Genomic DNA, 71,445 nt, shown 5'->3' on the forward strand with positions numbered 1-71,445 from the left:
TAACAATTTTGATTGTGTCATTATTTGGGCATCGGCACTTAGGTAATGCCTTACAACAGTTTAGTCTCCCCTCCCCATAAGGCGTCATTCTTTGCTGGAAATGAGAAGAAAGGAGGAAATGGGATGGGTTGGACAGCATTTCTTTTCTTTTTTTTTTCCAGATGGCAATTTAAGTATTTATTTACTTATGGCTACACCAGCAAGGCATGCAGGATCTTAGTTCCCTGACCATGGGTTGAACCTGTGCCTCCTTCAGTGGAAACGCAGAGTCTTAACAGCTGGACCACCAGGGAAGTCCCTGGATAGCATTTCACTTGGAGCAATGAGCACTTTGTAAAGAGTCTCAAGGAGGTTTTCTTTAAAAAGTTTGGCCCTGTGTGTCTTCTCCGGGCTGAGCAATAGAGCCTCAGGCTTCCAATTTTCCCTCTAAGTCAGGCTTTCTCAAACTGGAGTAATGCTGTGGGGTGGTGGAGGGGAAGAGGAGGCACAGAGAGGTTGATGAACCTGTCCACTGTCACATAGCTAGTAGGAGGTTTGGTAGGAATTCACCCCAGAAATTGTTTTGTAGAGATAGGCGATGGCTCCAGAGAGGAGGGAGACAGGACGCCTTCTCCAATCGCATACTCTGTAATGGAGAGGGAGCGTCTGCTGGTGGGAGGCGGGCCGACTTATGCCCCTCAGCTTTGGGGAGTTGTAAGAAAAATGGGGATGCTTTGAGACAACCGGCAGGATGATCAGAGGCAGCACCATGAAAGGGTAGATAGCCAGACTCTGGAGCCACCTGCCCAGGTTCGAGTCTTGGCCCCAGCACTTATAGCTACATAACCTCTTTGTGCCTCAGTTAATCCATCAGTAAAATGGGGATAATTGTACCTACCTTTTAAGGTTGTTGTAAAGATTCAAATTAGCATTTGAGGCCGAAGGATGCTCTTCTCTGGGAAAACCACAACCGTGAGGCTGGTTTCACAGCAGCCTTCAATTCTGCTCCATTTTGCAAACATCTCACTTTCTCACTTCAAGTCCACTCCATCAGGCATTTACTTAAAATTTGTTATGGGTGATGTAGTTCACTTAATAAAAATTTCTACAGAGCTTTACCTTACAAATTTGGTTTAGTCTTCTTTTTTTTTAATTGAAGTAAAATGTACATAACATGGAATTAGCCATTTTACAGTGAAAAACTCACTGGCATTTAGTACATTTACAATTTGGGCACTTGTATGTAATCGCAAGACATTTTCATCCCCCGCCAAAGGAAACCCCGCACCCACTAAACAGGCACTTCACTTCCCTCCTTCCCCCAGCCCTTGGCAAGTGCTAGCCCTGTTTCTGTCTGTATGGACTTATCTGTTCTGGACATCTCAAGTGGAATCATACAGTGCTTGTCCTTTGGTGACTGGCATCTTCCACTTAGCATGATGTTTTCAAGGTTCATTTGTGTTGTGCCATTTATCAGTACTTCATTCCTTTTGTATGGCTGAATAGTATTTTGTTTATCCATTCATCTGTTGATGGAGATTTGGTCGTTTCCACCTTTTGGCTATTGTAAATAGTGCTGCTGTAAACACTCGTGTACAAGCTTCTGTTTGAACACCTGTTTTTCCATTCCCTTGGGTATATATACCAAGTGTGGAATTGCTGGGTTGCATGGTAACTGTATGTGTAGTGTTTTGAGAAATCGCCCAACTGTCTTCCACAATGACTCTGCCATTTTATACTCCCACCAACAATTCCTCCACATCCTTGTCAACACTTGCTATTTTCTGGCTTTTGAATGTCCTTATTTACTTGTATCAGAGCCATCCTTGTGGGTTTATCTATGGGGTTTACAATGCTTTGGGATCTGGCAGTGTCACACTTCACTTTACATTGGAATCGCCTGGGTTTTTATATATTTATTTTAATAACCCAATGCCTAAGCTGCAGGCTCAGGGAGCAGCAAGAGCTTCTAAAGTCCTGTAGGTGATTCCAGTGTCTAGCCAAGTTGAGAATCATTGTATCAAGGATTCCAGGCCCCTCTCGGACATATACTCTTTTTAATCAGAAATTTAAATCATGTTTAACTAGCTAGGCGAGGCTCACATTCATCTGAGAAATGGTGGGGGAGTGATCCAGATTTCTGTCAGCCATTGTAACCCTAACAGCTAAGGCCAGTTCTTCTTTTTTATTTTTAAGAAAGGAAGTGATTTCACCACAGCTGTACACAGGAGGGAGGGAGGCAGAATGTCTCCAAGGGTCCCAAGCGAACTGGTGAAAAAGCAAAAAACAAAACAGTAAAACAAAGGGCTGCTGGGTAGCGCTCCCCGCCGGTCCCCTACCTCTCTGCACAAGGAAGGTTTGGACTGTAGCCCAATAGGTGGCCTCTGGGTTCTTCTAGCCCGAGGAGGTGTCCAGTTAGCACTCCCACTTCCCTGCCACCACCACTGCCTTCTCCTTTTTAACACAGTTCTTTTCTGTTTTTGATTTTCTTCTTCCCAGAAGGTAGTTACTGCTATTAACTGTGCAGGATAGTGTGGTTCTTCTGAGTTTTTACAAACTGTTGCCGACGTGCAAGTTGGCATGACTGCCAATAAGCAGATGGACCCCTGCAACATGAGTTTTAGATGAGAGAAGTGTCTCACAGTGAGTAGCATTTTGCAAAGAGGGTCACCTGCAGTTTTTCCCCTCTAAGTACTGACTTAATCTTATTGTCACCATCTTACACCCACCACCACTGCGCCCCCTCCCCACCCCACCCCACAGCAACACCTGCAGTGGAATAGCCCTGCAGTGTGGGGATCCATGGGCATCACAGAGAGAGAGGGCTCAGGAAGGACCACATGTAGCAGTGGGGCCTGGCTTGGGTTCTCTGGGGAACGCTGATGGAAGCTGGGCGTTGCTCTGGATTGGGTGCTGTCAGGAAGCAGGGTTGAGTCCTGATGGGGTGTCTTAGTAACCTTACAGAGCAGGAGGAAGACCAGACTAAGGCTGGGATTGGTGAAGAAGCCAAAGTCACTCCTAGGAGCCAGGACCCAGGGACATTCGGTGATTTTGGTGGTTTGGACAAGTTCCTGCTCCGTGTTCTCACAAGATACCGGAGTGGTCCTGTTTTTGTTCAGTCCCATCTTGAACTCAGAGTGCCCTCGTCTGATGTTGGAGTTCTGGGGAATTGTTTGTGTTCAACAGGAGAATGCCTGGCCAGCTTTTGTCACATACCAGGCGTTGCTTTTCTCTGTCTCAGGACTCCTTTGGGCCAAGAATAGATGAGGGCAGTCAAGAGGACATTAATCCATGATGTCTACATTTTCACCATTGCCAAGATTTTGTTGATGATGAGGAAGTTGCTTCGAAAATGCAGGCTGGAGTTGGGTAAGTCTTTTCTGTTTTTTAAAAATTTATTTATTTAAAATGGCTGTACTGGGTCAGATTGTTGCAGTATGTGGGCTCTTTAGTCATGGCATGTGGGATCTAGTTCCCCAACCAGGGAACCCAGGTCCCCTGCACTGGGGAACTAGATCCCACACCCCAGCCACTGGACCACCAAAGAAGTCCCTCTTCTGCTTTTTTGTTGCAGGATAAGTTGCTGAATTCTCTGATGTGACCACAGTTGCACAGAAGACACCAATCAACTCTAACACAAACAGTTTCCACAAAGTGATTATTCGTCCTCTAACAGGCCTTGAAGCGAGGGGCCTAGATTATAAAACCCAGGCAAGGAGAACACCTTCCAGAATCCAGATAGGTACTCACAGCCCAGTTGGAGGTATTTAAAAAGGCCTCAAGCCTTTGATTCCTGTCCATGTCCTACTTTTAACAATCTTGCCAGGATCCTGTAGTTGGTAGGTGATACAGGCATTGTAAACATGCTTAAATTACCCCAACAATGCTGGCTCCATTTCAAGGCCCATTTATCTCTGATGCTATGCTAACATTATGAAGCATTTCTGTTAAACTCTGCTTTTGTTGTGGCTGTCTGATGAGTTAATGGCAGAGTGTCTTGATTTTCCTCTCTGTCTGTTTTGTACCTGCAGAGTCAAGGCCAGGCACTAGCTCTGGCCGCTGTCAGCTGTCCTGCCAAGACACAAGCTGCTAAGCAGGACTGGCTACATAATTTGCAGGCCCAGGGCAAAATGAAAACAAGGGGCCCCTCGTTCAAGATTTATTAACAATTTCAAGACAGTGAGAGCAGAAAGTTAAACCAAGTACAGGACCCTTCTGAGCCTGAGGAGCCTGTCAGAGCCCTGTTGCCCCTGCAACATGGCAGAAGGACAACTGGGTTCCCAGGGCCCTAACTCCAGAGGAATGGCCAGAACTGGAGAACATTCCAGGAAGCAAACAGGAGCTGCAGTCTGAAGATAAGAGACTGAAGGCCAAGATAGCAGAATAGCTACTGAAATTGAGGACCCTGGGATCCACAGATGAAAGGAAACCGTTCAGGGCAACCAACAGGTGGCCTGGGCAGGAGAAAATCAATGTGGGGGCTGAAAGCAGATCCAGTTCTTAACAGGATGGTCTATCGAAGGCCACTGATGAAGAAATTGGCCCAGTTCTTGAAGAAAGGTGAAGGACTTGGCAAATAGCCAATAGGGAGTGTTTGCAGAAGAGAAAAGTTTAATATCTAGGTTCGCCCTGGGCTTGTAACAAGGTGGTAGAGCTCACTGATCTAGACTTTGTCCGGCCATTTCAGCAATTCCTGAGGAACTTGGGAACGCAGGGAGAGGCACAGAGGACTGATATGATGATGGAGGCCTTTGCCCAGTGATAGTGTCATCAAGAAGGCTTTAGTGCCCAGATACTGATGTCCTCTCCTTTGCACATCTTGTTGAATACCAGCTAGAACCCCGAAGTCATAGAGAAGCCCGCAGCAGAAAGGTTCACTGCCATGAACAGAGCCAGCCATCAGTGATGGACGAGCAACTCTAGAAGCTGTAATTTTTCAAATTAACGTTAACCAAGTTTGCCTCTCACTTGCTTCTTCCCGGTGCCCATTTTTCACAAAAAACGTAGGTAACTAACATGTAATACCCAAGAGCTTTCTATTCGGTGCTGAAACGCAGAGCTGGCCCTGGCTGATGATAATGGAAATGACAATTCTAATGGATTAAATTGTAGCATTTGAAGAGTTAAGAAAAAGGCGGCAGTGCTTTTAGACTCCAGGGTGGATCCAAGCATTTCATTTTCTTGGCTTGGCCAGGAAATCAGAGGGGCCTGGGCTTGGGGGCCGGTCTGGGGGAAGTGCGGGGGGTGGGCCCCCCGGAAGTCGTGCTGCGCTGTTTAAACCTAAGGTGACCTAACGGACGGCGGGAGCGCCCGCCCGATCCTCGGCGCGGGGCGCGGCCATTGGTGACGCACGCCGGGGAGCACGGCGCCCACGTTTCCACCATTGCCTTCGCGCGGCCTCACACCCGGCGCTCCGAGTCCCGGGCTGCGGTCGTCCTCTCTTCTTCCCTCCCAGAGGCGGGCCCGACCCCGCCCCCGGCGCCCCGGGTGGCTCCCGGCGGCCCCTCCCACCTCCTACCCTCGGCCTCCCCGGCGCGGCGCACTCCCCGCCGGCCGCAGCCTGACACGCCGCGCGGCCCCCCCAGTCTCCCCGGCCGTCTCCCCCAGGCATGGCCCAGGGCCTCGCCTCACTATGGCAGCAGCACGGCACAGCACCCTCGACTTCATGCTCGGCGCCAAAGGTGAGGGCGCGCGCCCGCCACCTGCCCTGTCGCTCCCGCCGCCGAGCGGGCTGGGGCCGGCGGGGCCGGGCGGGGCGCGCGCCGCGGGCCGAACAATGCGGACGGCCGCGCGGCCCCGGCTCCGGCGCGGGCGTCTCCCCGGCTGCCGCGTGCACCGGCGCCCGCGCGGAGGCCGCGCTCCTCCTCCCGCCGCGCTCGGTCCCGGCGGGAGCGCGGGGCCCGGAGGGGCCGCGCCGGCTCCCTCCTCGACCCGGACCGAGCCGGCCTCCGGGGCCCGGGTCGTCCACCCGCGTCCCACGAGGGATCGGTCGTCCCCGTCGGGGTCCCCTCGCGTCCCCCGCGCGGGAGGAAGACTCCGGGGTGGGGGCGCGCGCGGGGGCCGGCCCGCAGGACCGTTCCCCGTTCCCAGTTCCCTGAGGCGGGTGAATTCCCCGGGGGCAGGGGCTCCCCTCGTGGGAGCCGGCCTGGGGCAGGACCGCGCCGCGCTCGCAGAATTCTCAGACAACTGCGTAGGAGACAGATTCCCCCGGAAAGGAACGGGGCAGGGGAAAAGGAAACGATGATTATATTATTATTGGGCGGGGGTGGGGGGGTTGAGGTCCGAGCGCGGGAACTGTTAAGTCTCGGGATCAGGGAGGCTTCGAAGACCGCGAGCCGGCCAGAACAGAGGGCTGGGAAAGTCCGGACCGACTGCAGGAATCGTGGAGACGAAGGGTATTCTGCACGCCTTTTTCTGGTGCTTCTAACACGGGGTGGGGGGGGGAGGGGTAGGACTGCTGGTCTTTTTTTCTGGTGGCTTTTAAACCTGTGAGTGCCGCAGACTTGAATCTGCGCTTCCCGTCCGTCCCACTTGGAGGTCTCACCCAGGTCTTGCTTTTTCACTGTCTTCCTCCTTATTGAAGCTAGAGCCATCTTTTCTGTTACTGTTGAAAACATTACTTTCACACTTTCTCTCCCTCAGCCCCCTCCCCCCCCCCTTTTTTTTTTAACTTCTGAGTACTCACTCAGCATTCTCCCAATGTAAATGTTTTCCAAGGGCATAAGATGAGAGGGAAAAAATAAGACTTTAGGGACAGAAGGAAGACCTACGTTTGCGTCGTGTCTTGACTGGTTCTGGTTGTGACTTTCTCAACCTTTCTGAGCCTTATGGTAACAATGGAGGACAGTGCACACTTCGTAGGGCTCCCCCGCCCCGGACTTTTCAATGGAGTTTCTGTAAAACACTGCAAGGTTGTTAAGTAGTATCAGGCTATTGGGGTGGTGGGGAAGTGACAAGGAGAAAAAAGCATTTCTTAGTTCGCTCCTTTCTGGTGTGGGGCTGGAGATGGCTGGGGAGAATCAGAAGATGAAATGGTGATTGCAGATAGCTAAAAAGGTTTTGTTGAGTAATTAGCCTGCTAGCTTTAGGGCTTAGTGAAGTTTCTAGCATACACAACTTAGAGGTGAGGAGAGTGAGGCTTGGGGAAGAAATAGTGGTTCAAGGTCACTAAGCCGCTAAGTTGAGTTTTTGGTGACAAGCATGTATGAACACTCACCTGTTCTCATTGAACGTGGGTTTTCTAGGCTGTCAGGAGGGTAACGATGAGGTTGGAAGATTTGGCACTTCCCTCAATCTAAGTGCCCTTGCTTGAAGCCTTAAACACTTTTCAGCTTAATTCAGGCCGTTCCCAATGGCCTTCTGTGTTCCTTTGTAGAAGCCAGGGGGAAAACTAGAGAACTTGTACATTTGGGGCAGTCACTGGTTAGAGAGGGAGAGAGAACTCTGGACCTGCAGTTTGGAAGGGAGGAGGAGAAAGAAGCTGGCAGGTTCGAAGTTGGTGAGGTGTGGAAGTAGCATCTAAATAATTTAGTTGTGTGCAGAGAAAATTAAAAAAAAAAAGATTGAGGAGAATTCCCAGCCAGTTACTCTTAATTCCCAGATTGTTTATCTTCAAGATGAAAAAGTTTTGATGGCAAGATGAAGAAAGAAGATGCTAAGGGGACATGTGAGTAGGCATCTGTGTTAGATCTTGAGTCTCTGCTGAACTGTTTCTGGAGAAGGAGAACCGTGATTCTTATTGTATTCCCCCATCACTTGATTTTGGGTGAGATACCTAAGGTATCTACCCTTGTACAATAAAGGGATCTGGCTAAACTAGGATCAAAGTTTTTGGTTCTCATTAAGGGGCACTTGGTGAGAAGTCTACCACCTGTGAGGTCTCCAAAAACATTTATTTTAATTGATAATAATGAGTCAAAAGACATTACTCTTGGCATGTGAGTATTGGATGTGACTCAAGGGTGAGTCAAATGCCTGTGGAGCCTGGAATCATGTTCTTTTTCCCATTTGTCAGTAATCCTTCCTAGTGCTCCAGTTCCATGATGTGATTTTATTGGAATTAAACTTGAACCACTTAGTTATTTTACTATGTTGCGATTCTGTATAACATAGTTACCACTGCAAGCCAGCTAGTACCCAGCAGCCACTGGGCCATTGCAGCCAATTATAGGTTGGGCCTGGCTGTGCCTGTTTAGTTCTGGTTGATGAGGTAACTCAGGAAATGTTAATTGCTGCTGGAAAAAAAAAATCTCATCTTTGATCTTGTAAGTGAAGTATTTCACTGTGAAGACCCTTGAGCCTAGAAAACACTTTGTGATTTCTCAGCCTGAGGCTAACAAGAGTAAACATGTCCCACATTGGTATAGCGTAAGCATCTCTGGGCAGGTGGAGGACACATGGTTTGTTTACATCAGGCAGCCAGCAAGTGTACGTTAGAGGTAGAGGAGAGTGAGGCGCGCCTGACCTCTGCCTGCCCTGGCAAGGTAGCACTCTTCTTTTTCATGTCCATTTCATCCCCGGGCTGGGAGTATCTTTGGAAGCTGACCTTCATGGTCTGGGATACAGACCTGTTGGTTCTGATACATCATAGATGTTTGAGAAGTACTGGTTAAATACAGTACCTGATTGGTGTTACGTTAAAGGTGGAAAGCTAAAGTCCACTAGAGGAAAACCAGGCACACATTTACCTTTAGAATGTGGAGAATGGGTCCTGAGTGGGGAAACGTGGCCAGTGCTATTGGGTCCACCTTTTGGACCACTGATCTATATAGTTGAGGTAGGGAAACAAAGTGACTTGTGCCATTCAAATGAACAAGTTAGTTTCATAACAAAAATCTTATTTAATACATTAAGAACACGGATGTTCGCTGATGGCTTTGTGGTTAGGATTCTGGGCTTTCACTGCCATGGCTTGGGTTCAATCCCTGGTTGGGGCCTGAGATCCTGCAAGCGGGTGCCACTGCCAAAAACAAACACAAAAACAACATAAGTCTCCTTGGGAATTAAGGGCTTAGCCAAAAAAGGTGTAGGATAGGGGTTCTTAAATCATATCGCCTTTAACCCTCATTGGGAAAGCCTGTGGAACGCTTCTTAGCATAAGAATTTTAAATGCGTAAAATAACCCTTTAAAAAAAAAAAAAGAACATCTTCAAAATAAACCCTCTAATATGTGGCATAGTAAATAGTAATATATGCTTCTTTAGTAACGCATTAAAACATAGTCTAGCTTCGGGCCTCATAATTTCCATAATTTTGAAGTAGAGCCATGAAAATCGGTATTTCAGCTGTTATTTGATAAGCAAAAACTGCGTTTCTGTTGTGACAATGGCCAGGTAGTTGGTAATGTGCAGTTTTACAGGCAGCAATGAATAAAATGTTAAGTTTCAGTTAGTGAAAATAAGGATGTATGTTTTTCTCATCTATGTTCACAGAGTCCCTGATTTGTGTCTAGTGGCTCTTTGGGAGTCCGTCAACCCATAGATCTTAGGAGCTAGAGAGAGGACTGGAACTGTCATTTCTCTATATTGTTCCTTTTGGGAGGAGGTTAGGACTTCCCTGGTAGCTCAAATGGTAAAGCGTCTGCCTACAATGCAGGAGACCTGGGTTCAGTCCCCGGGAGATCCTCTGGAGAAGAAAATGGCACCCCACTCCAGTACTCTTGCCTGGAAAATCGCGTGGACGGAGGAGCATGGTAGGCTACAGTTCATGGGGTCGCAAAGAGTCGGACACGGCTGAGCGACTTCACTGCACTTCACTTCCACCGAGGCCAAAGCTGTAAGCAAATGTCCCTGCTTCTTCAAAACATCTTTCTGAAAACATGAAAGCCAATGTTTACTAGTTGTCTCCTGGGCTAGGCTCTGCCCTAAGCTCAGAAGACATTATTTTATGTAATCCTCACAACAGCCCTATATGGTAGGTTCTCTTATCCCCATTTTAAAGGTGAACACATAAGCACGTTGAAGTTTTTCTCTTAAGTGGGGTATCTGTGATTCAAAGCCCTGTCTCTCTGACTCCAAGGCCTTTTTGTTAATTGCACAATTGTGAAGCGTCTGAGTTAAGGCAGTGCGTCTCAGTGGCCATGTCCCCTGCTTCGCCCTCCACCAATTTATCGCTGTTTCCTCAGCTTGGTGAGGTGCTGTCGGCATCCAGTCGGCCAAGGATGCTGCTCAACATACTACAGTGCACAGCATTGACAAGCCATCATGTCTGGTGCTGAGGTAGAGAAATCCCCAGTGTAAGTTCTAACCAAGTTGTGATCTGGGTGGCCAATCATTAGCAAAATTTCCCTGGTTCTTTTTGGAAGTCTCCATGGTGCCGGCAGGGTGGAGGATGGGCCTTACCTTCCCCTGAGGTTTGCACTGAGGTCCGTTAGTGCTTCGTACCCAGCAAAGCCTGTGGCTTCAGGTGACCCCTCCCTGAGTTCCTGAACCGTCGACCTCTCCACCAAACTCCTGTTCTTGCATGCGTTTACTGAGCTGCTTTCTGGTGGAAACATCATCTTTGTGTATTTTCAGTAGCTATTACTATAAGCATAAAACTTAAGCCAGTTTTTATTGCATCTGGCTTTTTTTGTTCTTTTGTTCAAGCGTAGAAAAAGCTTTTTCCCTTCCCCTTCAGCATTATCATTATCTTTGTCCCATTACACTTTATCCACCACCATGACACCACCCACACCCACACCCCTGCTTTAACAATGAAGCTTGGGGCGGCTGCTGAGTGGGGAAAAGGCATTCACAGGCCCCACGCTAGACTGACATGAATCACAGTCTTTGAGGGCTGGGTAGTACCTGGAATTTACATTTTTAACCAGCTTTCCTCCCAGCACTTCTGATGCTGATTAAGTATGAAAACCACCACACAGTAATAGGATCCTCATTAAAAACAAAAACCCCCTTATACCAGAAACCATGCCCATCCACGTCTTTAAGTGCTGTGGATTGTACCTGCTACCCTCTCAAATTCCTTGCTCACTTTTTCCCTGGCTACTGTTCTTGGCCACAATCTCTCAACTTGTCTCTCTTGTCGGGGAAGGGCTCAGTCAACAGATCCCTGCCCCTTTTCCCATTTCAAAGCCTTCCTGTGACGTCTCATCACGCTACACAATGACTTGAGAGTCCTTATCAGCACTTGCAGGGTCCATGAAGGTCCGTTTCTACCCATTCTGTATCCTCACCCAACACACAATTGAGTCTCACACTCCTTGTGCTTCCACATAGCACCTGGACTTAGAATTAATTTTCTAACAGCCCCAGGGAAGGTATTTTTTGTGTTACATAGGTATTCTCTCATACCTTAATTGTCTTTGAAAATGTTTTCTAGTCTGCCTGGGAAGGTCCCTCCTTGGAGTCAGCCTACGTTTGGCATGCTCTTCGCTCCCAACTCTGCAAGCTTCTTAATAGCTCTGATCGTGCTCTATTTGACCCCAGGCTGAATAATTGCACATTGCTCGGAATTCATCTTGTGAGCTTGCCATTTAAAAATTGTGTAAACCTTAATGGTTTTTTCAAGTACAGTTCTGAAACTATACCCATATCTTTAAGCCTGTAGAGGTAGCATATGGTAAAATTGTTAATACTTTTGCTTTATATCAAAAATCCTCACCTAGTTCTTACTTGGTAGTTCTCTAGTTGTTTTAGATGCTTTGCAAAGGATGATAGCTGTTTAAGAAATTGACTCTATAATCCAGGTATTAGGAATAATCCCCACCCCAGCTAACAAGACGTATTTTTTTCAAGTAATCTGAAGCTCTGCAGGTGATGGTTTCTTAAAAAGTGTTTTCCAGTTTAATAACCGACTGGTAGATGGTTTGTCTTGTGGGTTTTTTGTTTTATTTTTGTGGGGGAGAGCTGGTTTCATTTTGCAGTGGAGGAGTTAGCAGTTTGGAATGTTCTTTGTCTCCTATTTTTTTTTTTGGCTGCCCTATGCAGCATGTGGGGTCTTAGTTTCCTGACCGGGGATCGAACACCCACTCCCTGCAGGGTCTTAAGCATTGGCCTGCCAGGGAAGTCTCTCTTTGTATCCTCTTAATTGTATAATGTAAATGGTTTTATTTGAAGGCCTTCCCTACCTTCTTGGGAGGTAGACTGAAGTGCTGTGGTCTCTCAAAACTTTGAAAAGTTAGAGCGTTTGGTGTTGAACTTGGGACCATGGAAAGATTTGTAATTATGGACTTTGTAATTTGAACTGAGACCACCGTGGTTATAGTAACCCTTGGCAGGTAAGGATTAGTTTGAAAGTTACTGGATTGTGGTTGAGCATCTGTTTAGAAACGTGTTCAAGAAAGCTATTATTGATTTTAGTTTTTGGAGTCACGCATATTCTGGGCATTTTAATCCACCATTTCACTGCAGTTGTAAGCTAAACCTGCTGGTGTGCTCTGTGGCTCCAACCACCATTTCATGGTAGTTTAATTACAGGCTCAGTTCTTTTGAAAAGTCGGGAAACCTCCTCAATTGAATTCTGCAAACCAAGTATGTAAACCATTGCACAAATGCTCTTTTAAACCCTTACAGCTAGGCACTTTTCCAGACCCCGGGAAAAGACAACTCTGCAGCCCTAAGTTGTGGTGGGCTTGCATTTTGTTAAACTGACGATGTCGCTTATGTTCTGGAAAGAGCCCCTGCACTAGTGGCTGTACTTGTGATGAAAGATATTTATGCACTAAGTTGCAGAGTCAAAAGGAGCTGGTAAGACCCAGTAGCAATTTCTGGGATCCTGAGCTGACTTGACCCTTTGGGTAGTTTCCCATGTACCTTAATTTCACCCTTTGCATAAAGGCACCAGTGATAACAGGATCCCACACATTGTGTTGTTGGGTGGGATGTCCAATAAAATATTTGGAAGAGTGTCAAGCGATACATTAAAACACTTCACGCTAATTGCAATACTTAGCGCTGAGCACTTTGAAATTCTGCCAGTGGGTAAAGATGATCAGTTATAAAGAGGTGTGAATTTCACTTACTGAAAGATAAGGAAAGTTTTGCTGCCAAAAAAAGAGGCAGAAAATAAAGGGTTGGCATGTGATTTGAAGGTTGGTCTGCTTAAAGGACCACTCCAAGTTACTAAAGCAGAAGTTTAAGAAGACATTTTGATTTTTAAGATAACACTTCCATGGGTTTCTGTTGCATGACTCTCTTTTCCCCTGGAGTGGAAATTTCTCCTGTGAGACTCCTGAGCAGTTTCTAGGCTACTGTTATATTTAACACCAAATGCAGATTACAGTGGTCACGCAGTACTGATAGGATAATGGGCATTCTGAATTTCTAGAAAATATTAGAAGAGATCTCAAACTGGGTTCAACATGGAGCCCTTTCTTTTTTTTTTATTGAGGTGCACTGTATTCGTTGCAGGTGTACAGCGTCATAATTCGATATGTGTATATATTGCAAAATGATCACTGCAGTAAGTCTAGTTAACATCTGGCACCATACATAATTTGAAAATTATTTTTTCCTCTGGTGAGAACTTTAACATCTCTTCTTAGTAACTTGCAAATATGCAGTATGGTGTTAACTATAGTCACCAATGCGTAGTCACCGTGCCGTGCATTACATCCTGTGACTGACTTATGGGACCCCTTTTCTTAGAACCAGTGCTGTGGATCACACTTGGGAAAACAGTAGGGGTTTAACACTGAAATTTTGAACTGTTTAATGCTGTAGCTAAGTGGCCCAGTTAGTTCTGGGGTTGTAGGAAGTCGTGGGCCTGTCAGTCCAAGTGTTTGATGTTCCTAAATGGGATCTGTCTAGGTTGGAGAGGAAAAGAGCTTAACACCAGTTTTTCTGTTTGGAATATGATAGGTCATTTAAAAAGAAAGCATTTTGCGGATGTTAAATTGTTAATAGAGTTCGCATGCATATTTCTTTTCTTTGCATAGAGGGTATGGCTTTCCTTGAAGAAACTGCAGAAGCTGTTCAAGTATTGGTTTATACATTTGTCTTTTTAGGTGTTTTCGTTTTAAGTTATGTGCTCATTTTAGACTCCCTACAGGGTGTAAGGAAATGGGGAAAAACCCAGATCTCTGATCTTATGACAAGTAGATAACCACTGTTGATGTGTTGGTATGTGAGACAAATGGCTTATTCTTGTCCTATATATAACTAAAGGAGACAAAACTGTGCTGAGATTAAAAGCACTGGATCTTTGGAGACCAGTTGCTTGACTTTGGAGCCTAGCTTTACCACTTATTAGCTCGGTCACCGTGAGTACATCTTGATGCCTTGGCCTTATTGAGCTGGCTGCACTTTCAGTACTTAGCAGACATTCTTGCCTCCTTACTGATAGCATTCTGTCCATTAACGTTAAGTATGATGCTGGTTGTAGGTTTTTTGTAGATAACTCCTTATCAAGCTGTGGACATGCCCCTCTGTTCTTATTTCCTGGGAGCTTTTATTTTGAATGGGTGTTGAAGTATACCAAATACTTTTCCTCATCAATTAATACCATGTGTTTTTATTTTCTTCCCTAGTTTATTAATACGGTACATCAGATTGATTTTTTTTTTTAAAGTATTGAACTTGTATACCTGGAGTAAATCACATTTGGTCATGGTACATAATAATTTTCCTATATTGCTAAATTAATTAAGGATTTAAAGAATTTGTTAAAGATTTTTGTGTTTCTGTTCATGAGGGGTATTAGTTTGGTTTGTAGGTTTCTCTTTTGGGGCTAACTTTGTCTTGTTTTGCTGTTAGGATAATGGCTTCATAAAATGAATTTGGAAGTGTTCTCTCCTTTTTTATTTTCTGTAAGAGATTATGTAGAATTGGTGTTTAATTCTTTAAATGTGTGGTAAAATTCTCTAGTGAAACTATCTGGACCTCAAGATTTCTTTTATTTGGAATTTTAAAATTTCAAGTTAAATTTCCTTAAGTTATAGGGCTGTTCAGATTACCTGTTTCATATTGGCGGGTTGTGGTTTGTGTTTTTTGAGGAATTAGTTCATTTCCTTAAATTGTCAAATTTATGTGTATACAGTTGTTTGTAGGATTCCCTTATTATCCTTCTGGTGTTTGCAGCATTTAGAATGATAGTTCTTTGGTTCCTAATACTGGTAATCTGTATCTTTTTTTTTTTTCATCAGTCTTGCTAGAGTTTGTCACTTTTATTGATCTTTTCAAAGAAACAGTTTTTGGCTTCACTGATTTCTCTATAGTTTTTTGCTTTCAGTTTCATCGATTTCTGCTGTTATCCTGTTCCCTTCCTCTGCTTGCTTTGGGTTTTTTATTTATTTTTAACTGAAGGATAATCACAATATTGTGTTGGTTTCTGCCATACGTCAACATGGTTGCTTTGGGTTTATTTTTCGCATTTTCTAAGTTCTTGAAGTGGGAGCATAGCTTTGTGGGTTGAGACTTTAAAATGAAGGCTGGTACTTTAAAATACTCTTAACTCTCTAGTGTGAGGCTATTCCTATTAGTTACTAATGTAACTTTTATGTATTCGTTAAAATGCAGGGTTCTTAGTTATGCAGGTTATTAGCTGTTATTTTTTTCCATATTTAGTAAGTTGCTAAGTTAAATGTAGAAAATGTTCCTTGGATTATTCCAGTCTCGAATTCTAGAATGTCACTTCTGAAAATTCAGCTTGTTGAATTACAGCTGAGCATCCGTGCTTGTTGTTTAAGAATTTAGAGTTGGAAAAGATCTCAGACTTGGGGTCAGCAAACTAAGGCCCTTGGACCAAATCCTGCCCTTCTGGCATCTTTTTGTACCATCCTCCAGCTAAGAATGATTTCTGCCTTTTTACTTTTTTTTTTTTTAATTTCCAGCAATGCTGCAGAGGCTTATGGGATCTTAGTTCCCAAACCAGGGATTGAACCCAGGCCTTTGGCAGTGAAAGTGCCTAGTCCTAACCACTGGACTACCAGGGAGTTCCCTCTGCCTTTTTAAAGGGCAGTAATTCAGTTGCATACAAACGATTGTGACAGGACCCAACTCAGCCTGCGAAGCCTGTCGTCATTCCTGTGTGGCCCTTCACAAAGCAAGCCTGCTCACCGCTGCCTTTAGATATGTAAGCCAGCTTCAGAGCCGTCTGGAAAATGTGCAAGTACAGGTCCCAGGTGCCTCGCCATCTGTCGTAGCACATGCCCCCTCCCTGTGCCCTCAGTCTTTGTTGCTGTGCCATTCTCCAGCCACACTCACTTTGCAGGCACCTCCTGGGCCCTTCTGAGGTGGGCAGACTTGGGTGTCGACTTGGCTGAGTCTGGCCTAGCCAAAGCCAGAGCAAGGGAGGGTGCCTGGGCTGCCTCGGGGCATTTCTGACATGAATGTGATTTTTGACATCCAAGTTCACAAAGTCCAAACTGCTTTATCTCCGGAAATCGTATTTCATGGTTGATTTGCAGCCTAGCATAAAAACTCTGGCAGAAACCGTAGCATTTTTTATAGCAACATACATGTTTTTCATAATAGGTCTGAGCTGGGAGAGAGCCTGCCCCCCTAAAAATAGTGGGAAGAAAGCTGGATATTCATATTGTTTAAGTGATTGGAAAACTTATTTCATCCTTCCTGGACTTAAAAAAAAAAAAGGTCCTACCTTTTCTACTTTGGGAAAGAAATCTTGTCCTCCTTCAGAGTGGAGCCGAAGGCCGTGCCTCCTTGGGTCAGCCTGTCGTGTGCCCTCCCCCTGCCGCTCCGGAGATGGGGGGAGGTGGCAGGTGGTGGCTGGAGCTCTCTCCATGGCCCGCGGCGGACAGCAGTGTTGAACTAAAGTATCATAGGAGCAGTCGGTCCTCCTGGGCCAGGCACCTCAGGTCTTTTGTCCTCCAGCCCCAGACCCTGTCCTTCCCCTCTTGCCACCTGCTTGTCCTTTGGGGGTGCTGCTGGGTCTGCTTTAGCTCCCTTGAACGTCCCCTTCCTGTCTGTCAGGGTGAGCCTGACCCTCCGAGAGGGTTTACTGTGCCTGTGACCTCTTCTCTGTGTCCTCTGACCTGGTGATCTTCCCTTAGTCTCCTCCACGCCTCCAGGCCGGTTGCCTTCTTTCTCCCCTGAAAGCCAGGGCCATGGCGTTTCTCCAGCGGCTCCCAGGAGAGGGCAAGCGGCTTGATGTTCAGCGCCTTGTGGCCAACGAACGAAAAATGTCAGCTCCCCCACCACCAAAAGAAAGCCAGGCTTTTGCCTAGTCTCCCTTTTCTTTGCTTCATTTTATAAATCTTGGTTTTAGCCTCCCACGTAGGTAAGTCAGGATGTGAGGATGGGAGAGTCTGAGCCACATGCCACCTCTGGGGCAGGAGGTTCCCCCCTGCCTTTGCCCACTGAGGCTTGTGGGTGGTGGCTGTACTTTGAAAAGTATCCTAGTCTTCAGGAAAATGGCCGTACCAGGAAGAAGAGCTACACTATGTTATTAATATTAGTGTTCTGGTTCCAGAGTGTAGAGGGATGACAGTTGTGTCTCATAGATTACTCTTTTTTTAAATCCTCCTCTAGTTTCTTAAGGAGATTGTTTCTAAGTTGCTCTTATTTTAAAGTAGAGCCAGGCTCCTGCCACCTCCCCAGTAGGTGTTGGGGGCCCACATGACTGTGGGAAATGCCCTTTTCACTGCTCCTGCGGTGGGAAAGGGGAGGCCGGGAAAGGGGAGGCCGGGTGGCGAAGCAATTAGCAATGTGTTGACAGTATCCTGAGTGCACCACAGTGTGACTTTTAAAAAATAGTCATTGTGGCTGGTACTGTAAACAGTCCCATATGGTTTTCCTTAACATACGTTTGCATGAAAAGAGCTAGGGTGTTATTTCTGTGTTATATGGCTGTCAATTCAACTTCAATAGGTCCTTTGCTTTCTGTCTTGAGTAATTTTTTCCTGATTTAGTTTTTCTTCTCTGTGCATATCAGAAACTGTGCTCTGAAAATACGCCCAAAGTGTTGATGTCATTGTCCCTTTTAGAATTCTGCAGCCCCACCCTGATGCTGGGATTTATTTATTTATTTTTTTATTGAGGCAGTTGTAATTGATATAACATTTCAGGTAATGATTCAATAAGTGGAAATATTGCAAAATGATAGCCCAGTGTCTGCTTAACATCCGTAAGCACACGTAATTACAAATTATTTCCCTTGTGATGAGAACTTTTCAGGTCCACTCTCCCAGCAGCTTTCAAATATACAATACAGTATTCATGACTAGCTGCAATGCTGTGATCGCACCCAAGGCACTGACATGGGCTGCAGACATGTGTTAGTGGCAGGAAACCATCTCCAAGGCCTCAGACAGCATCTACATGAGGCAGCCCTTCAAACACATGCTAAATGATGAGGGTGGTGATTGGTGGGGATGGGTACAGAAGACCACCCCTTGCGACCCCTTTGAACTGGTACCTGTTTTTTTTTTTTTTTTTCCTTTGGCTAAGTGGCTTGCAGGATCTTCATTCCCTGACCAGGGATTGATCCGGCACCCCCTGTAGTGGAAGCTTGAAGTCTTAACCACTGGACCAGCGAAGTCTCTGGGGCCTGTCTTATGGTTGATTGAAGGGTAGAGACTGGCTTCTGGAAGTTTGTTGCCTTGATTACCCCACAGTAACTGAGAGTATAAAAGTGCCGTTTGTTTGTTTGAATGTTTTTGGACCACTTTGCTGAAAGATATGACTCATACAGTTGCTTAATTAAAGTTCAGTGGTTTTTATTATATTCCAAGTTGTGCGACCATATCACAATTTTAGAACATGCTCGTCACTCCAGGAAGAAACCCTATGCCCCTTGGCCGTCACTCCATTGATTCCTTCTAGATCCCTGTATCCCAGGGCCTGGCAGCCACCAATTTGCTTTTTGTCTCTAGGGATTTGCTTTCGCTGGCCATTTCATATAAATGGAATCATGCAGTGTGTGGTCCTTTGTGCCTGGCCTCTTCCGCTCAGCGTGTGTTGTAGGTTATGTCAATATCACATTCCTTCTGTGGCAAAATAATTGTCCATGGGGTAGATAGTATCACACTTTGCTTATTCATTTATAACTTGATGGGTTGTTGGGTGTTTTCACTTTTTGACTGTGAGTCATGCTGCTTTGAACATTCCTGTTGGCGTGGGTTTTGTGTGATGAGATTAATCATCCTGCAGCTGTTAGAAACGGGGACTATATGACCAAGTTGTCGAACCTAAGACAGACTGAGGAAGCACCTGCTTGACCTTCACTTTAATCCCTGGAAATGAATTAGGCTTTTGAATGTCTGAGAAGTCTTCTGATACACAGACCTGTTGTTAAAATTAAATTTTTAAAAAATATAATTTTAAATTTAAGTGTGTTTTTGATAAACTATGAAGACATCTGTTTGTCATTTAATTTCAGTAATGTGGCCTTGTTGCTTCTGCCTCACAATATTCTTTTTTAAAAAATCTAGCATATTCAGTGTGCGTTCAAAGGATGTTGTTCTTGAACCCTTAGGCTGTCAGCTGGGGTGGAACGGGGCCCGTGAGGAATGCTTATGCTATTTTGTTGTTCTCAGAGTGGTTATGCCAGTGGGGTTGGTAACTCTGGAAGATTTTTTTTAAACATGATATATTTTACATAGAGTACACTTTAGCGTACAGTTCTGAGTTGTGACCAGAGCATATGGTCCTGTGAACACACCACTGTGAAGATGAGGATACCTGAGAGGACTTTTAAAGCAGGTACTCAACTGCTTCCAACTGTATTCGGAGTCCCTTTTCCTTTGCTTCCTCTTTTAGGGGTCTGTCAAGAAGACCAAAAAGCTGGTAAACTGCACAAGCCAAGCCTGGCTCTTAGGTTCTCTGACACATCAGAGTCTCAGGTTGGGGGGAAAGGATACCTGCCTTTATGTTTCCTCTTGTGGGGAGCTGCAAACGGATCTGCCCACAGCTTCAGGGCCATCCTCCCACAGAGAGAGTGCAGATGTCTGAAAAGAGGAGGCGGGAGTAGGGGTGGGCTCTCTGACCTGGATGTGTGTGGAGGAGGTTGATCAGAGGGCACCTGGTACCAAGTATCAGGGAGGGCAGGGAGCTCTGGAAATTCCAGAGTCTGGGGAGTGGGAGGTGGAAAGGAAGGAGGCTGGGTTTGGGGCCTCACCTCTTGGGCATGGTGCAACCATGGAAATAATTAACAACCTCTTGGAGCTTAAATTACTCGAGCTTCGTGGGAGAGACCTAGGAGACAATAAAGTTGGGGGTGGGACGGTCCTGATTTTTATAAGCCAGGTGCTGCTTAAATGTGGGCGAGCAGAAAGGAACGCAGCCTAATTATGCAGAGGGGACTAGTGGGATTGTGGCAGGGTGGTGGCCCCACAGAGGCAGAGACTGGGTGTTGTGTAGCTTAAAGCCCTCACACCTGAGGTCCAGAATTTTCTTAGTTGAAGTATTTGAAGTCAGAAAAGACTTAAAGGTGCAAGTCACGGTCATGGGGTAGAGTCCAGAGTTTTTCTAAACATGTGAGAATTGCTTATTTTCTGAGGCCAGCCTCTCTAATGGAATTCACTTAGTTAAGGAGGTTACTGTATCTTAGCCTCTTAAAGTTGAAGAAGTAGAAATCTAACCAGAGCATATTTCCCTGCCTTTTTGCCAGGGCACCAAGTGTCATAGGATTTCATTGGCAGGACTCTCTCTTCTATTTGGGCTAGTAAGCTTGGCTGATGTAAGTACATGGCTGATGTACTTAACTTACGTCCACAGGGCCGCCCACCTTATGGATCAATGATTAAATGGTGGTGCCTGATATTGAGGGATCGAACATTGGTGCAGGCTCCTTATAGGGACCCTATAAACAGTCGTCTCCTTTTTTAACATTTGAAGAAATGAGGTGTGTAAGTGAGGGCTGTCCTGACCAGTGAGTTTGAGTGGTGCAGAGAGGCTCTGGTGGGGGACTCTGGGGAGAAGCTGGGGGGGGCAGGTCTCTTTAGGCAATCGTAAGTGGCAGGGTTATTAACCATTGGTGGGAAGGAGTAGGGAAGTCTGAGCTGGGTTTTGATTCCAGACTTGAGATCAGGACAGTGTGGTGAGCATTAGGGCGGGAAGAAGGTTCCAGCTATATTTACAGATTTGGGATTCGGCCAGGGTAAGAGGAATGAGGTTCATTCTCCTGAGAGAGGCCTATAAATGGGTCTCTGGGACAAAATGAGGCAGGGAGATGAAACCTTGTCTTCCCTGGCCTTCTTTTGATAGTGGTGTATTTAATTTGGACCAGACCTCCAAGTTGATTCCTCTTAAGTTCTTGTTGAATAAACACAGACAAAGTGGGCAGTGGTCTGGAAATGAGGACGTTGAGTTGCCTGTTGGACAAAGGACACATTTTGCCCTGGGACAGGTCGCTGTGTTGCTGAGCACTGTGGAAGGCTCTGTCTGAGTGCTTCGCTAGTTAAATGTCATTCTTGCTTGGGCAGAGTTTTCTAAGAACTTGTGCCAAACAACATTAGCCTAGTTTGGATTACCATGTCGACTTGAATCCGGTGTGCTTATATTTCTTTTATCATTGAATCTATTTTCACATTTTCTGATTTGTAGGCATTTATGACATTGCTGTCTGGTATTCCCAAATTTGGGTAATCATTCACATCATATTTTCAACCCAAGTTGAGTAATTCTGTTACAGCCAGTACATTTTGTTTGGTCATGTTACATGTTCCTTACTAGACAGGCACAGAGGTTGAGATTGGATAATTAATTGCAGAGCAGTGGCTCTAGCTGAAACCTGTGGCTATAGCTAGCAGGGACTTTGGACTTTTTTCAGGCCCCCTGTTATATTTCTATCGATATAACCTTTTGGTAACTTGAGTGTGGTTAGTTTGGAGATAGTGGGGAGTTTGGTTTTCTTTCTTGTATTTAGTGGTTTAGATCAGTGGTTCTCAAACATGGCTGCACATTGGAACTTCCCAGGGAGCTTTAAAAATGTGATGCCTGGGTCCCACCCTCAAAGTTTTCTATAACTGGTGTAGGATGTGGCATCAGAAGTTTTATAATTCCCCAGGTGGTTATAATGTGCAGCTAGGATCATGAAAACTACTGGTCTGGGTGTTCCAACAAGATACAAAAATAGGATGATTAATTTAGCCAGATGAATTTTTCATTTGACTCACAAAACATTTATTGAGCACTTGGGATCAAGATGACCAAGAAGGTCACCTCGTTAAGGCTTTTGGAACTCATTTCTTTGACTTCACTCTGGAAAAGAGATCCTAGGTAGGTGTTTCAGCTCCAGTTCTGCTTTCTGGAGTCTTCTCCAAGGGCTGGGAGCAGCTTGGCTGACAAGGGAGCCCCCAGGTCTGGAGGAAGGTGAATATGACATGAGGTGAACAGTGGACAAAATGGTGTGATCCCTGTGTCCCTGGCAAGGCTGGCACACTAGATGGCCACAGGAGCTAGGCGGCGACGACCACCAGAAAGGTCATTCAGACCTAGGGTATTTCTACTGAATTGGGAAATAAGCCCACAGTGTAGAAATACAAGAACACTAAATTGGATCTCTTTTGTAATGTGTTTTCTTCAATTTGCAACCTGGCTGGAGGTTAGCCCCCTCTGCCTTTCTGTTAGGATGGTCGCCACACTGGGCTTGGCTAGCAGTCAAGGGCTTTGTGTGTACCAGACAAAGACACCCCCTTTTCCTACCCAAGGGATAGAGTATGCTCCAGCTCAGCCCCGGGGCTCTTGTTCAGCACACAGCCTGGCCAGTGACCCGCAGGGTGGCCCTGCCGGCGTGGCCCCCTCCACCATCATGGGGGGTTTGTGTTCAGTTGTGGAATGTGCCAACTGAACTTGGGCCCGAGGCCATTTACAGGGAGTGATGATTTGTTTTATACACTTTCAAAACAGAAAACATCTGTTCTGGCCAAGGAGGGATTGAATAATTGCATAGTGGCTTTCCTAGTCACAGTTCAAGTATTGCCGGGCGCACTTGTCTTCACCACCCCACAGCTTGGTCACTTCCATGGTGGCCTGACCCCCACCCCTGGCTTCTCAGACCCAAAAAGAACAAGATCACATGTTTCCATCAAGTTTGACATTGAAATTTTTTTTTCCCAGGGGCCAAATTCAGTCTTAAAACCATGGTTCTGGGGGATAAAATTCAAGCTTCCCCCTTTTAACTTCCTGAAACCACTTTCAGAATAGCAAAGCCAGCTAGATTATTTTTTGTCAAATGAGTTTCCCAAACACAGAGTTTTGCTGGGAATGAGGGAGCCTTACATGGAACAGGAGGTCGCCTCTCACGTTGGGCAGTGCTTGTGCTCAGGTGGGGCAGTGGTGTGGACGCCCCTCCAGGGGTCCCTTCCTGTTGTGGGACACAAGGCCCCTTCCTGAAGAGGCTTCAGGTCGTTTGGCTGAGCACAGGGCTCGGCTGCCCCCACACTCCCTGACCCGACTCCGGGCCCCATGGCCTGCCAGGCGGCACCATCTGAAAGCAGGGGGCCCCTCCCTTTGGGATGAACTCCTGTTGGTATTTTTATGAGGGGTTGGAAGTCCCTTTGCTGTACCTACTTGCTCCTCTCACACTTGGTGGTATCGTACAGGTTTGTGGGTGGGGAATGCTTGTCTCTACCCACACGCGGCGTGCTATCTAGGCATACACACCGCCTGTCGTTCAGTTTTGTTCTAAATGTTGTCTGTGAGGTTGGGCGGTGCTACCCTAATTGCTCTGTGTTTGGAAATGGAGAAGATGAACGAAATCACTCCTTCACTGCCATCTCTGCTACTGCATTTGCTTTTGTTTTTTTTAAGCATAGTTAAAATCTATATTTTGGTGGGTGTATTAGTCAGCCAGGGCTGTTGTAACAAAGTACTACAAACTGGTGACTTCAAGCTAAAGAAGCCTATTCTCTCCCAGTTTTGGAGGCTGGAGTCTGAAAGCAGAGCATCAGCAGGGCCACGCTCCCCTAAGGGGTCGAGGGGCAAGTCCTCACTGGCCTCTTCCAGCTTCTGGTGGCTCTGCATTCTTGGCTGGTGGCCATCACATGCCAGTCTCTCCCTGTCTTCACCTGCTCCTGCTCCTCCTTCCTGTGTCTTCCAGGCTTCAGTCTCTGATAAGAACTTACTGGAATTAGGACCTCCCTGGATACTCTAAGATCTTTAACTACTACATCTGCAAAAACCCTTTTCCAGATCAGGTTGCATTCCCAAGTTCTGAGGGTTAAAATGTGGCCATATATTTTGTGGGGGGGTCACTCTTCTACCCTCAACAGTGGGAATAGATGAAGTCGTCTGGTTTTCAAACGCCAGGTAACTTACATGCTAAAAAAGTCTGCATAGGCCAGAATAAGACCTATCTGCTGCCCAGGGTGGGCTCTGAAGCTGGTTTGTAGCCCTCATTCTTACTGTGCGCTGGAAGGTGTTCCAGATGTCACTGGAGATCAACTCTGTGTAGATTGACGGAATTCTTCCAGTCCATTTTGGCACGCCTTAGTTTATGGAAGGAATTCTAGTGTAATTTTCTTGTGAAACCGCACTGCGGTCAACTGTGGATCTTCCATTTTTTTTCTTTTTGCCCTTGCTTTAAGTCACAGGGGTGCTTTGTTTGGACGCTTCTCAGCCTGCCCTCTTTTCCTTCAAGTGGAAAAAGCATCAGCCTGTGGTGGGCTCATGGGACAGTACAGAGTAACTCCTTTTGTCTCATTGTGGTTCTTTATCTTAACCTTCTCAAGGAATGAGTGCTTTGGCAGATACAACTAGAGAATTAATTGCATTTTGCTTTTCATCTAAGTATCATACTGTTGGATGTTCTTGAAGATTTTGGATTCAAGTAAACCTGCAGAGGTTAATGCAATTTCTATAACCTTGACCTCAGTCCTTGATCTGAGCTCCACTTTGGTGGGGGTTGGGGGGGGTAGCCCATGGGATGGGAGAGAGGGGCATCAGAATGCTTAGCAGGTTGTAGCATATTGAATTGTTCAGTTTCTATCAATTAAAAATAGGTTACTGGGTTGTGCTGTTTCTTTTTTCCCAATAATAAAAAACAAGGCATCCTTATTGCAGAACACCTGGAATACAGAGTCAAAAGTTTTGAAATCATTTATGGTACCCATCAACAATGGATGGAAACCCTTTTCTAGTACTCTAGATCCTCATTAAGTTATTTCACCTAAAGTGGAATGTCTTTTATCGTGTTTTTATTTGATTTCTGGCTAGGCTGAATATTTTGTTATGCTATTTCTAGTTGGCTCAATTATCCATCTGCATTTTTGGCACAGCTCTTCTGTGGTTGGTGTTGCTGTTCTTTCTGTGTTACCTGGTAATCTGCAGCCACTCCCTATAGGGTTGAGAAAGTTCTAGTTCATAACAAAGGGGATAAATGATGCCCATAGCTCTGTTCAGGGTTTCTCAAAAATTCATTCATCAAACTGTGCTTTGCTTCTCAGTGTTTCATCTGACCATCTTGCCTTCTCCCCCTGTTCTCCAGCTGATGGTGAGACCATTCTGAAAGGCCTCCAGTCCATTTTCCAGGAGCAGGGGATGACGGAGTCAGTGCACACCTGGCAGGACCATGGCTATTTAGCGACGTACATAAACAAAAACGGCAGGTGAGGTGACCGTGAGCGCTCCTATTCAGATCTGAGCGCTTCAGCTGTGTGTATGGAAAGAGTGGTGGTGGGGGGCATCCAGGTTGAGCGCTTCAGCTGTGTGTGTGTGTGTGTGTGTTTAAAGAGTGGTGGTGGGGGGGCATCCAGATTTTTTTTCCTTTCCTCCTTTGGCGTCTTTGAGGAGGGGACTAGAATCCAGTGCTCCGAGCTGCGCAGTAGAAACATGTCACAGAATCCCACGTCCAGGCACTCCCCCCAGAGATTAAGGCCCCTGAGGGTTGCTGTTTCTCTAAAGACCCTCAGGTGATTCTGTGTGCCCAAGACTCAGAAGCCTCGGGCAGCGTAAGCAGTGTGAACTGGCAGGCAGTGAGCCAGATGTGCTGTGCTCCACTCTAGTAGTTTCTGCCGCAGCAGGTCTGGGGCCACACCCCAAACAGTATTTCTGGCAAGCTCCTCTTGGAGGATGTTGATACTGTGGGTCAGTTAACCCCACTGTGAGTAGCACTGTAATAAGCGGTTATCAGTTAATGCAGACTGTAGTCAAATGCAGGATGAAAAAGTCTGCAAAGAGCTTGATAAGATGCTAGGGGCATCCAGGAGTTTAAGATTTTGGGTTTTGTTTTCTCCTTAAGACTTTATAGATGATCTATCTAGACTTTTTCTCTCATCAATATGAAATGAAAGTCAACCTGAGACTAGGGAAGGAAACCTAAATTAAGAAATGACTGAGAACAGGGGACTTGCCTGGTGGTCCAGTGGTTGGGACACTGCTCCCCATGTGGGGCTGCCTGGGTTCCATCCCTGGTCAGGAAACTGGATCCTGCATGCTGCACCTAAGAGCCTGTATGCTGCAGCTACAAAGATCCTGCTTGCCGTAACTAAGACCCGGTACAGCCAAGTTAAAAAGAAAAAAAGAAATGACTGATAACAGAAGATACTGGTGCACTGAGTTCTCTGTATTTTCCTAAGTCTATGTAGTATCTTCTAGAGTCTAAAACTGTTAAGAGTCTTAGTAATTTGCACTATTAATTTTAAAATGTGAACTCCTGTGTATTTTTGATGGCTTTCGTTCTTTTCTCCCAATGGAAACTAAGTCCTAGAATTCCACGAGGTTTCATTAATGTCCCACATTCTCCCCCTGGTTTTTCTAATTAAAAGAACCCCTGCTCCCATCTTAGAGAGGCTCAAAAGACAATGTCGTAAGGTGAAGGAAACTTGTACTTTTGAGCTCACCTCCCTTTCTATTATTCTTTTTGTAAGTCCACGTAGTTCTTCCCTGTGAACATATCTTCACCTCTCAAAGAAACCCTAACCCCTGTGCCCTCAAGCCCAAATCTGTATTTCTGACTGCATAGCAAACCCCCATATGTGCATGGAATAGATCCCTCCAATGTATCTAAAGTGATTTCCTCTCAAGGGTTACCCAGACCCTCCACTGCCTCCGTCCTCGCCCAGTTACTGGCAAGTCTCCTGGAAGCAAAGGTCTGCAGCTGGCCTTACACCCTCTGGCCTCTCTTCTTTCTCTCTGCCCCCCTCTCTCCCTGTCCTAGCTGCGGTCCATAACTTGGGGACCACAGCAAATCAGACCTTGCCTCTCTGCCACCTTGTAGGTTCCTCCTCTAATCCAGCTGAAGCCTTGAATCTCTTGTTTTTGTGTAGTCGCTCAGTTGTGTGCCTCTTTGCAACCCCCATGGACTGAAATCCGCCAGGCTCCTCTGTCCATGAAATTTCCGAGGCAAGAATACTGGAGTGGGTTGCCATTTCCTTCTCCAGGGCATCTTCCCAACCCAGGGATGGAACCCGCATCTCCTACATTGGCAGGCAGATTCTTTTCTGCGAAGCCACCAGGGAAGTCCCTTGCATCTCCTACCACCTCCTAAGGACCTTTGGGGCTGGACAGGGCCAACCATTCTACTTCAGTTCTTGAATCTTCTACCCTAGACACCAATCCCAGTTTTCTAGAAGACTTAGAATTCTTCCTGGAAGGGAGTTTTTGAGTGATAAGAGCTGTTGGAAATTGCTTCTGAAAACAGAGAAAAGAAAAATTAACATGTTTAGTTTACTTTTTTTCTTGGCCTTGCCATGCAGCTTGCTGGCTCTTAGTTCCCTGACCAGGGATGGAACCCGGGCCCCCTGCAGTGGAAGCACAGAGTCCCAACCACTAGACCATCAGGGAAGTCACTGACGTGCTTAGAGACTTGTTTCCACATTGGTCTTCCTCTTCTCTCACTTGCTCAGCTGGGACCCATCTCCATGTTGCCTAAGATCTTGGTCCTCAGTCACCTTTTTTTTTTGGTCTCCATTCCCCTCCCCACCCCCTGCCCCCTTGCAACTTTTCCTCTTTCATTATTTTTGCTTTTAATCAGATGAGGTCAGTGCTTGTCCCCACCTTCTGGCATTCTCCGTGTTCCTGCAGTTCTCTGGTGGAAGATTCTTTGCTAGAACCACCTAGCTGGTTGATAGGTGGCATTTCTCTATCATTCTTTGACCCCTAGCTCCTCTCCTTTGTGTGGCAGATTGGGGTGGGGGGTGATCAGCTAGTTCAGGAGTACATGAGTTAGTGGTATCCCTGGCCTGAACTTGATTTTGAGGCCATTTAAGGGCTGAAGGTGAAAATTAACTAGTTGTATTTATCTTTTTAAATCCAAGCACACTGCTTGTATTCTCTGAACAGAATTCTTCATCTTATTTAGTATTATTATTCAAATGTTTCTTTAACCACACCTTATAGTGAGATAAGTGATTTTAGAACTTTCCTGATGGTTCTATGGCTTAGGACTCCTTGCTTCCAATGCAGGGAGCCCAATTTGATCACTAGTCAGGGAATTAGATCCCTCATGCCCCAACTAAGACTGGCATAGCCAAATATTTTAAAAAAGAAGTGATTTTATATCAAATGTGCACGTAACATATCTGCATATATACAAATATACATGTCTAATTGAAGGAAAAGTTTCTTCAGATAATTCTTATGCATGTTTGATACACTATTTTTATTTCATAAAAAAGCTGGCCAGACACACTGAATTAGAGGTTAAAGCTTTTCCTGTAAGGAGCTCCTTTTTTTTTTTTTAAAACAACTCTAAAAATGTAAGAACCATATTTAATCTGCATGCTTCACAAAACATGCCAAGGGCTGGATCTGACTTGCAGGCCGCTAACTCAATGAATGTAGCCACCACCTGCCTGCAGTCAGAAAAACACGGCTCTGTTTTGAACTCCGAGGGAAATTGGGAGAACCAAGTTTGCTCTGCCCCACCCTTCCATCCTTTTAAGGAGGGATCAGTCACTGCTGAGGAACCTTCTTAAAAATCAGATTCACAGGACTTCCTGCTGAATCACTTTCTGGGCCAAATAACCTGTTTGAAAACCTTAGCACTTGATGATTCTGTCTAAAATCTTGCCTAAATGATTGGCCTCCCTGCCCCCATGAAGAGGCTCTAATAAGAAAGCCACAGGGTAATTATGTTATTTTGGGGAAAAAAGAGCAGTGGTTTTGCCTTTTAACTGGGTTGGTGCCTTTTTTCTTTGGAGTGCCATGATACCGTTCCTAACCTTACAATTATGCTCTCCTCTGTAGCTTTGCCAATTTGAGAATCTACCCGCATGGATTGGTGTTGCTGGATCTTCAGAGCTACGATGGCGACGCACAAGGCAAAGAAGTCGATAGTGTCAGTTTTCTACTTTTATTTACTCAAGTATTTAAGGATCACAAAAACAGCTCAGTTCAATAATAAAATCATTTTCACCTAATTGCTGACTTCCCAGTTAATTTTAAACTTGGCTGCCTTCAGATAAGTGATTTTAGAAGAAAAATAATTGTTCCTCAAGTGATTTTTAGTAACCTGGTTCTCATCTTTCCCTTGACCATTTGAATACAGAGTAAATGACTTGACTTTGCACTGGAGGGAATGTAAACCTTTAACCAGGATATCAATAGCTGCAATATCCTTAGCCTTCCTTTTGATACTGTTGATACCATAGGCTGAAGTGAGATTGGCACTGGGAGGGATAGATGACAGGGGAGTGTGGAATTGGGCCAGGCCCGCAGGCTGCTGGAGAGTTGGGGGAGGACAAGTATATCTGGACACCTGCCAGAGTGACAGCTCTGTCAACATGACCTTGACCTCCTGGTCTGTAATTTAGCCCTTCTACTCAGCTTATTTGATAAGCCCATTGATTTCTTTTCTTGTTATTGCAGCTTTTGAACAAAGTAGAAGAAAGAATGAAAGAATTGAGTCAGGACAGTACTGAGCGGGTAAAGCGGTAAGTCCACTCCTGAATATTCTTTTATATTTGGTTAATTGATAAAATGGGCTTCCTTGGTGGCTCAGATGATAAAGAATCTGCCTGCCAATGCAGGAGATGTGGGTTTGATCTCTGGGTGGGGAAGATCCCCTGGAGAAGGGCATGACAGCCTACTCCAGTATTCTTGCCTGGAGAATCCTGTGGACAGAGGAGCCTGGCAGGCTACAGTATATGAGGTCACAGAGAGTTGGACACGACTGAGTGACTAAACAACAATCAAAACAATCAATAAAATAATCGCAATGGTGGTATTATCCCTGAGCAGTGTCTATGTAAGATGTGGAAGAAATCAGTCAACTTCTGCTTCTGGCCACTTGATAGGCTAATGTAGATGGCCCTGATGGCAGAAGACTAACTGTGTGTGTGTGTGTGTGAGAGAGAGAGAGAGAGAGAGAGAGATGCTAGATAAAATGGAACAGGGGCAGAAGAATGTACAGTGATCCCAAGGGGTGAAACTGTAATGCAGAGAATCAGATGGGGCTGGCACCTCAAAGAGGAGCTAGAAAACTCCTCAACCGTGTCTAGTGAAGAGAAAAAAATCATCTATCTTTCCTCAGAGTTCTGGGCCCCACAGTATAATTAAGCAGTTTTAAGAGATTTTGACAGGATGGGATGATAGAAAATATGCCTCAGTGCTTTCAGGTAGGATGATATTGACATTGCAAGAACATCAGAGCCAACCCACCTTGAGCACCCCCAGTGGGTTCTTTTCAGTTGATGACAAAGACCATTAAGCTTTTGTTGAGGAGTGCAGCTACTATGCCACCTGTGTCTGTTTAAAACTAAGTTAATAAAAAAACCAAAAACAGTTCATTTCCTTACTCCCCTCTTGTCACTAGCTAATGGCTAGTGACTGCCATATTGGACAACACAGAGAAATGTTCTGTTGGACAGCACAGATGTATGTGCTGGTGGTGTCAGATGTTAGAAGAGCTTTGATAGAAGTAAAGTTTTGGCATTCTTTGGGAGGGGTGGTGGCTCAGAGGTTAAAGTGTCTGCCTGCAATGCGGGAGACCCGGGTTCAATCCCTGGGTTGGGAAGATCCCCTGGAGAAGGACATGGCAACTCACTCCAGTATTCTTGCCTGGGAAATCCCATGGACAGAGGAGCCTGGTGGCCTATATTCCATGGAATCGCAAAGAGTCATACACGACTGAGCAACTTCACTTCACTTCAGAGTCTGTCAGGTCCTGGGAATTAAGAATGTGAATTAATCATGGCTGCACAATAAGTTATTCTGAGCGGTTTGGCCTTGTTCTCCCTGGGTGGTTGCTTATTGGACCCCCCAAAATGGGTCTGTCCCTGGACAGCAAGGAGTTCAAACCAGTCAGTCCTGGTAATCAGTCCTGAATATTCATTGGAAGGACTGATGCTGAAGTTCCAATACTTTGGCCACCTGATGTGAAGAGCCGGCTCATTGGAAAAGACCCTGATACTGGGAAAGATTGAAGGCAGGAGGAGAAGGGGACAACAGAGGATGAGATGGTTGGATGGCATCACTGACTTGATGTACATGAGTTTGAGCAAGCTCCGGGAGATGTTGATAGACAGGGAAGCCTGGCGTGCCACAGTCCATGGGGTTGCAAAGAGTCAGACAGGACTTAGCAACTGAACAACAGTAACAGCTTGCTCATAAAGGCAAATACATAGATGTAGTAACACAGAGAGACTTGATTAAGGTCAGACCATCACTGTTAGAAGTGACCAGAATACAGACTTCTCCAGTTCAAGGCATTTTCCACAAGAGGGAATCCTTACTGGCTGTTTAAGGATGTTTAAGTACTTAATGGTTCATCCTGCTAAATTTGATCAGCCTGGAGGAAAGCCCCAGGACAGGTGTAAAATAATTAGAAACTTGTTTAACCACCAACTTGAATACAAGGCAGGAAACTGCATGTGAAGAGAGCAGGACCACAGGACACAGTATAGAACTTGGCCACTTGACTGAAATCTGTTAGAGCAGCCAGACTTATTTACCCCCCAAGTTCAGTTTATGTATCCTGAGGCCCTTCCTGGTCCTCAAGTAACTTGTCCACACCCACACTCTTTTCTGAAATTTCCCTCTTTTCCTGTTTGCAAAGTTTACCTAATCTTTCCGGAGTTGATCCATCTGAATTGAACGGGTTCCCACTGTGTCTTTAGTTGGGTGATAATGAATTGGCCAACATCAAAATGCCAGATTTTTGTTTTTATTGGGGTTACTTCTAGGGGTGAATGAATAGATGAAATGCGTTTATGGGCCTCAGCACTCATGAAATCTGGTTCCTGTGTGGTTGTGGTGTGGGAATTTTTGAAGTGAGAGTGCAGTTACATTTCCGATTTCAGTTCAAAACACAGCACAGGCCTTGTTTTTCCTTGTCACTGTTTTTACATCTTTTTATAAAATCAGGGTGGAGGGCGCAGGAAGTTATTGGGAATACTTTGTCGTAGGCCCTTTGTTTTTGGCCTCAAAAGGACAAAAATGTTGCCGCTTTGCTGTCTGAGGAATGACATTGTTAAAGACTGAATCATTAACATCGGAAATGATTACTCCCCTGTGGGCAGCATACCTTTAATTTCTCCTACCTGATGAGAATTTCAGTCTTTACAAACTTCTCAAAGATGTCCTTGTGTGCATCCCTTGATGGGAACCAGGACTGTACCCCAAGGCTGCCCTCTTGTTTCTTCTGACTGTTCTTCCTCTGTGTCCATATCCCCTCACTTCTCTGATTAGCATGTGTTTGAACCTGCTCCCTGGAACTCATGGTAGATCCTGGAGGCTGAAGGAAGCCTATTTCCTGTAGTCAAGAAATGGAGGGACAAAGAAAGACTTTTGTGCTTAGGAGCCCCCAGGGTCCTGCTGGGTATCATAGAATGAGTAATTCATCAAGGTGTAGTCATCCTTAAAGATCCTTGCTTCTTTGAATCTCTTTAAAAACTACTGTGTTGCAATAAAGCACTCTACCTGCACCTAAGGCACCATTGACACATGTGAGAATGGACATTGTTTACTTTGGTTTTGTGCAAGAGTTCAGTAGCTGCCAATAGCTGGCTGGCTGTCAACCCCGAGGGGTGGGTTTCCTCCCCCGAAAGCCCTTGAGTTGCTGTTGCTTTCATCCAGTGTCACCTGGGCTCGTTCTCCCACCACTCATCAGCCAGGGGTGGAAGAGGCTTCTCCCGAGTCCTGTTTGCCTGCTCTCAGGGGTTGTCCTGCCGGGGCAACGACATTTTCCAAGAAAAACCACTTAGCTGTCTAATTCCAACAGCTGCATTTGTTCTAGAAGATGAAGAAGTGGTTAAATCAGGAGTTGGGATTAAATGATAGTTTATGGAAACTTGCTTTGTAAATTCAGTGCCTTTGACAGATATTAGTATTTCCTCATGGGGCTTCCCAGATGGTGCTAGTGGTAAAGAACTCGCTTGCCAGTGCAGGAGATGTGAGAGATGGTGGGTTCGATCCGTGGGTCAGAAAGATCCCCTGGAGAAGGGAGTGGCAACCCACTCCAGGATTCTTTGCTGGAGAATTCCGTGGACAGAGGAGCCTGGTGGGCTACAGTCCATGGGGTTGCACAGAGTAGGACATGACTGATGAGACTTAGCACGCATGCAATATTTCTTCATTGAAAGCCTTGTTAACCTGTAACAGGTTCAGACTGTATTCTTGGAAACAAGTGAGCAGGGAGAGCAAAGAGTTTTGAGAGCAAGTTGGAGGTAGCCCAGCATTTTAGGTACCTGGGGTTTGCTTACTGTGAACCCCACTGTATTTGAGGACACAGAACTTGCACGTGGTTGTGTTGTGTGTGCAGGGAGCTCTGTTTGTGTTCCTCTTCATTTGCCAAGCCCCCTTTTAAGTCTGGTTTTCCCTGTCATGTAGTGACCTCTGCTGGCAGTTTCTAGTATACTCACTCTGTGTAAGACACTCAGGATTTACAAAAAGGACTGCATGAGAAAATCATCAGTTGGCAGACATTCTCATAATAATTGGTTCAGGCAAGAATCTCCTAGATGCCACTGCTGAAGGTGTGTCGAGATCAGAAACTTGACCTGGTTTTCTTGACTCGGATTTCATGGACTTGCCCCCAGCATCCCCCGCCCCCCTGCCCCACACACACCCTGCTTCATAATTACAAAGGGACAGAAGGTACCTTTGCAAATGGAGGGATCTTGGGGGCACTGGCTTTAACCACATGGTCACACTTAACGTTACCAATTAGGACAGGCATACATCTCAGTGTCCCTGATGTGATGGTTGCATAATGTGCCAATGTGACCCTACTGAAGAGATCTTCAGGCAAACCCACCTGAGGGATTTTCTGTAGAGCACCTGGTCTGGACTTTGCTGAGATGTGAAAGTCATGAAACACACGGGGAAGGGATGACAGTGACAACTATCTATTTTAGATGAAATGAGGGTAAAAAAGCAAAATACAGTATGTGATTCTTATTCAAAAGTAGAATAGTTATGAAGGAGATAGTTGGGGCAGTTGGGAACACTTAACATGGATTCTGAGCTAGGTGATGGTATTACATGTGTGTGCACTTGGATGAATGTGCTAGTGGCAAAGTGGTGATGCAGACATTCTTGGGAGTCCTTCCTGCTAGAGTATTTGGGCGTGAAGCATGTCTCTAGTGGCCATTTTCTCCTTCAACTTTTTTTTTTTTTTTTTTAGGGAAAATTTATAGTATTATAGAAAGGTTTTTTTAAAAAGTAAATTCTTGGGACTTTGCTGGTGGTCCAGTGGCTGAGACTCCAAGCTCCCTATGCAGGAGGCCCAGGTTTGACGCCTGGTCAGGGAACTGGGTCGCACATGCTGCGATTAAGAGTTTGCATGCTGCAACTAACGATTATGCATGCTGCAACTAAGACCTGCCACGGCCAAATAAATCCATTTTTTTGCAGAGGTGCTTTTTACATTGTTTGTTTGTTGATTTTGGGCATGCCTGGTCTTTGTTGCTGCCCAAGCTCTTCTCTAGTTGTGGCAAGTGGAGGCTACCCTCTAGTGCTGTGAGGGCTTCCTCCTTCTCTTCTTGGGGAGCATGGACTTCAGTAGTTGCTGAAAGTATGTGGGCTCAGTAGTTATGGTTCTTGGGCTCTAAAGCTCAGGCTCCAGTATTCTTGCCTGGAAAATCCCACGGACAGGGGAGCCTGGTGGGCTGCAGCCCATGGAGTCACAGAGTTGGATGTGAGTTGGCAGCTGAGCGCACAAATGGAGCACAGGCTCAGCAGTTGTTGTGAATGGGCTTAGTTGCTCCGTGGCTTGTGGCATCTTCTGGACCAGGGATCGAACCTGTGTCTTCTCCATGGGCAGGCGGATTCTAACCAGGGAAGCCCCAAGTTAATTCCTAATATACAACAGTGTTGAAATTTGGTAGTGGCCGTTCTTACATAGCCCTCAAAGTTGAAGTTTTAGGTTGGTTGTATACTATTTAGGAGTTTGTCTGAGGCTTTGTGGCTCCATGTGGACCATTCTTGTTCCTAGGTCTTCTTTTAAGGCAGCCTCACCTAAGCAGTTTGTTGTAAGGCTCATTCCTGTTTTCCTTCTTTCCCTTTTTTTTTCCAGATTACCACCCATAGTTCGAGGAGGGGCCATTGACAGATACTGGCCCACTGCGGATGGTCGCCTGGTTGAGTACGACATAGATAAAGTGGTGTATGACGAAGACTCACCTTACCAGAACATTAAAATTTTACACTCAAAGCAATTTGGGAATATTCTCATCCTCAGTGGGGATGTTAGTAAGTATTCCATCTCTACCCCAATCACATAACAAAGTGACAATCTTAGATTGTGTTTTCCTGACATACCACCATTGTGGGTTTGTCCAGGTGTGTCGTTGGGCACTGCTGGTTATTTTTGTGTGTGTTTGGTTTTTGAGATGAATATTTACATTAGATTTACCTGTGGCTTGTCTGAGTTTTCATATTTTATAGTAGAGCCATGAAAACTTTGTCTTGATACTCTTTTTTATGTATACATAGATATACAATACATATTTATTAACATTCTCTTATAGGTTATTGTGAAGATATTGAGTCTAGTTCCCTGTGATATACAGAAGATCCTTGCTGGTTATTTTATATTAATTGCTTGTTTATAAGGGAGTCTTTTTGTTGTGGAAAATTTCAAACCAAAGTAGACAGAACAGTAAGATGAACCCACATATACTCACCTTTGAGTGTCAACAATGATCGACTCCTGGCCAGTCTTGTTTCCTTTAAACTCCAGCCACTTTTCTCCCTCTCATATTCTTTTGAAGCAACTCTGCTGTTATATTTCATCTGGAAATATGTAATTGCTTTTTAATTATCATATCAGAACAGGCTAAAGACTGAATTTTCTTCTAAACTAAACTATATATGCGTATAATCTATGTAGGTAACATGTTGGGTGTTAGACGAGTAGGGATGAAGAAAAGTCCACAATCCAAAAGGAAAAAAAAAAAAAACATCAAAACCCTCGATATTACTGAGTTTTTAAAGACTGAAAAGGAAAATGTCTGAATTTTCTAGATTCTAGCAGTTTCTGGAATGATAAGTCAGGTGCTCTGAGGCTGTGGTTAAGTCACCATTTTGGATGTTTCTCCTCCCTAGATTTGGCGGAAAGTGATTTGGCGTATACCCGGGCCATCATGGGCAGTGGCAAAGAAGATTACAGTGGCAAAGATGTACTGATTCTGGGAGGTGGAGACGGGGGCATATTATGTGAAATAGTCAAACTGAAACCAAAGATGGTGACTATGGTAGAGATATCCTTTGCTGTATAAGAGATTAAGTTTGGTGGACTTTGTTCTCTTCCTCCTTTTTTGTCTTAATACTACAGGCAATGTTATGATTACTTTGAACAAAGATTTCAACTTAGTACCAGTAGCCTTTTTATATGGCTACCAACAGGCCACCAACAAAGCAGCAGAATTGAGAATGAAAGAGCAGGCAACCTTTGCACCGTGTCGATTGCCCAGCAGTTGCTGAGATAGCTTCTCCATTAGAAGGAAATTCAGTGCCTTTTGAGTGTCCTTGGTGCCCAAATGAAGTCATTGTCCCATTCATCATTTTTTTAAACTTTATGATACCCAAATTAGTGTGAAAAATGTTATGTTCATCTTTACTTTTTAAAAACGTATTTCAGAATTCTTTGACATGTTCAAATACAGGGGAAATTTCTCCTTAACCTATTTTGAACATTGACCAAATGGTGATTGACGGATGTAAGAAATACATGCGAAAAACGTGTGGTGATGTCTTAGACAATCTTAAAGGAGACTGCTATCAGGTAATTATTTTTATCAGATAAATGTTTTTATATTAAGTCAGGTGATGATATGATGTTGTTGATCACAACTGTGCCTTCTTAAAACAGCTTTAAGTGTAATTGGTTAAGGAGACAAATAATTGGGACTTCCCTGGTGGTCCAGTGGCTAAAGATTCCAAACTCCCAATGCAGGGGGCCTGGGTGTGATCCCTGGTCAGGGAACTAGATCCCACATGCCCCAATTAAGACCCATTGCAGCCAAATAAATTAATAAATAATATTTTTTTAAAAGAAGAAAATTAAGATGATGAATGATCTTGTAGGGGAGGAAAAAGTTTCCTTCTATCCTTCCAATGCTTGCCTGAGACCCCTTGTAATAGAAGACTAACAAGAGGAAAAACAAGTTCATTAATGTTTTACACTCATGTATACGTGGAAGATACACAGGAAAATGAGCAACTCAGAGGTAGCTTTAGAGTTTAGACTAAAATACGATCCTAACAGGGAAAGGGGGACGTAGGTGTCTTAGGTGAGAGTAGGTAACTTAGGAAAAATAGATAGGGCCTTTAGAAGAGTAGGAAAAGAGGTGTGATACTTCATAACAAAGTTTGGGTGTGGTGTCAGCCTCTTCTGCTGTGATAAGAGGCCATCTTCCCTGGTTGAATCCCTCGGGGAGGGATCTATGATACTTTAGTTCCTTTTGGGGGCTCTGTCTTTAGGTAGATAAAGGGAGTTAAGAGGCCATCTTCCCTGGTTGAGTCCCTCGGGGAGGGATCTATGATACTTTAGTTTCTTTTGGGGGCTCTGTCTTTAGGTAGATAAAGGGGAGTTAAGAGGTCATCTTCCCTGGTTGAATCCCTCGGGGAGGGATTTATGATACTTTAGTTCCTTTTGGGGGCTCTGTCTTTAGGTAGATAAAGGGAGTTAAGAGGTCATCTTCCCTGGTTGAGTCCCTCGGGGAGGGATCTATGATACTTTAGTTCCTTTTGGGGGCTCTGTCTTTAGGTAGATAAAGGGGAGTTAAGAGGTCATCTTCCCTGGTTGAATCCCTCGGGGAGGGATTTATGATACTTTAGTTCCTTTTGGGGGCTCTGTCTTTAGGTAGATAAAGGGGAGTTAAGAGGTCATCTTCTCTGGTTAAATCCCTCGGGGAGGGATCTATGATACTTTAGTTCCTTTTGGGGGCTCTGTCTTTAGGTAGATAAAGGGGAGTTAAGAGGTCATCTTCTCTGGTTAAATCCCTCGGGGAGGGATCTATGATACTTTAGTTCCTTTTGGGGGCTCTGTCTTTAGGTAGATAAAGGGGAGTTCAGAGAAAGCCTCTCTACATTTACTGTTTTGAGATAGCCTGTTCTGCTGCCCTTTATTCTCTTATGTGAGTTCTATATATATTTGTATCCAGGGAAAGTGTGTACATCTAATGAAGAAAAAGCCAATTCCAGATGCTTTGAATTTAATAGCATGAATACATTCTTATATAAAAGATATCTTGTACCTTTTAAACATTATTTCTTTATTTTTGGCAATGCTGGGTCTTTGTTGCTTTAAGCGGGCTTTCTCTCATTGCAGTGAGCAGGGGCCACTCTCTAGTTGAGGAGCACAGGTTTCTTATTGCGGTGGCTTCTCTTGTTGTGGAGCACAGGTTCTAGGCGCGTGGGCTCAGTAGCTGTGGCTTGTGCACAGGCTTATTTGCTCCATGGCATGTAGAATCTTCCCGGACCAGGGATCGAGCACGTATCCTCTGCATTGACAGGCAGATTCTTACCCGCTGCACCACCAGGGAAGTCCTCATGTGCCTTTGTATGACCTGGTAACCCCTACCTTTTGCCTATCTTAGCGTGAGTCTGTTTCTGAGTCTTTGAGAAGGGATTTACACATTTAGAGAGTGTAGATGATTAAAATGTTTGGCGTGGGAATATTTGCTTCTTGCTAAGTAAAGTGAAAGTGAAAAATCACTCAGTTGTGTCTGACTCTTGTGACCCCATGGACTATACAGTCCATGGAATTCTCCAGGCCAGAATACTGGAGTGGGTAGCCTTTCCTTTCTCCAGGGGATCTTCCCAACCCAGGGATCGAACCCAAGCCTCCCTCATTGCAGGCGGATTCTTTACCAGCTGAGCCACCAGGGAAGCCAAGTTCCTAAATTCTACTGTGCTTGTAAGTTGACCAATCATTACAGTTTGTAGGATACATTTTGTATTGTATTTTGAGTATCCAAATATCAGTGCCCATACCCACATTATTTGGTAGAGCAAGATAGCTAAGCAAATGCATATTTTTATTTGACTAGAATCTTAAATATGTATCTCTAGTTTTATAAACAGTTTAGATGAGTGCTTTAATTTGTTACACAAATTACTTACTCCTACCCATGTTCTCTAAGGTGTGTGTCCAAATTTGATTTCATGGTACACTCATATTATTTTTTTTAAGCTGAGAGAGAAATTATATCTGTGTTAAAATGCAGTTGTGATAGTTTTATGGGCAAAAGGGAAAGATACATATTTCACTTAGACTATTGTAAAGTTTAAAAAGGGAGGGATGATGCAGCAGTTCTAATCCTCGGTGTTTATTTGAAGGAAAGGGAAACACTAATTCAAAAAGATATGTGCACCTCCATATTTATTGCAGCATTATTTATAATAGCCAAGATATGGAAGCAACCTAACTGTCCATTAACAGATGAATGGATAAAGAAGATGTGGTGTATATTACACAGTGGAATCCTACTCAACCATAAAAAAAAAAAGAAAAAAAATGAAATCTTGATATTTGTGACAATTTGGATGGACCTTGATGGTATTATTTTCAATTAGCATAAAGTCTGACAGAGAAAGAAAAATACTGTATGATTTCACTCATGTGGAATATAAAAAATGTTTTAATAAAGGAACAAACCAAACCAAATAAAAATACATGGATCCAGGGAACAGAGTAGTATTTCCCAGAAGGGCAAAGGGTAGGGGAGGCTGAAATGTGTAAAGGCGACCAACTGTCTGGTAATGGATGGAAATGATACTTTCGGTGGTGAGCGTACTGTAGTACACACGAAAGTTAAACTATAATGCTGTGCAACATGGAAAGGAAGAGGGCGGGTTTAGGTTCTTCAGAGCATGGCAGCCTTTTCACGATGACTAAAATATCTGCAAATTTTATAATTTGTTTATAAATATTTGTATTGTGAGCCAGACCCTCTGCTTAAGTGTTTTAAAATTTAATCCTCAAAGCCTTATGTGGCTGCTGCTTTCTGTTTTGTAGATGAAGACTGTAAGTCGAAGAGTTCAAAGGGCAATTTATTCAAGGTTATAGGGTAACTTTAGAGGAATGTTTCGAATTCATGTCTCCCTGACTCCTTAGGTTGACTTACTTATATGGATTAAGAAAAAAATACAAGGACAGCACATCTAAACCTGCAGTACTATAGAGTCATAGACTTGTGATTGGAGGCAGGATGCGGTTGTAAGTGGGAAGATTTGCTAATGGCCCCAGGAAAAAACTTCTCGACTTTCGAGTCCAAGCTCTGAGGACAGAGCACCAAAGGCAGATGGTGACATAGACAGGGGGACCTTTTTGAGAAGGAAAAATATTTTAAATTGGTTGGCTCTTGAAGTTTAGTGCCCCACTGCATCCCCCTCCCCATTTTGGGAACAGAATAGCTACCAAGGGGAGTCTGACAAACTCTTCTGATGCTAAGAGTTTTCCTGAAGTTCTAAAGGGCAGAGGGTTCCTGGTCTGTGGGACAGCAGTAGGCAAGCCCCTTAGCCATTAAAATACAACCAAAAAAAAAAAGACAAAACAGGTTCTTGGTTATACCTTAAATGACTATAATGTTGTATGTCAATTATATCTCAATAAAACTGAAAAAAAAGCATTAAGAAACAAACCAGGTCCTTGAAACTGTTTGTCATTTGAAAACAATTATTGTTAACCGTTTTTAGAAAATGTTCCAGTGCACACCCCATTCCTTTTATGATGGAATAATTTTAATCTTAAAGTAGTACAGAAAGAAAAATGAAAGATTTTTTTGTATATATGTATAAGATTTGCAAGCAGTGAATCTAGCAGTTTGAAGGAATTTTTGTGCCCTAAATCTTGTCCCCAGAAGATTTTTAGTTGAATGTAAAGATATGGATCTTAAATCTATTATCAACACAATGCATTATATATATAAACTAACATTAAAAAAACTTGCTTGTTTTTGGTTGTGCTGGCTCCTGGTTGCTGTGCACTAGCCTCCTCTGGTCGCAGGGAGCAGGGCTTCCTCTCTAGTTGTGCACGGGCTTCTCACTGCCATGCTTCTCTCGTGGAGCACTGGCTCTAGGGCTGCAGGCTTCTGTAGCTGCAGCATGTGGGCTTAGTAGTTGTGGTGCACTGGGACTTAGTTGACCTGAAGCATGCGGAATCTGCCCGAACTAGGGATCGAACCCATGTCCCCTGAATTGTCAGGCAGATTCTTATCCATAGTACCACTAAGGGAAGTCCTTAGTACTCTTTTTTCTGTTAACATTTTTTATGAAGCCACCAGGTTTTCCTTTTAGGATTCTTTACTTGCTTACCCAGTTCATGGGTATGATTTGAAATTTATTAGAAACTAGGGCATGTCAAAAAGCCTTTCTTGTGAATCTTCTTGAAGATGAAGCATTTTTGCAAAAGCAGTAAGACAGTAACTGAGTGACAAGACTTAAAAGGTACAGTGAAACAACTGATCTCAATGTAACTGACAGAAGACTTGGTTGTAATAACTAGAATTAGGGGTAACATTTTGTTAGGACACATCAGAATTATAGAAATTCCATGTTATTTTATTATTTATTATTTGGCCACACCCTGTGGCATGTGGAGATCTTAGTTCCCTGAGCAGGGATCAAATGCATGCCCCATACAGTGGAAGCATGGAGACTTAACCACTGGACTGCTAGGGAAGTCACCATATAATTTTCTTTAAATTATTATTGGAATATAGTTGATTCACAATGTTGTATTCCATATAATTTTAAGAGTGTAAAAACATTTGCCCACACAATATAACCTGAGGAGGCTTATCACTCATTTGGCAATGTTGCCCATGTAATTTAACATACTGAATTGTCCTAATTAATCTCTGAGATGCCTCAAGGGTTCCTCTGAAGCACCCCAAAGTTAGCTGGAGGTCAAAAGAACTTCAGATCGAATTTGATATTTGTCAGAAATACTAGAAAGTCAAAGAAGATGATAAGTCACTGTGAAACAACAACCATTCACCCAACCAAAGTGACAATAAAAGATCTCAAAAGTAAATACATGAAGTCAAAATCAGATCTCTCAAAAAGGCAAAAGCAGCTTAGCACTCTAAGAAAACTTTATTTTATGTTGGGAAAGCAAAGAGAGAAAACCAAAAATCCAAATTCTAGTCTTGCATTATCAGCCTATTCTTGATAATAAATTTTATTTACTTAAATTCAGTCTAATCATAGCCAATACTGACCATGCACATACATGAACTTTTCTAAGTGTTCCTTTTTCACAAACTTTCTAAAACTTTCTATATATTATTTTGTCCCTGAGTTTCTTTACCATTCAGAAACAACCAACTCTAGGACAGAATTACCTTTTTTTCCATTTAACAAAATGGATTTCCATTCTTCATACCTGCTTTTACTGCAAACAGTAAAAGCTATACTTGTGTGTTGAAATATTTCTCTTTTTTTAAAACATTTGAAAAAATGTTTTACCTAGAAATCTCTTGAAAGTGAAAGTGTTACTTGCTTAGTCGTGTCCGACTCTTTGTGATCCCATGGACTGTAGCCCACCAGGCTCTTCTGTCCATGGAATTCTCCAGGCAAGAATACTGGAGTGAGTTGCCATGCCCTCCTCCAAGGAGTCTTCCTGACCCAGGGATTGAACCTGGGTCTCCTGCATTGCAGGTGGATTCTTCATCATCTGAGCCACCAGGGGAGCTCTTACATTTAATTTACTCAAATGTTTCATCATAGTTTTTCTTGTGGACAGATTTTATAACAATATGAGCTTTATTGACTTTCTTAGATGCAATAAAAGTGATAAACTTAATACTGATGACTCTAGAAACATGTCGTATTAAACCAGCACACTTAAAGGCTAGATTTAATACCAAGTATCAGTTTAATAGTAAATATTTCCTAGATCATATGAACCTGAAATTCATTTTGACCAGATTTTATATTTCTGAGAATTTACATAAGCACTTAAGTTCTTTTAAGTTAAACAGAGCTCATCTGCAAACCAAGCTTAGCAATGCAATTTGGAGATGGAGGCACATTGTATTTATAATGTATGCATAAATATGCATTTGTCTGTACAGACACAGATCTAAAACTTCACCTGTTTGAGTTTAAAAAGCACCCCCCACCCCACCCCGGGATCACAGATGATTAAAGTTTCTGCCAGTTCAGGTAGATCATTTTCATCTTGAAGGCACAAAGATCTGCATGTTTCTCCTAGAAAGCTAGCTTAGTACTAATTGCACACACAAAAACCACTTTCAGAATGTCAAAAGAGCCCCATCTTGACTGTTTCCAGGGTGAGATTTCCTTCAGTTTCTACATACCTGTCACTCACTCATATTCACGTGCTTCTCTTACAAAAGAACTTGAATCAGCATTCAAGTTCCCAAGACCCCCTTCATATCAGATCAGATCAGATCAGTCTCTCAGTCGTGTCTGACTCTTTGCGACCCTGTGAATCGCAGCATGCCGGGCCTCCCTGTCCATCACCAACTCCTGGAGTTCACTCAGACTCATGTCCATTGAGTCAGTGATGCCATCCAGCCATCTCATCCTCTGTCGTCCCCTTTTCCTCTTGCCCCCAATCCCTCCCAGCATCAGTCTTTTCCAATGAGTCAACTCTTCACATGAGGTGGCCAAAGTACTGCAGTTTCAGCTTTAGCATCATTCCTTCCAAAGAAATCCCAGGGCTGATCTCCTTCAGAATGGACTGGTTGGATCTCCTTGCAGTCCAAGGGACTCTCAAGAGTCTTCTCCAACACCACAGTTCAAAAGCATCAATTCTTCGGTGCTCAGCCTTCTTCACAGTCCAACTCTCACATCCATACATGACCACAGGAAAAACCATAGCCTTGACTAGACGGACCTTTGTTGGCAAAGTAATGTCTCTGCTTTTGAATATGCTATCTAGGTTGGACATAACTTTCCTTCCAAGGAGTAAGCGTCTTTTCATTTCATGGCTGCAGTCACCATCTGCAGTGATTTTGGAGCCCAGAAAAATAAAGTCTGACACTGTTTCCACTGTTTCCCCATCTATTTCCCATGAAGTGATGGGACCGGATGCCATGATCTTCGTTTTCTGAATGTTAAGCCAACTTTTTCACTCTCTACTTTGACTTTCATCAAGAGGCTTTTTAGTTCCTCTTCATTTTCTGCCATAAGGGTGGTGTCATCTGCATATCTGAGGTTATTGATATTTCTCCCAGCAATCTAGATTCCAGCTTGTGTTTCTTCCAGTCCAGTGTTTCTCATGATGTACTCTGCATATAAGTTAAATAAACAGGGTGACAATATACAGCCTTGACGAACTCCTTTTCCTATTTGGAACCAGTCTGTTGTTCCATGTCCAGTTCTAACTGTTGCTTCCTGACCTGCATACAGATTTCTCAAGAGGCAGATCAGGTGGTCTGGTATGCCCACCTCTTTGAGAATTTTCCACAGTTTATTGTGATCCACACAGTCAAAGGCTTTGGCATAGTCAATAAAGCAGAAATAGATGTTTTTCTGGAACTCTCTTGCTTTTTCCATGATCCAGCGGATGTTGGCAATTTGATCTCTGGTTTTCTCAAACCAGCTTGAACATCTGAAAGTTCATGGTTCACGTATTGCTGAAGCCTGGCTTGGAGAATTTTGAGCATTACTTGACTAGCGTGTGAGATGAGTGCAATTGTGTGGTAGTTTGAGCATTCTTTGGCATTGCCTTTCTTTGGGATTGGAATGAAAACTGACCTTTTCTAGTCCTGTGGCCACTGCTGAGTTTTCCCAGTTTGCTGGCATATTGAGTGCAGCACTTTCACAGCATCATCTTTCAGGATTTGGAATAGCTCAACTGGAATTCTATCACCTCCACTAGCTTTGTTCATAGTGATGCTTTGTAAGGCCCACTTGACTTCACATTCCAGGATGTCTGGCTCTAGGTCAGTGATCACACCATCGTGATTATCTGGGTTGTGAAGATCTTTTTTGTACAGTTCTTCTGTGTATTCTTGCCATCTCTTCTTAATATCTTCTGCTTAAGAAGAGATGGCAAGACCCCCTTAATGAGGGTCAAAACCGGAAGAGAGAACAGTATTAGGATTCATGTACCCAGACACTTGGGCACACACGCCAAATAAAAGCCAAACCAATTCCAAAAGGCTCCCTTAGACACAATAGTGTAAAAGCCTATGCATAAGGAACTCTATCCCATTTCCCTTCCCTTTTATAAAACAGTTCTAGTTGAAGGATGTTCTAATTTAGAGGGCCATTGGTGTTGAAGGGGTGCTGAGGCCAAGCAGTGTTACAGTGAAATTTTTTCTTTCATTCATGGGAGCAAAGCTGATCTCCCCGTTTTGCGAAGTGTACCCTAGTGGACTACAAGATGGAACAGAATTGTCATTACCCGTACTTATTCACTGCTGCTGCTGTCAAATACCAAGCAAAGGGCACATCAGTGCAATGCAGAATGGTCTCTCAAGGTCACAGTTCCCTTGCCCCAGAGAGGAGATACCCAGTCAGTTCCCCATTAGAGATGAAGCCAAATGACCAAGCCGTACTCTTGCTGTAAGTGAAGCCAGTGAGGTTGGGAAGAATACCCTGGTGCAGAGACGAGATCAGGTTAAGTATAGTTTAAAATTGCACTCCCATTCCCACATGGAGGCCCCCAAACAGATCGGTCTGGGTCCCAAGAGAGAATTAGGGTGACTCACAATGAGCCCAGAGTGGCTCGCTTTCCCAAAGCGGGTGAACTCAGAAGGAGCAGGTAGAATTCCCAGCTTACGTATGTGGGGGAGAGACCCTAAACCCATACCTAAGGTGGGTGGGCTGTAGGTCACAACATTTGTTTCCAAAAAACCTCGTTCCAAAACGGCAGGCATCACCTGTCCCTCCTAGTTCTCTTTAGTGGAATGAACTCTGGGGACTGTTGGAGACTCAAGGAAAAGGGCTGCTCTTGGCCGGGACCAACCTGCCACGGGCACCAGCCCTTGGGTGGCTCAGCAGATGTAGTGAAACCCAATCTGTGTGCCTGGTGCACAGTGAGGCCAAACAAACTTCAGAGTTTGGAGCAAAGCAAGGTTTCCTGGAAGGGCCAAGGAAGCAGAGGACTTTCCCGGTGGATCAGTGGTAAAGAATCTGCCTGTGATGCAGGAGATGTGAGTTCATTCCCTGGGTCAGGAAGATCCTCTGGAGGAGGGCATGGCAACCTATTCCAGTATTCTTGCTGGAGAATCCCCACGGACAGTGGAGCCTGGCAGACTGCAGTCCACGGGGTCGCAAAGAGTCAGACACAACTGAGCATGCACGCAAGAGCAGACTTGGTGACGTCTCTTGTTTGTTTCTCTATTTGTAAAATGGCAATGATAGTAATTCCTAAGAGGAATTGTTCCACTTAATTGAAAGGCATGTAAAGCATCTGGTAAGCCCGGAACTTTTAGCTCCTGGCAGGTATGGGTGGAAGTGGCTTTTGTTCCTCTGGTAGGTGTTGCAGCCCCTGTGTGTATTTCCCTGTTCCTTCTACAAGTGTTTAACCACTTTCACATATGTTGGCTCACCTGCATCTATGCTTGTTCTCTCTGGAAGGTTCTAATAGAAGACTGTATTCCAGTACTGAAGAGGTACGCCAAAGAAGGGAGAGAGTTTGATTATGTGATTAATGATTTGACAGCTGTTCCAATCTCCACATCTCCGGAAGAAGGTAGATTCTGTTTTTCCTTTTATTTTAAACTTTTTTTTTTTTCGTATTGGAATATAGCCGATTAACAATATTGTGATAGTTTCAGGTGAACAGTGAAGGGACCCAGTCATACATATATACATATCCATTATCCCCCAAACTCCTCTCCCATCCAGGCTGCCCCAGCCAAGATAATGTTCACAGAAATATGGAAATGTTTTTCTTAACATCATGTGAGAATGAAAGGATCTTAAGACATTGTCTAGTGAAGTTCCTTCATTTATTAAAGGTAGTAAACTGAGGCCAGTGGTGGAAAGATGGCTAGATTTGGCTTTGGTCAGATCCTGTTTTGCCACTAAATGAGCAAAATTAACGCAGTCGTTTGAAACAAGTATAGAAATAAAATGACTCATGATCATACCATTGAGATATCTGCTTGTTTCATAATTTACATATTGGGATTTTTTTTAACTTGTACCGGGACAATCTGGTGACCTTTCTGAGCAACACCAGAGACAAGGCCCCTTCTCATGCCATGCACTCAAAATCACTGCTGGCTTAGGATTTCAGTGTTCATGTTTTTTCTATTACCTTGTCTTCCTGCTGAGTTTCCAGACTCAGGTCCCCACCCTCACTCTTGCAGTTTCTCTCCTGAGATGTTACTGCTTTTCCCTTTGCTTAAAGGTGTTCTCTTTCAGATTTAAGCCTGCTTTTGTGTCAAATCTTTACGGGTATGGTGAGAGCAGTGTTATGTGCCTCCGCATTTGCTTTTGATTTTGCTTGTATAGAGGTATATGTGCACGTGTGTCCAAGACACAAAATACATGACAGTGTGTTCTTGTTCACAAGCCCTTGAATATTGGGTCTCATGGCTAGTTCTCTTTTTTTTCTTTTTGTTTTTTTTTTTTGAATCATTGAATATTAATGTGAATGTTTGACTTTAGATGTTGTTTCTCATGCATGCAAACTGATATTTATAAAACTTAATTTTTTTTAACATCCAGATTCCACATGGGAGTTTCTCAGACTGATTCTTGATCTCTCAATGAAAGTATTGAAACAGGATGGGAAATATTTTACACAGGTATAGACTTCTGTTTTTTTCCCCAAAAAATACTCAGTAAAAATTTTACATTTTGTGCTTCACACACCAAAATACTTAGACATTGACATAAAGACTAATGATAGCACTAACTATTTAGTTACTTGTCAAATGAAGACTAAATAAGGTTTAAAGGGACTGGGTATAGTACAACAGTATTCTCTTCCAATGCTGGGACAGTACAACTACTGAAAACAATGGTGAGTGGGAGAGACTGGGGCAAGTATATGCCAAAATCTTACGTATTTTCAGTAATCATATTGGTGGTGAATTTTCAGTAATCATATTGGTGGTGATGGCATTAGTATTGCTTTTCTTAGTTGTATTTGCAATGTGGCATAAAGCCATTGAGCATTTATGCAATATTTTAATTCTATCCTTAGCATTCTCAATGTGGAAGTAGGTAGTTGAAGATGTAATATAAAAGTGGATAAATGAAACTGTTGTACTGAAAATTTTTCTTATGTCTGTCTGTGTTCTCAAGCAGTAAGTTTGTAAATAGCTGACCTGTCCCTTTTAGGGAATTAATGAGTTCTGTCCTGTCCTGTTGAGAGTTTCCCCCATGGCTCAGTGGTAAAGAATCCACCTGCAATGCAGGAGACATGGATTCCATCCCTGGGTCAGGAATATCCCCTGGAGGAGGAAATGGCAACCCACTCCAGTATTCTTGCCTGGGAAATCCCATGGACAGGAGCCTGGTGGGCGACAATCCATTGGGTCGCAGAGAGTCGGACATGGCTGAGCATCTAGGCAGGCATGTACCTTGTTCTGTTCTGTCCTGTTACCATAACCTTCCAATTTATTAAATTTGGGCTTTGGCTGTAGAATGAGCTTCTGCCACCAGAAGAAGACACAGACCGTGATTTTTACCCCCTTCTCCCTCTTCACCCTCCTGAGAGTGTTTAGTAGAAAAGCCATCATAAACTGCAGTGGCTGCACTATGAGCTTTTGCCACAGAGGGAGACACAGACCGTGATATGTATATTCCGCCCCCCCCCCCCCCGCCCCCCATATTCTCTGGAGAGTCTTTAGTGGAAAAAAACCATCATAAACTGCACTGGCTGCAGTATCAGCTGCTGACATCAGGGGGAGACATAGACCGTGATTTTCTTTTCTTGTTTTTTTTTGCCTTTGGGCCTCATCCTCTAGGAAAAGTCATCAATATAATTTCATAAACTGCTCTGGCTGCAGTATGAACTGCTGCCACCAGATGGAAGCAAATTGTATTTTCCTCATTTCCTAGGGTATTCTTAATTTTAAAAGAAGGTTTGAAGTCAGTATTTCCTGATACATAAAAATACATATATATATCTTACTTAAGTCCTTAACATTTTGGAAATGATGGCAAAAGTGGCTAATTGGTGATCAGTCTTTTTACTTGGTTGAAAAAGCCCTTGATTCATAAGCAGAAGATAAGCAGTATTGTACTCTGGTCCCTGTAATTAGTTCTTAAGCATTTTCAGGAGAACTCTACCTCTCCCTCCCACCCCCCGCAACTTTTTTTTTTTTAAAGCATTAGTATATTTAATGGACTTTTATTTTTGATCTTCCCCACCCAGGGATTGAACCTGGGTTTCCTGCATTGCAGGCAGATTCTTTACCATCTGAGCTACCAGGGAAGCCCAAGTATATTTAAACATCAAGAACTATGGGAAAATTCCTGATTTTATTCTTCTGAGGAGGCTTTTTTAAAGTAAGCCCTGGGGAGTTTATGAGGCCTGAGATTTATAATGCTGAAAACAAATTGGCAACTCCTTGAATTTGTTTCCAGCCGATCCTGTTTTCTTCCTCTTCCCCCTGCACAGAACACCCCTACAGGTAGCAGTTAATCTTTGATCATCTCATACTTGCTGAAAGTGTTGGCAAGCTTCAAGGGGAACAGACAACTGTCTACAAGTGGACTTTTATTTTTTGTAACCCCTGATGCTTAGGAATGATTTTTTTTTATTTTATTTTTTAACTTTACAATATTGTATTGGTTTTGCCATATATCAACATGAATCCACCACAGGTATACACGTATTCCCCATCCTGAACCCTCCTCCCTCCCCGTACGAGGAATGATTTTTAAAAACACATTCTAATATTGACTTTTTAAAAGCCAGGGGTCCATAAACCACGGGCCATTTCTCACCCCTTGCTTGTTTTTTGCCGTTTTCTTGACACACAGCCACGCCCGTTCATTACACGGTGTCTGCGGCTGCTTTTGCAGTACAGCAACAGCTTGGAGCAGTTGTGGTGAAGACTATATGGTCTGCAAAGCTTAAAATATTTTCTCTCTGGCCCTTTGCAGAAATTTGCTTACCCCTGCTTTACAGGAACTCTACAGTGAAACCTGCTCAAACCAAGTGGCCTAATTCCTGTAAAAGCAACCCAAATTCAATGAGTTGGGTTTTCATAAGTGAATATTTCTCAAGGAGAGCATTGATATATTGATAGAACTGGATTCTTTTTATGTTTCTGCAAATAGAAATCCCGTGGGGCTTAAGTTGGGAAAGAAAGTGAGGCTCTGGCATCTTTAATCAAAAGAGACTGAGAACAATTTGGATCTAATGCAAACCAGTCAGTTTGCAGTAGACAACAGGTGCTCTTAGGAAGAAAGTGTGACTGGTGTCTTTTGTTGCAAATATTTGCCTGGTAGACTGCTTTCTCAGTGTGGACAACTAATAGAAGCACTTGCTTGACAGATCGTCACCACACATTTGTTAACACTAAAGATCAGGCTTTGATCACCTGGCCTTTGCCAACCAACTTTTACTAAAAACCACCTTAAATACTCAAGGCTGTGCTGGTTTCTAAGAGTTATCCAAAAGATGTCTTAGGATGTGCTTCCCACCCCTACATTCAGTATAGTTGGAAACTCAAGGCGATCTCATTTTATGATGCCTGGAATCCCATAGTATGTTGGGTGGTTCAGCATGCCGTATGGACCACAGGGGCATAGGCCTGTGAAGAAGCAGTAGTTTGGTCAAGAGCCACAGCATGCTCTGACTAAGGATGCACTGATGGTATTGCCACAGTGGAACACTTTCCTTTTGTAGCACATGGTGTGCTCAGGAAATGCCCTTAATACACTCACACCCTGCTTCCCTTGGCCTGTAGCTTAGGAACAGAGGAAAGGTTAAAGATGGGACAAAAATGGTGTTTGGCTTGTTAACTTGGTGACTGACAAAAGCTAAACGTCCCTGCCTAAAATTGCTTACATCACCATGGAGATTTTATGATGTCACTAATTTCACTGTGGCTGCTTGAAGACAGCCTTGTCTGTGGGCCACAAAGCTGGGGAAGTCCTTCTGGAACGTGCTCATTCATGGAGCCACGTCTGGTGGGCCAGAGGGCAGAGAGTTGCTTTTGTGGAACTAAGAGGCAGATCCTGGGACTTGACTTCTGCCCCTCCACTCCTCATTAAAAAAGCTGTAGGTTATTTGAAAGTACAAATGTGTGTGTGACATTCATGTTAGTTATGATACAAAGACATGAGCCCCCCTCCGCACCTCCCCCCACCCCCCACAGACCTCGATGTTACCAGTACGCTTGACACATCTACATTTCTCCATCAACCCCTCCCACCTTCTGGAAGTAACTCATTTAGAGTTTTTTTCCCCTCTGTTTTTTAGGTATTTCACATATGTGTGATTTCCTAAATCATCACGTTATTTTTGCTTGTTTTAGAAGACATAAAAATGGTATCATTAAGGAAATAGTCTTCCAGACTTTGTTATATTACAGATATGACATAAACTCTTTGAAAGATACAAACAATATTAAAATCTCTAAGGTAAAAAAGCAGGTGTCACCCAGAGCTAACATGGGGCAGCAAGAACCTTGTAGAATGGAAGACGCTGTATTGTGGTTTACCTCCCAGGTATGCCCCTGCCTTGCCATATTATTCTCTTCCTCTCCTCCTCAATAGGTGCTGAATTCTTTGCTATTAGCAATTTGTTATGTATCCCCTATATGTCTTAAGAACAGTGTAGTTGCATTTAAATACACAGAAAGGTGAAATGTATCATGGTACTTTTTTGGGGTAGGCATCTATTTGTGGGGTTTTTCTTTCTTAAACTGCTTTTTGACCATTTGGGATAGAATAAATTGAAACTGTTCTGTTTATTTACTACATTCTTTGTAAGGAGGTCTTCCTGTATTCCGTCTATAAAGAGAGAGTATGGTGTCATTTTTAAGATGGCAAGGAAAAGCTTGAACTGTGAACCTTGGTGGTATTTCCATTCTATAGCTTCCCTAGTAGTGAGGTGTTCTAAAAACAACTGGGCAGTGTTTTCTATTTGTGCATCTTAAATTACACATGTGCTGTTTATATACTCTCATGGTGAACTTAATGTTGAAACCAAATTATATGCTGGTCAAAGGCACTTGGTCCAATTCCCACTGCAGGACCCTAGATGATGGGTTACTAAACAGGTTGGCACTGAAGTATGACGACATGCTGATCAAATGTGCTCAGTTAAAACTGCCCAGGCCAGCTCTCAGAATAGTCCTGTCTACCCACTTCCCTGTAGCTGGCTGGTTTTTTGATTTTGAAATGCCATCCTTAGAAATGCTTGTATCACAGGATGCTTTATTTGTGAATAATTTTCATCTTGGCTGTTTTGAGGCAAATTGATAATGAAGTTCTTATGAAGGAATTTTATCAGCACATATATTCTAGTCGTCTTCCAAATGTTTAGAACTTCAGAGGTTAAAAGGAAATAGTTGATATTAAATGCTCATCTTGTTTTCTAAATCCATTATGAGAAAATTGGGGGAAAATTGTGCTCAAATGATAAACCCTACCCCAGACCTACTTAATGAAAATCTGCAATGTAACAAGGCCCCTTATGATTCATATACACATTAAAAATTGAGAATTGCAGCTCTAGAATTAGGCAGATTCTGTATCCATTCACCAGCTCTCCTGGGTCTTGGCCACCAGCATTTCTGATTCTCTTCACCATTTTTTTTAATAGTCATAGAGTGGCTGCTGCAGCTCTACATATCACATCTAAGTTGCAGGCTGGAAGAAAGTTGAAGGAGCAAGGTCACTGTGTTTATCCTTGATTTGTCTACAGTCAAATATCCCTTATACATGGAATCTAAAAAATACTACAAATGAATCTGTAAGAAACAGACTCAGACTCACAGACATAGAAAACAAACTTATAGTTACCAAAGGTGAAAGGGGACCAAGAGGGATAAATTAGAAGGTTGGGATTAATAGATACAAACTACTATACATAAAATAGATAAACAACATACAGCAGAAGGAACTATATTCAGTATCTTTTAATAACCTACAATGGAAAATAATCTGAAAAGATGTGTATATATAGGTGTATGTATATATGTAGCTGAGTCACTTTGGTGTATGGCTGAAACTAACACAATGTTGTAAACCAACTATACTTCAATAATTAAGAAAAAGAACACATTTCCAAAAAAAATCTTTTCCAGCAGATTTATACTATATTTCATTGACCACTCCTACAAGCTGGGGAGACAAAAAAGAAATGGCAAGAAACGGAGAAAAATTAGAACAGTGAAGTCAAGACAAAATGTTTGATAAAGAGTAAACTAGGGAATACCTTTAGTGTGTATATCTGGAATTGACTTTTGTTGGAGAAAGCACAAGGGTGTGAAAGAAAGAGTTTGTGTCAACATCTTAGACTCTTAAGAGGGTTGTAGTTTAAGTCATTCTGAAAATCAAGAACATTATGTTTCTGATACTTCATCCTCAATACTGTAGTGACTTTAGGGAAAACTTATTTTGAATGGGTTATGTGTATGAATGTTTGCTAATTGCATGGTGTTGATACAATGACTGTCACTAATGAGAAATTGGTCTCACTGCTTTCTCTTGCTTCATCCTCGAATAATTTGAAATGGCTTGGTAAATGAAGTAGAAGGATAATGAGCTAATGGACCTATAAATAGAATGCAATGCAATTTGTGAAAGTACAGAAACCTTATCTCATTTTCAGAGATGAACTTTTATCTAAAGCTAGAATGGTTCTCATTTATTAGAGACCTTCCAATGATTGGGACCCTCTGTAGGACTTAAGATTCCTATTGTTTGCTTTTCTCTCTTTGATTTAGGGAAACTGTGTCAATTTGACAGAAGCCCTGTCGCTCTATGAAGAACAGCTGGGGCGCCTGTATTGTCCTGTGGAATTCTCCAAGGAGATCGTCTGTGTCCCTTCGTACTTGGAATTATATCCTTTGACCACATCATCGTGTTGCCCAATCAGAACCCCCATGTAAAAACCATGCCCATTTACCAGTTTCAAGAAACAGAATTAGTTCTGTAGTATACAGAAGGCCCTGGTTTTCAGACTTGGCTGTATGTTGTAATCCCCTGGGCACTTGAAAACAATACAGATTCCTGGGTCCCAGCCTCAGATGCTGGGGTGTGGCCTGACACAGCCTCCCAGGTGGTTTGGATGGTATGGCACCACTGGTCCTCACAGTACCACCAGACCTGTGACATCACCTGGGAGCTAGTTAAACAGGCACATTCTTAAGCCCCACCCCAGCCTGCTGTCCAATCAGAAATACTGGAGGCTGGGGCCGCGTGACCTGTCTCAACCAGCTTGCCAGGAGATTGATGTGCACTTGAGAGCTTCAGAAAGCCACCCTAGCTGGAGCAGGCTGGCTTAAGAAGCTCATTGTCCTTTTACGTTTATATTATCCTACTTTAATATTAATTCCTACACTTGGCTTGATGCTGCTTTGCAGTAGAGATAGAGCTAAAAATAATGCCAGGCATCACAAAGTCAGGGTTGGTGTTCTTCATTTAGTTCCACTTAGTAAAGTCAGTCCAGAGAAATAAGAGAAGAACCTGGAGAAAAGGCAAAGGAGAACATTGTCATTGGACTTTCATAGTGCATTTCTTCCTCCTAAAAACTGGACAGTGTTCTGCAGACCAAAGCTTCCTCTCCCTGCCTGGCACCTTCATCAGGGTTGCTCTCCAGAGCATTCCGTGACAGTCAGATCTTTGTCTACATGCTCAAAGACTTTTGAAAGCAGTTGATGACATCTGGAGAAAAGGTTTCCACCCTCTGGCTCCTCTCTGGTCCCTCATCCTTCCACCATTTTTTCCTTCTCTTCCTCGGTCCCTCTCCTCCCACCTCCACCACCCTCCTCCCCCCACTCCCTCTGATGTTTCTCTCTCCTTCCCACCCTTCCTTCTCATATTAATTCCCTAAAACATTTTAGAGTCTTTGGAAGCACAAGTGTTCTCTGAGAGAATATTTGTGTCCCTTTAACCTTTTCTCTGCTAAGCTCCCCCACACCTCACCCCAACGTCACAGATGGTGGGCATCTAGGCTGTGAAGTGACCTTGTCTCGGAGGCCTTCGCGTCATTACCACAGTGCTGTAAGCTGTGAAATGCTCATTCATCTTCCAATCTGTAGGCCAGTAAACAAACTTTAAGTGATGCCTTCAATTACCTACTCTTATTCCTTGACTCCTTATCCAGGTGGGTATTTTACACTGTTTGGAAGAAAGCTAAACCTTGAAAATCAGTGTCCCCGAGTCACGTGTGCTGCAAATAGCCTTCCTGACCTTTCTATGCTGTACGTGAAATCGAAACAAGTCAGGCAATTGATTGTGAATTCCTTCACGTTTCCTGTTTTTAATTATTTTTTTAATTTAAAAATCAAATGGAAAAATGTATATTTTGATGAACTAGGATGATTAGACAGCACAGTGAAGGCTGCTAAATGCACTGAACCCCTAGAATGTGATTTTTGTTTTTGTTTCTGTTTTTCTGTGTGGGCTTTTTTTTTGTTTGTTTGTTTTGTTTTCATTTTGGTAGACTTTGAATTTGGTTGTTTGGAGGAGTGAACATCATTGTTTTCTTCTGGAGGGGAGTTCTTCATGGAGTTTCTTTCCCACCCAAATTGATATAGATATTAAAATTTGGTGCTTATGAGGAAAGACTTTAAAAATGATTAGCAACGCTTCAATTAAAGTTACAAATGAGAAATTTCATGTGTCTGTCGTTTTATTTCAGCCAGGTCCTCTCTTGCTCACTTCTGATCTCACAGAACAAAGGTGTCTCCTTGGTCTTTTTTTGGTTCTATCCTATCAGTTGGTGCCATTTATCTCTATAATAGGATGGCCTTAGGGCCTTTTTTGAACAGTAGTAATGACTTCATTTACCACCTTGGTAAATGATACACAGCCTATTACATTCACCACTTCTTCATTGTAAAATTGACCTGGAGGATGGGAAAAGATTTGGCCTTACTGTAAAGTTGAAAGTCAAAAGCTTATTTCTCTTAATAAGAGTTTCTCTTCCAACTCTTTATCGGTGTATTAGATGTGAAAATAAAGATCACTGTGGATTGCTGCTGTGAACTTGTCTGAGTTTTTTAGACGCACAGATAGAGGATAGTTTATGTAGAGGCCCACAGCCACAGGAGCAACTTCAGCTCACCTAAGGAAGTGCGTGTCACTGCTGGGGAGTGTATGTGTGGGTCACAATTCACATAAAAAGGTAAGTTTATATTGACTCAGACTGTTAGACATCACTGGGTTATCCTGTTGTTTTAAAAAAGTTTATGCTTTATCGAGGAAATGAGTTCATTTACGATGAATTTGTAGGAAGGAAACCATTAAATATACCCACTGTCTGTTCTGAGATAGAATTAGTGTCAGCCCATAACATTCTTCCGAGCTAGGTTCATGGTATGAAACATAAAATCTTTCAAAATGAATATATGTCCACTTACTCTTTTTTGTGGGATTGGCATTGGAGAAAAAATAATGAACAAAAGCAGTTAGACTCATATGGGAACTAGATTGGCTTTCAGCAAATATTTTTCTGGTGCCTAGAGGTTAAAAATGGCATTGATATATAGACACTAGGAACCCTACTCACTGCCTTGCCTCCCTACCACCAACTTCCTCAGTCTTTCAAAGTCTCTCTACTGTGTAAGATTAAACAGTATGGTACTGTTTGAACACAGAGTGGGTAAACGGAAGTGGAGGTTTTGGGGTGTTTTTCTTCATTTGAAAAATGAAAGCAAGTGTATCTGCTGTCTGGATATGGTGTTGTTAATATGTGATATAACTTTATACTTGAAGACTAGCTTGAGACTGAAGCTAAATCTGCTGATGTAGCAGGTCCTGCCAAGAGCTGAGAGTTAGGAACGAGATGGATCAGGTTGGAACAGACCATGGAAGATGTGTTCAGGAGAGACTAAGGGGTGTGGTATGGGAGGAAGAAGGAAATGGAAAGAAAATTTTTGTTTCAGGTGATAATCATGAATTCTGAGCACAATCATTTCTTTCTAGTAGGGAAAGGATGTCTAGTGTTTTTTGAACATCTTTGTAACTGTTAAACGTATGCAAACTGAACTCTTGATAACTATCAACAACCTTCAGTTCTGCTGCATTTTAAGGAAATGTAAAATCTAAGCACTGCTATATTACTCTAATGGCTGTAGTGTTATTTACTGTTGTAGTCCCCTTTATCATCTAAAATAGAATATACTGTATTATATAGCTGCTTTTTAATTAAAGACGTGTGGCTGTAGTTTAAATTCTATTCAGCACATCAGCAGTTACTAAGAATTTGCTTATTAAAAGAAGAAATGCTGCCTTCTGACAGTGTGATTGGCTGTTTTAAAAACCTGATTAATGGTGATCCTACTGGGATGGAGGGAGGCTGGGTTGACACTGTTTCTACTGCACAGAAGAAAAGTGTGCTGCTCTTCCTCTGCAGTCGAACAGACGCCTTCTTGCTTAACTATTGCTGCCATAAGACTTTGCATTTGTCTCAATAAATTGATCAATTTCATTGTTCTCATGACTCCTGGGATAGGGAAAGGGGTGTGTGTGTGTGTGTGTGCGCGCGTGCGCGATGTATCATTGCTCTATGCCCAAGACTCCAGCAGTATTAATTGGTGTGGTCCTTCAGCAGGTCATTATGTTCTATGCACATTGTTTCGTTTGCTTCAGCTGAAGTTTTTTCATTCCCAGCAAGACCACCTCAGTGAACGAAGCAGCATGTTGGTCTCCACCGCAGGGCACGGTCCTTCCCCAGTCTTGGAATAGCACTGTGAGTAGCACTGTTCTTGAGGCCAGGTGGGCAGCATTATTTGATTCAGGCTGCTACATGGCTTTGAGATAACACTTCACCTCCTTCTACATCACCCTGTTGGTGAATGTCTTTCTACCGCACCATCTTTTACGGTGCTGTGCTTTGGGTCAGTACACAACTTTCCTTTACATTCTCTTGCTCAGTCTTAAAAATAGCTTTGTGAGCTTTGTGAATTGTGAATATCACTGAGTAGGCCAGTAGTCAAAATTTGAAATATACCCAGGGGTCTCGTGGCCAGTAACAATCTGAGTTTAGGTTCCAGCATTCTGAATTTGCTGTCGCAAGGCTCACATTAGGGGTCCTTAACCTTCCTCGTACCATGGATTCCTCAGGCAGCCTGGTGAACCTGTGAACCCCTCCTCAGAAACAAGTTTTCTAATACATCAAGGAGATAAGATTGCGAGGAAATACGTTACAAAGTTGTTCAAAGACATCTGATTTCATATTTCTGCTTTAATGACATGTTACAAAGCTGGATCTAGTTGTGGGTCACATATTGTCATTTTGAAGCATAATGAGCATAAATAGAAGATCTCTGGCAACTGAAATGTGCAAAGAACGCATCTGACTTGTTGACAAAGTCATAGGTACTGTCAGTGCTAACATGGATTGTCACCTGTGCTCATGATTAAAGGAAATGCTCGATTTCAGTAGGAGGTTAGTGAAAATATAGAAAGGTTTTCCCACCAAGTTTAGAGCCACGAAGAATTGCATCCATAGATGCCAGGTTAAGAACCCCTGACCCATAGTTTTGGCTTCTGTTGGATTGTGTTTAGGCGGTGGGGAAGGGTAGCTGGGTCCCTTCTGCCTGCTGTCACAACCTCAGATCAACAGTGGCAGATCAGTTGTTCTCAGCCAGAACCATTTACAATCTCAACTACCCAGGGCAATCATTCCACTGATTCTGCTTTACTCATTATTTCAAAAATGAGAAATTGAACATGGGCAAGAAATAGCCCAGTGCCCTTGGAAGGCTATTGGAGTACTCTTGGATGGGATCTCCCTGGGAAGTAAGATGATAAATGTGACTGGACAGGTAAGCTTATCTCCTGGATCTGGGGGTCCCAGCGATGCCCTGGCCATTTTGTTAATGTAGAGCACATCCCTGGGGAGCAACCAGTCACGTGGTGGTCATTTTGGTGAGTGACTGATTCCTTTCAGATGACGTACTGGGGAGTAGGGAACGTAACAATAAATGAGTCACGGGGTCTCCTGTTTGGACAGGAGCCCTCCAATATCCAGAGGGAGGTCTTGAGGGGTTGCCCCACCTCAGCCTAGAGATGGAGGCCCAAGATTGTAAAGATGGGCAAGGGGCAGTTGGTTGTAGATGTGGGCTTTGACGATGGACTTGTGAGAGATCATTCCTGGCTCTGCCTCTGAGGAAATCCTTTTTTCTTGTTTTGGGCTTCCCATGTGGCTCAGCTAGTAAAGAATCTGCCTGCAATGTGGGAGACCTGGGTTCAGTCGCTGGTTTGGGAAGATCCCCTGGAGAAGGGAAAGGCTACCCACTTAGGTATTCTGGCCTGGAGAATTCCATGGACTGTATAGTCCGTGGGGTCGCAAAGAGTCAGACACGACTGAGCGACTTTTTTTGTATGTTTGTTTTAGGGCTAAAATAGTCTTAAATACTGGTTGATGATTACCTGGTAACTCAGGTTCTCAGTAAGGGATTCTGACAGCCCTGAGTTCACTGCAGAGGGATGGAAATGCTCCTGGGATGATATTCCATGTTCTCTGTTTTCTAGACCAGTCCGCCTTTGCCTGCTTTCAGATGTCTGAGTTCAATTTGATACATGAAATCACACCTCTGTCCTTCCTCCCAGCATTAAGGGGAGCTTTTGTCAACATATCCTGCGTCCGCTGCATGGTCCCTTAACACTCGGTATTTCTACTTTTTCTGCTCAGCATTAAGTTTTCATCCCTTATCTGTTGTCCACGTATATTTAAATGTTTAACGTCTGAAGGGATGGTGAGTCCCACTGGGAAAGAACACAGTTGAGCAGTGGTTTCTGACTCTGTCAGGTGAGAGCTGGAGGCATGGAAGCGAAGTGCAGTGGGGACGGGATGCAGGGCCTTCAGCCCAAGTCCAGGTGACAGATGGCTACAGTATAAGCTCCCAAGGCCGTCACCCGGTACCTCTGGCTCAGCTTGTCTAATGCTTCATGCATATGGTTACAGTGCACTGTGAAGGGAACTCTTAGAAGTGCGTTTTCCCAGGGGAGCATAGAAGAAGCCGCGTGAAGAAGTTACACAGGTGGGTGTGTTCAAGAAGAGCAACTGCGATGATAGAGGGAGAACATGCCGCACCTTCACACGCAGCAGGGTGTGGTCTCAGCGTGGGTGAAGGGTCCTTTCACCAGGGCTTGTGTCTTCGGGGTTCCTTCTTGGTGCTCCCACAGACTGAAGACGAACAGGACTCGGAAAGGCATAGAGCACTCAGACCCGAAAACCAGAACACTGCATAGGACCTGCGGCCGTTTGGATGTCAGGCATTGCTGTGAGTCTCTTATTTCCTGTTTGTCCTCCACTGTCAACTCTGTCCTTCTTGATCCTCTCTGCCCTTGGTGACTCCCTACCCAGTGGCTGGAATTCTTACTCCAGCCCTCCACTTTGGTCCGGGTCAGCCTATAGGGGGCTGTGGCCTGGGTTTCAGGATCCCAGTCAGCCAGACCATGAGACTCTGATCCTGGCTGCTTATGCGTAGTTTGAACCTGAACTTTGACTCCCACTGGATAAACCCAGAAGGGTTTTTGCCCTAAAATAATTAAGCAGAATGATAAATTATAAACCATCAGAAAAAACTGAAAGTCATGAAGGGTATATGGAAAATAAATATACAAGTAAGTGGAGGTCACAAATATACTAACAAATGAGGCACTTAACATAGAAAGCTGGGAGTCAGCTCGTTAAGGGAGAGGGAATGCTGGAATTGAAAAGAGCGTTTTGTAATCATCACAATGAAGACTGGGCTAGGCAAGAACCATCCCCTGATATAAAATCTGGGGGCAGATTTTGACAAGGAGCAGATTTATGTGGCTCTGTCTCCCCCAGACTGTTTATGAGTTGTGGATCCTGTTACCACGTGAACAAATTACCCTGAATTTAGTTCCTTAAACAAACAAATGTATCAGGTCACAAGTGTGCAAGGAGTCTTACTGGGCTCAGATCTGGGCACTGGCAGGACTTGGTTTCCTTGGAGGCTCCAGGGGAGAATGTTTACTGTCTTTGGTAATTTCTAGAGGGCGCCTACATTCTTTGGCTTCTGCACCCTTCAGTGTTAAAGTCAGAGGCATAGTGTCCTCAAATCTCTCTGCTTCTGTTCCATGTTACCTTCTCTGACTCCTGCCCGGCTGCATCCCCGTAATAAAGCCCTACTGCGATTCCATTGGATGATTCATGATTCTCTTCCCCTATTCAAGCTCAACCACAGCTGTGAAGTCCCTTTTGTGATATAAGGTAACATCTAGGTTTCTTGGATTAGGATGTTGACGTCCACAGGCAGTCATTTTTCAGCTTACTACATGTTGCCAGAGAAAACTTCAGTGGAGACACTGGACCCTTTGACGAGGTGATCAGAATCAACAAGGGGCAGGTGAGAAGGCTAATCAGTACCTATGCAGCATTAGGTAAGAACACTTCTAATGCTTCTGAATCTAATCATGATGTAACATTAGCTCCCAAATGAGAAATGTTCTCTTGTCAGAAGGCCTGTATCAATGTCAAAAGAGAGAAAGGCCATGAAAAGGTTTCCAGATTAAAGGAGGCTAAAGACACAAGGCAACTAAATGCAGTATTTGACCCAACACTGGATCCTGTATTGGAGGAAAAATCATGTAGAGAACATTATTGTATCAATTGACAAATTGGTATAGGAGTGGTACTTTTGATCAAGTATTGTTATACCAGTATTAAATTGACAAGTTCTTTTTGCAGCTTTCCTCTACATTTGAAATGATTTCCAAGTAAAACATTATGTTAAATCTTTAAAAAAAAAAGGAAATTTTCGATACAGTTGATCTCCTGTCTGCCTGAAGGACATGACAGCAAGATTTCTGGACACAGTACCAGAAACCTAAGAAGACTGAGTCTCAAGGGCCCTGCATAGCACCCAAGTAAAGCAGGCTGTTAAGATCTAGCCCAGAAGACAGTAAAATGTGATGTTCATGAGGCAGCAGAAGTGCTAGTGGCTATGTTAGGTCTTTCAGGCTGTTTGACTGCTACACAAAGATGTAACCGTACCTGCCAGGGCTCCCGCAGGAGATGACGAAGGCTGGAGGGGGAGTGGAGCTCTGGCTGGGAGGTCCGCTGCAGCGGGCTCCCCTTCTGCGCTCGGGTTCTTGTGGCTCCCGCTGGCCTACAGACAAAAGGTCCCTGGCAGAGATCTTGCTTCAAAGACCCCACTATTTCTTTGTTGTTAGATGTTTGTTCCTGAGCTTCTGCTAAGACATGAAGGGTCTGGAGGGCATGAAGGATTTTTTTTATTTTAATCCATGTATGTGGCAGAAACAGGAATGGAGATCGAGAGTGGGTCTGAAGCCTTCTTTTTACTTAAGGCAAAAAGTCTCATTTTTTAAAAATTTGGAAATAGAGTCACATCAAAAACTATTCAGGGACTTCCCTTAAGACTGCTGCCACTGCAGGGGGCACGCACGTGTTCAGTCACTGGTTGGGGATCTAGATCCCTCATGCCACATGGTGAGGCCAAAAATAAAAGCTCTATTCAGTTAGTTTCATAAGAAAACTGGTTGAGGACTTTAAAAAGTTCAGCTGGAACTGTAGTTGTCTACTATTTGTGTGTGTGCATGCTAAGTTGTGTCCCTCTTTGTGACCCTATGGACTATAGCCCACCAGGTTCCTCTGTCCATGGATTTCTCCAGGCAAGGATACTGGAGTCGGTTGCCATGCCCTCCTCCAGGGAATCTTCCCAACCCAGGGATCAAACCTGTGTCTCCTGTGGCTCCTGCATTGCAGGAGGTTGTTTTCCGCTGAGTCCCTGGGCAAGCCCACCCTGCCATTTATAAACAGGAATAGAAAAACGAGGGCACTGCTTAGCAAACTTGAGTGTGAATAAGTACCCAGGGATCTTAAAATACAGTTTAGTTCTGGAAGTCTGGGGCAGGGCCCGGGAGCCTGCATTTCTCACAGTCTAATCAGCTGATGCTGCCAATCTGTGGACCACACAGTGGTACTGACATCGAGAGCTGGTAGGTGGTAAATCAGCAAGGTGCGTGTCCTTGCAGAAAAACTCACAGGGTGCATAAACCACTGCTGAATTGAAATATGTTATATTAACATTGTTACACGTGGCCTCCAAAGCAATGGATATTGCCATGGTAATTGCTAAGATGAATTCCTGTTTGATTTCCAAGGGTTAGGAATATTCTCATGGACAGTGTTAAAAAGGCAGTTGGATAAAGCATTAATCTAGGGCTCAAGTTTAACTTCACAGTATTCCACAAAGGGCATTTATACCCCCAGCATTTAAAAAGTTACAAAACTGGCAGTGAATGGAGGCCAATTAGTGGAGAGTTTGAAGCAATGACCAGTGCAGATATTTTCAAGTTCTCCCTGCAATTTCCCCCAGCCCACCTGGGCTCCTCGCAGTTTTGAAGAGATGTGGAGACCCTGTTCAGATGTGGAGACCCTGTTCTAGCTGTCCTGACAGCTAGAAGGTTCTAAACACAAAGATAAGGGATTATACTTTCTATTAAACTAAACATGCTACTTACTGAAGCCTAGATTGTGCTCTGATTTCATGGGCTTACTATTTCTGTGGAGAGTAAAACCAGAACAAATTTTAATTTGCACTTGGGTCTTTTGAAAGTTTGTTGAAAATAGAATGGAGAATACGGGGAAGGATGAAAGGTTACACGATTCAGTCTTGACGTTGTACTTGAACAGCCTTCCGTGGGGGGAGTCCTAGAAGACAGTGTTTGGGATATATACATTCAGAGCAGTGTATAGAAGAAAGAACATGGGGCAGCCCCTTAGGCAGCAGAGAAAAAGAAGCAGAAAACACCAGCCCAAAGCTATGGGGCACTATGAGGGCTGCTGGAAGTAGGTGGATGAAGGAGTGAGTGTAAACTGAAGGCTGTGAAGGAAGCACGTGTGTTCCAGGTAAGGGATGAGCAGGGATAGAGATGATTTATAACTCACGGGCTTTATAAAGCACCAAACATTTACAAAAAGACAGTGAAACAATATAGTTGACTCTTAAATAATGCAGATGTTAGGGCCATCAGGCCCTTCCTTCCAGTCTTAATTCTCCCCCACCAGAAAGATACCTGGAAGGGTGTTATGGCTTGAGTCGTGTCTCCCCAAAAGACATGGAAGACCTAACCTTCAGTACCTGTGAACGTGACCGTATATGGAAATAGGGTCTTTGCAGAGGACCAAGTTAAGATGAGATCACTAGGATGGGCCCTTATCCTGTGACTAGTATCCTTATAAGAAGGGGAAATTTGGACCCAGAAACACATATGATGTGAAGACACAGGGAGAACACCATTCTATGGGCCTAAGGAGAAAAGCAAGGACCTACCTGATTCCCTCTCAAAGCCAACACCTTGGTTTCTTTCATTTATGAATTGAAGTACAGTTGCTCTACAATCCTATATGTCACAGGTGTGCAGTATAGTGGTTCACAACTTTTAAAGGTTATACTCCATTTATAGTTATTATAGTAGCTCTATTCCTCATGTTGTACAACACACACACACACACACACACACATATACACCACAGTTAGGTTGCTGCCATATATTGGCAATAGTAAATAATGCCACTATGAACATTGGAGTGTGTGTATTTTTGGAATTAGAGTTTTTGTTCTTTTTGGATATATACCCCGGAGTGGAATTGCTGGGTCATATGGTAGTTTTATATTTAGTTTTTTGAGGAACCTCCCTACTGTTTTCCATAGTGGTTGCACAAATTTTCATTCCTACCAACAGGGTAAAACATTTCCCTTTTCTCCACATCCTCACCAACATTTGTTATTTCCAACATCTTGCTTTTTAAAAAAATTTAAGTATGGTTGATTTACAATGTTGTGTTAATTCTGTACAGCAAAATGACTCATTTATACATATATTTATATATTCTTTTCATACTCTTTTCCATTATGGTTTGTCATAGAATATTGAATATAATTCCCTGTGTCATACAGTATGACCTTGTTTTTTTATCCATCCTATATGTAATAGTTTGCCTCTGCTAATCCCAAACCCCTATTCCTTCCCTTCCCTGTCTGTCCCACTTTGCAACCACAAGTCTGTGGTTTCCTTTCTTTAGTAGATAAGTTGCTGATATGTATCATGTTTTAGATTCAACATATAAATGATATAATATGGTATTTGTCTTCCTCTTTCTGACTTGTTTCACTTAGTATGATAATCTCTAGATCCACCCATGTTGCTGCAAATGGCATTATTTCATTTTTTGTGGCTGAGTAATACTCCATTGTGTCTTTGTGGCTGAGTAATATTCCATTGTGTGTGTATATATATATATATATATATATGTATGTATATATATACACACATATATATAATATTTTCTCTATCCATTCATCTGTCAATGAAAATTAGATTATTTCCATGTCTTGACTATTGTACATACTGCTGCCATGAGAATAGGGGTGCATGTATCCTTTTGAATTATAGTTTTGTCTGAGTATATTGAGTGGGATTGTTGGATCATATGGCATCTCTCTTTTTAGGATTTTATTATTATTATAACTTCTGTTCTGAACTATTTAAGAGTAAATTGCAGGCATGATGTCCTTTAACTCCTAAATACTTCACTAACTATTGTCTAAGAACAAGGACATTCACTTTCATAACCAGGATACAATGATAAAAACCAAGAAACTTAACTTTGTTACAATCTAATGTAATGTATGGATTTATTTAAATTCTGTCAATGGTCTGTCTCAATAATGGCAGTTTTCATATTTTTTTTCTTATTCAGACCAGAGATGATGTCCTATTAGCAAAGTCTAATAACTAAATTCTTTGAAGCAAATAATCAAATGCACTAATAGGTACCTTGTAAGCAAAATAATACTGTGAATTTCCCAGACACCCTACATTGGGATGAGATGTCAGAGTCTGTGGCTTCCTGGAATGAACATTGTTTTGGAAACTTAGGCAAAGTGCCATTTGGAGAACATGCTGCTGCTAAGTTGCTTCAGTCATGTCCGACTCTGTGCGACCCCACAGACAGCAGCCCACCAGGCTCCCCCATCCCTGGGATTCTCCAGGCAAGAACACTGGAGTGGGTTGCCGTTTCCTTCTCCAATGCATGAAAGTTAAAAGTGAAAGTGAAGTTGTTCAGTTGTGTCCGACTCTGGGCGACCCCAGAGACGGCAGCCCACCAGGCTCCCCCGTCCCTGGGACTCTCTGGGCAAGAACACTGGAGTGGGTTGCCATTTTCTTCTCCAATGCATGAAAGTGAAATGTGAAAGTGAAGTCACTCAGTTGTGTCCGACCCTCAGTGACCCCATGGACTGCAGCCTACCAGGCTCCTCCACCCATGGGATTTTCCAGGCAAGAGTACTTGCCTTGGAGAACATACTCTTCTGGCAATTAGGGAGCCTAAAGACACAAGACTGAACTCCATTTGCTCCTTGAACATGGAAGTCAAACGTTAGAAGCATTCTTCCTTCTCTCCTTGATTTTAGTGTATTATCAAGGTTGACTTGGGAAACCATACTAATTTTCCAGACATAAAGTTGGTAGTGCTTCACACATACTTACAGTTTACTCTCGCATTCAGGACAAGCCATGCCAACTCCTGCAAATACTATTTACTCATGGGATGCAGGATGTAAAAGTGGACCCAGACCACTGGATTCATATCCTAGCTCTGTCATGTCCTGGCTCTGAGACCTTGGCCCTCTGTGCGTCTGTGAAATAGTGATAATAACGACTGTTTTGTCTTTTTCCATTTGTGCTGGTATAATAATACCAGGGGTTTCCCTGGTGGCTCAGACGGTAAAGCGTCTGCCTGCAATGCGGGAGACCTGGGTTCGATTCCTGGATCGGGAAGATCTCCTGGAGAAGGAAATGGCAATCCACTCCAGCACTCTTGCCTGGAAGATCCCATGGACGGAGGAGCCTGATAGGCTACAGTCCATGGGGTTGCAAAGACTCGGACACAACTGAGCGACTTCTTTCACTTTTCAATAATACCATGAACTGGGTGACATATAAACAACAGAAATTTATTTCTCATACTTCTTTTTTCCTTTTATTTTTTATTCTTTAATCCTTTTTTTTTTTTAAACAACTACTTATTTTGTATTGGAGTATAGCTGATTAACAATGTTGTGGTAGTTTCAGATGGACAGCAAAGGGACTCAGCCATACATATACATGGATGAATGGATATATGTATCCATTCTCCCTGAAATCCCCCTCCCATCCAGGCTGCCACATAACACTGAGTTCCATGTGCTGCAGTAGACCCTGTTGGTATTTCTGACGCTGCTGGAATCTGTGAGGCCTAGATGTTGTGCCAGCAGGTTTGGCATCTGGTGAAGACCCTCTTCTTTATTGACGACTGTCTTCATTCTGTGCCTTCATGTGGCAGACGGGTTAAGGGAGCTCTCCAGAGTCTGTTTTATAAGGGCACTAATCCTATTCAGGGAGGCTTTACCCTTGTGACCTAGTCACCTCCCAAGGGCCTCACCTCCTCAAACCATCTCACTGGGGATTAGGATTTCAACATGGACTCGGTGGGGGGCAGGGGCACGAAAACTTTCAGTCTACAGCAACCTTTTTTGGATCATTAGGAGGATCAAATAAAAGAATCCATGCTCAGAGTGGTGCCTCGTACAGACTAAGTGCTCAAATGTTAGCTTTTATTATTTACTAGCAAGTATCAGGTTTCAGAAATGAATTCTACAAAATCAGAATTTACGCTAATACAACCAGACTGCCCCCTATATTAAGCTTCCACCGCTTTTAAAAGAAATCAGATGATGGAATGGTCCCATGTTTGCTTCTCCAGGCTTCAGCTTTATTAGATGCTGCCAAATTGCTTTCCAAGCTGGGGTCCCCGTTTACACTCTCACAACCAGGGCATGGGAATTGCTCCATTGCCAGGACTTGGCTGTATTAGACTTTTAAGTTTTTGCCAGTCTGGAGGTGTGAACTGGTAATGTACTGTGATTTATATTTTCATTCACCTGATTAGGGATGAAGTTGGGCACATTTTTATAAGTTAATTGTCGAGCCAATGTTCCCTCTTTAGAAAAATGTCTCTCTTCTGTCCATTGGCTATTGGGTTTTTATTTTCTTATTGATGTATTATGCTTACATCTTTGAGATAATAATCCTGTATTGTTTATATTATTATAAGCATCTACTCTCAATCTGCCCTTGTCAAATCTTTTAAGGTGCTCTTTGTTTTTAATTACATGTTATAATCATCAGGAGACTAGCTTTGGCTATGCTTGGTCTTTTGGTTTATTAATGGCATTTTCTGATGCACATTTTTTATTTGAGTGCAATAAAATTTGTGAGTCTCTTTCCTTTATGGTTTCTGTTTATTGTATTTTTTAAAAGAAACATCTCCCTAGTTTGATTTTCTCATATATATACATTTTTTCCAGTGTTTTAATTTTTGCTTTTCATAATTAGGTCTCTCATTCATCTGGCATTCCCCATCCCCTTTTTTTTGTAGGATGTGAGGAGGGTTTTTTGTTTTGGTTTTGTGTTTTTGGTATGCTATGAATTGTGAAGTTATTTTTTTCCATTGTGGTCACCGCTTGTCCCAGTACCCTTGATTAAATTGTCTATTCATTCCCCAGTGATTTGAAATGCATTAAGTTATTCATTTATTCATAAGCCTGTCTCTTGGTCCAACAGCTTTTTTGGACTTTGAGAAAGTGATAGTTGGTGGGGCTATGCCAGAAATGTACTTTAAAAAGATATACAGATGGCCACAGAATGCCAGTGGATTGTATTTCATTCTAGAATATTTCCAAAAGGAAAAATATGTTGAGCAGAGTCTAGATGAATTTTTTTATGATGGCCCACTCTACAATTTATTTTTAAATGTTAAACATTTAAATGAACAGGTAAGTTATGTGGGGCCGGTTATAAGCTAAATAACTGGATTATAGCAAATTACCAAAGATGCTCTGAATAAAGTATTTTATCAAATGTGGTAGTTATACCTGAGATTATTAAGTTTGTGGAGAGAACAAACTTAATAATGAAATCCACCAAAAAGAAGCTGCATCTTGGGAAGAATTCAAATGCTTGTAAATGTGTTAAGGCCTTTATTCATACTTGATAACCTGTCTATTCCCAAAGGAGATCAGAGGCTGCTGACAGTTTTAAAAACACATTTAAAAGAGAATAGCTGTGGGAATTTCCTGGTGCTCCAATGTTTAGAACTCTGCACTTCCACTGCAGGGGGCACAGACTCCGTCCCTGGTTGGAGAACTAAGATCGCACAAGCCAAAAGAAGAAAAAAGAAAGGATAGCTGAAAGTAGAGGAGATGGAGGGCATCAGCTGCCAGATTGCGTTGACCAGTTACTGCAGTGCCTCTCAGAATGATTCCCTTCTAAGCATTTCCAGGATCTAATGTATTTTCAATTTTGCCTCTGAAAAATAAGCTTGGATTAAGTGCAGTGTTCTTAAAGCATAGCCAAAGCTAGTCTCCTGATGATTATAAAATATAATTGAAACAAAGTACACTTGAAAAAAATTTCACAAGGGCATGCTGCATCAGTCTTTGTCTTTGCCACTAAGTTCTGAGAGTTATCTATATATCATTCCCTACCTGGTGGGATTTCAATGAACTCATCCAGGATCTTATAGTGAGACTTTCTAATGTTAAATTCTAAACTTTATAGTGGTGATGCACTGGGTTAGCTCACTTCTGTGGGGAACTGATTCTGATACTCTTTATGCCAGAATAACTCTCAATACCGTGTAGTTCAGGAGGGCAACAAGGTGATCGTTTGTTTATTCAGTAACATTAGAGTACTTCCATGGATCAGGCCCTCGTGGAGTACCTAGCAAACCAAGATGATTGAAGACCCTCAAAACTGTTTCCCAGTCTGCTTGGGAAGACTAACTCACAGACATAAAATAATGGGCTGGTGTCTCTGGATTTTGCGAGTGCCCCCGTGGACATTTGAAACAATGCAAGTAACAATCTAAAATGGTCTGAAAGGGACGGAGGAAGGAGGGAGGGAGTGTTTTTTAGCACCGGAATGGAAACTCTGATGGTTAGGTGGACGATACAGTGAAGGGATAGCTGTATATTTTCCAGGGTTCTTTCTTTTTCTTTTTTTATTCATCATCATTTCAGATAGAAATGTTTAAGGGAAACAGCAGGGAAGGGCTGCCAGGAACCTAGCAATTTGGTTTACCAAGATCATTATATTTAGTACTTTAATGTCTAGCTTTTGAGGTGGGGGTGAGGGGTGTTGAATTTAAGAAAAAGTAAACAGTTGTTCTTAATTATACCATACCACGGGACTTAGTGTGCTAGCTTCAAACAAAAATAATCCAGCGTTTCACCATTACAGGAACATCAGTGATTAAACTGAATCGATCGTCTGCTGGTTACGATTGAGAGTTATTACAGTTAAATAATGCTAAGCCTTTGAGATGAGCAGTAAATTCCAAGTGGAATTCATGGCTAATAATATCAGCAAGGCAGTCTACTGTGTAATGTTGTATTTATCACCTCCTTAGGAAGACAAATGATCTTTCCTCTTGGTATAATGTATTACATTTTTGAAATTCATATATCACCTGATGAATTTTATACAATACTGACACAATAAAATGTTCCTAGAATTTGACACGTTGAAAAACACTGTCTACTTAAACAAATGAACTTGCATATATTATTTATGAACATCTAACTGAGGTCTTTTCCTTTTGGCTTTAGCTGTCAAGGCCCTCAGTTGCAGTAGGTAGATCATTCCCAACACCTGAGCTCTATATTTCTCTTCTTTAAAAAAAAAATTCTTGTAGTTTAAATCTATTGGGATTTAAATTGTAGGCTGTGTGATAAGGGCTACGTTTTTGCCCTGGGAACTGGTAAAGAGGGGACCTGCCCTGGGTTGTGCTTTCAAGAGGGTTTCCCTCTGGCTCTCCTCCAGTTGTGCCTCTCGCCATTAGAGATAGGCCCAAAGTGCCAGGGGCTGCACCTCTGTCCTCTTCTAGAACACAGTTTGTATCCCTGAGACTTGAAAGTTCCTGTCCAAACTGCTCAGCATCCACTTCCAGGGCCCATAGGGGTCTCCTCGGTTTATCATCCCAGAGCCTGATGGTTGATGGAAGACTGCCTACATCCAGGGGGCTGCTGGGCTGGGGGAAGGGAGCAGAGAAAAGGGGGTGCCAACATGGTTTTAC

The 71,445-nt window shown here is 43.3% G+C and overlaps 1 protein-coding gene and 2 long non-coding RNA genes across 5 annotated transcripts; 2 read left to right on the top strand and 1 right to left on the bottom strand.

Annotated features, from left to right (window-relative positions):
- The first annotated feature begins 2,870 nt into the window (after positions 1-2,870).
- LOC147339887 (uncharacterized) lies at positions 2,871-5,112 on the top strand. The gene is made up of 2 exons (XR_015159128.1): positions 2,871-3,348; positions 3,554-5,112. It is a non-coding gene; the product is annotated as an uncharacterized LOC147339887 (long non-coding RNA).
- A 273-nt stretch (positions 5,113-5,385) lies between these two features.
- Positions 5,386-55,938, top strand: SMS (spermine synthase). 3 transcript variants are annotated; one of them, XM_086388255.1, is made up of 11 exons: positions 5,386-5,660; positions 25,303-25,423; positions 29,004-29,094; positions 29,625-29,689; positions 35,272-35,447; positions 36,303-36,457; positions 36,892-36,981; positions 46,761-46,875; positions 47,859-47,938; positions 54,047-54,162; positions 55,429-55,938. In XM_086388255.1, exons 1-11 carry the CDS (start codon positions 5,612-5,614, stop codon positions 55,466-55,468), a joined length of 1,098 nt encoding a protein of 365 aa, XP_086244381.1. In that variant the 5' UTR covers positions 5,386-5,611; the 3' UTR covers positions 55,469-55,938. The 3 variants fall into 3 exon arrangements, with proteins under 3 accessions (XP_086244381.1, XP_086244380.1, XP_086244379.1); XM_086388254.1 differs by lacking the exon at positions 5,386-5,660 and adding an exon at positions 6,239-6,374; XM_086388253.1 differs by lacking the exon at positions 5,386-5,660 and adding an exon at positions 19,532-19,577.
- Positions 8,796-16,899, bottom strand: LOC147339889 (uncharacterized). Its single transcript, XR_015159127.1, has 2 exons — positions 16,516-16,899; positions 8,796-8,938 (listed from the first exon to the last, which is right to left on the bottom strand). It is a non-coding gene; the product is annotated as an uncharacterized LOC147339889 (long non-coding RNA).
- Positions 55,939-71,445: the final 15,507 nt, after the last annotated feature.

The sequence above is a fragment of the Bos grunniens genome, chromosome X (assembly GCF_055505025.1).
Source record: "Bos grunniens cultivar Pamir isolate PY7600 chromosome X, Bosgru_T2T1.0, whole genome shotgun sequence".
Taxonomy (NCBI): domain Eukaryota; kingdom Metazoa; phylum Chordata; class Mammalia; order Artiodactyla; family Bovidae; genus Bos; species Bos grunniens.

Coding starts and splice junctions, on each gene's coding strand:
- SMS (XM_086388255.1), top strand. CDS start 5,612: ATGGCAGCAGCACGGCACAGCACCCTCGACTTCATGCTCGGCGCCAAA. Junction 29,690..35,271: donor AGTACTGAGCGGGTAAAGCG/GTAAGTCCACTC, acceptor TTTTTTTTCCAG/ATTACCACCCATAGTTCGAG. Junction 36,458..36,891: donor AGATGGTGACTATGGTAGAG/ATATCCTTTGCT, acceptor CCTATTTTGAAC/ATTGACCAAATGGTGATTGA.